Source organism: Peromyscus californicus, unplaced genomic scaffold, assembly GCF_007827085.1.
Source record: "Peromyscus californicus insignis strain IS unplaced genomic scaffold, ASM782708v3 Scaffold_2__1_contigs__length_46816999, whole genome shotgun sequence".
NCBI lineage: Eukaryota > Metazoa > Chordata > Mammalia > Rodentia > Cricetidae > Peromyscus > Peromyscus californicus.
The window spans coordinates 33,057,436-33,126,793 of NW_026294540.1; the positions used below are offsets into that span (position 1 = coordinate 33,057,436).

At 54.7% G+C, this 69,358-nt stretch overlaps 2 protein-coding genes across 3 annotated transcripts; one reads left to right on the forward strand and one right to left on the reverse strand.

The window, feature by feature from the left end:
* Positions 1–9,664: 9,664 nt before the first annotated feature.
* Positions 9,665–37,986, forward strand: Ttyh3 (tweety family member 3). 2 transcript variants are annotated; one of them, XM_052754214.1, is made up of 15 exons: positions 9,665–9,979; positions 21,991–22,160; positions 22,471–22,582; positions 22,704–22,924; positions 23,253–23,348; positions 24,425–24,497; positions 24,748–24,823; positions 25,887–25,942; positions 26,597–26,689; positions 28,646–28,738; positions 28,921–29,057; positions 31,639–31,812; positions 32,430–32,505; positions 33,480–33,580; positions 35,068–37,986. In XM_052754214.1, the coding sequence occupies exons 1-14, from the start codon at positions 9,857–9,859 to the stop codon at positions 33,558–33,560; spliced, it is 1,581 nt and encodes a 526-aa protein (XP_052610174.1). In that variant the 5' UTR covers positions 9,665–9,856; the 3' UTR covers positions 33,561–33,580; positions 35,068–37,986. The 2 variants fall into 2 exon arrangements, with proteins under 2 accessions (XP_052610174.1, XP_052610175.1); XM_052754215.1 differs by lacking the exon at positions 33,480–33,580 and having other exon boundaries at positions 9,666–9,979.
* A 4,962-nt stretch (positions 37,987–42,948) lies between these two features.
* On the reverse strand, positions 42,949–51,331 carry Lfng (LFNG O-fucosylpeptide 3-beta-N-acetylglucosaminyltransferase). The gene is made up of 8 exons (XM_052754216.1): positions 50,826–51,331; positions 46,488–46,536; positions 46,035–46,134; positions 45,763–45,916; positions 45,557–45,642; positions 45,075–45,240; positions 44,191–44,276; positions 42,949–44,061 (listed from the first exon to the last, which is right to left on the reverse strand). The coding sequence occupies exons 1-8, from the start codon at positions 51,252–51,254 to the stop codon at positions 43,995–43,997; spliced, it is 1,137 nt and encodes a 378-aa protein (XP_052610176.1). The 5' UTR covers positions 51,255–51,331; the 3' UTR covers positions 42,949–43,994.
* Between the last annotated feature and the right edge of the window lie 18,027 nt (positions 51,332–69,358).

Sequence of the window (69,358 nt, forward strand, 5' to 3'; positions counted from 1 at the left end):
CCACATTTACCTGCTGTTAGCTGACGTGCTGACAGTCTGTAAGCACTGCTTCAGGTCCCTGCTCTCCTGCCCCCCTGCCTCTCCAAGATGATGTGTGTACGTGTGTGTGTGTGTGTGTGTGTGTGTGTGTGTGTGTAGCAGCTAGCTAACTGCTATATGCTCTGGGATACCTTGGAAGGGCCCAAGTAGAGCAGCTCCTCTTCCTGAGGACTGGAGAGATGACTCAGCAGCTAAGAGCACTGACTGTTCTTCCAGAGGACCCAGGTTCAATTCCCAGCACCCACATGGTGGCTCCCAATAGTCTGTAGCTCCCATTGCTGCCCCCTGCAGGCACCAGGCATGCATGTAATGCACACATATACATGCAGATGAAACACACATAAAAATTTTTTAAAAAATGAAAGTTGAAATAATTACTTTTGGTATTTCCATATTATTATAGACATTGTCTTCATTTATATATGGGTACATGGAAGAGGGATGGCTGGGTGGTGGGTGGATAGATGTGTGGGGAGATGATGGATGGATGGAAGCATGTATGGATAGAGATGGAGAGGATAAATGAATGGATGTGTAGATGGACAATAGATTGGGAAATGGATAGAAAGATGGATGGGTAGGTGGATGGGTGGGTGGATGGATGGATCATTTATGGACATATGGATAGAAGAATAGATGGATGGCTAACAGATTGGCTAATGGACAGGATAGATGGATGAATGGGTACATGTAGCGATGGACGGATAGGCCTGTGGTGGTGGATGCATGCATAGGTTGGTGGACATTCTGATAGAGGAATAGATGGATAGGTGGGTGACTAGACAATGGCTGAATGAGTGGATGGAAGGAAAAAGAATGGAGTAGACAGTAAGCAAATAAACACTTCACAAAAACAATTCCCCTGGAATGTGAGTTACAGCTTGTACTATTTGAAAACTTAAAATAAGGCATTTGAGTTTTTTTTTTTCAATCAAACCAAGGAAACGAGAAGTTGCGGGGACCCTCGGCTTTCTGCCCATACTGGTGTTCAGTCTCTGAGTGCTGAGCACTCCATTTATGTTCTAAGTCCCTCCGTGCACACCTTATGCCCAGCTTTCTCCTGTCCTCTGGATAGTGCTTGCTCAGTGTTAGTTGTCTAACATTGCTAAGCAGCGTATCTCAGGTCTTCTGTCTTGTGTGTTATGTTTTCAGATTTGTGGTGTGCGGGTCTCTTGTTCCCCCCCCCCTCGCTTATCTGAACCTTATGACCCACTGCAGGCCTCCTCTGGGTACTTTCATTCTCCAGGAATGGGGGTGCAGGAGGAACATAGGAAGGTATAGACATATAAGTGGCAGACGGACACAATGGATATAGCATGGGCCCCAGGGTTCAGGTGGGAGGCCATGGCCATTGTGGGGAGTCCTTGTGTGTTCTGCGGGGGTGCTTGAATCAGGCCCTGAGAGATGTGAGGACAGAGAATGATGATGGAGTTCACTGTTTAGAAGGAAGAAATGGGGAGAGGGATAGTGTGAGTGCTGATCACCCCCCAGTGCCCACTGGAGCCCCTCACTGATGAAAGCTCAAGTGTCATCCTAGGACTTGCCAGGGCAGGGACAGCTAAAGCTAAGATGGGTAGAGACCTGACCTCAAGGAGGTAGCCTCAGATGAGAGAGCTTTTTAAAATTAAATTTTAAAAAGAGAGAGAGATGGGCGGTGGTGGCGCACGCCTTTAATCCCAGCACTCGGGAGACAGAGGCAGGTGGATCTCTGTGAGTTCGAGGCCAGCCTGGGCTACCAAGTGAGTTCCAGGAAAGGCGCAAAGCTACACAGAGAAACCCTGTCTCGAAAAACCAAAGAGAGAGAGAGAGAGAGAGAGAGAGAGAGAGAGAGAGAGAGAGAGAGAGAGACAGAGAGAGACAGAGAGAGAGAGAGACAGAGAGAGAGAGAGAGACAGAGAGAGAGAGAGAGAGAATCTCATGATGTACCCCTGTCTGGCCTGCATCTCAGTATGTAGATCAGGCTAGCCTTAAGATTCCCCCGTCTCTGCCTCCTGGGTACTGGGATTAAAGGCATGCACCACAATGCCCAGCTTCACTTGGAAGAATTTTCTATGTGTCTCTCTTCTGGGATTTCTTCCAGAGCCATGGGTTGCAGGCTTCTCCAGCACCTGGAGGAAAAGATAGTGACAAGATATAGAGAGACTGGAGCGTGACCCCAGAGCTGAACCTGCACTCCGGCTGTTTGCACAGGCTTTCCTGGAGCCAACTCACTAGCTGGGGTTTGTGTTGAATGTCTGCTCCTCCCAAACGCTGGGATGACAGGCATGCATCAACATGCCTGCTTTGGGTTACTAGTGCCGTGATGGAACACCAGGACCAAAAGCAACCTGGGGAGGAAAGGGTTTATTTCACTCACAGTTCCTATAACAGTTCATCATCAAAAGCAGTGAGGGCAGACACTCAAGCAGGGCAGGAACCTGGAGGCTGGAGGGCAGGATGCAGAGGCCAGGGAGGGGTGCTGCTTACAAGCTTGCTCCTCATGGCTTGCTCAACCTGCTTTCTTATAGAACCCAGGACCACCAGTCCGGGGATGACCCTACCCACAATGGGCTGGGCCCTCCTACATCACTAATTAAGAAAATGCCCTACAGCCAGATTTTATGAAGACATTTTCTCAGTTGAGGTTCCCTCCTTTCAGATAACTCTGGCTTGTGTCAAGTTGACATAAAACTAGCCAGCACGGTGCCCAACTTCACCCTAGACATCTGAAGGAGAGCCCAGACTTCAAAGCCAGCTAGCTGTTGGAGAAAGCATCCACAAACAAAAGTCCATATGGGGATGCACCTGATCAGCGCGGCCATAGTAGGTGAATTAAGTGAGTCTCAGTTTCCCTGTCTGTAAATTAGGAAGCATACCCTGGTATGTCTCTGGGTGTCTGTGAGCTAGCGGCTGGGGCTACCTGTGCTACCAGCACAGTTCTGTCAGAGGGAGACCCACACATGTTCTAGAAACATACACACCTGGCCTCACAATATACTCATCACTGCCTGCTCTTCCTGGAGGAGAGGCTGGCTGTGGAACTTTGGACTTGGTCACGAGGCCCTGCAAGGTCAAAGAAAGGCCATCAAGGGAGGGACAGAGAAAGGGGGTGTAGCATGGCCTTCACTGCCCCGTGCTCTGGGGACCTTGACCCTGACCTTGAAAGAGGCTCTTCCTTTTTCTGAGTCCTGGCATTAATCCATGAGGCCGAGGAAGCCTCATGATCTGGAAGCTGCTCCCTCGCCAGGGCTGACGCAGCGTGTACAGACAAGAACCCCCGGGGGTGGGTGCCACTAAGGGATGTAAAGCCAAAGGCCTGCAAATGACCAGTAAAGGGCCCTACCTCCTTCCCCACAATTCATTCTAAGATGAGCAAGAATGCTACTCTCAAAGAGGCTTTCAGAACCTTCCTGCCTCCCCATTTTACTGTGCAGGAAGGAGAAGGGCCTTACTTGGGGTTGTGTTCCACAGCCAGCCTGGAAGCTACTCTTTTTTTCCCCCATTTTTCTGTGTAGCCTTGGCTGCCCTGGAACTCACTCTGTAGATCAGGCTGACCTCAAACTCAGAGATCCGCCTGCTCTGCTTCCCAAGTGTACTTCCCGGCCTGGAAGGTATTTTTGTTTGTTTGTTTTTCGAGACAGGGTTTCTCTGTGTAGTTTTGGTGCCTGTCCTGGATCTCGCTCTGTAGATCAGGCTGGCCTCAAACTCACAGAGATCCGCCTGCCTCTGCCTCCCGAGTGCTGGGATTAAAAGTGTGTGCCACTGCCACCCGACTACCTGGAAGGTACTTTTAACTCAAGTTCCTGGGTCCCCCATCTCTGTCTTGGGGGGGCACCCTTTAGATTCAAAGCCACAAAGTCAGACAAACCTCCCCCCCAACCACCACCCTGCACACAGGGGCAGCTTAAGTGTCCTGGCTGCTTTGTTTTGTATTTTTGGGTGGGGGGAAGGTCAGGTAGAGTCCAGGGTCCCTGGGACCCACTCTTTGGCCAAGCTGACTTATCTAAAAGTCCCCAGAACCTCTTACTTCCCCTAGACTCACAGAGGGTGAGGATCCATTCTCCAAGATACTGACCCTGGGAGAGAACCAGGCCTGGTAGAATCCTCACCGAAAAAGAACCCCAGTTTACCAAGACAGAAGGAAAGTATATTCCTGTCTTCCCTTCCTCCCTCCCTTCGTGTGTGTGTGTGTGTGTGTGTGTGTGTGTGTGTGGCTGGCTGGCTATTTCTATTTTTTTGTTTTTTGTTTTGTTTGCTTTTTCGAGACAGGGTTTCTCTGTGTAGCTTTGCGCCTTTCCGGGATCACGCTCTGTAGACCAGGCTGGCCTCGAACTCACAAAGATCCGCCTAGCTCTGCCTCCCAAGTGCTGGGATTAAAGGTGTGCACCACCGCCACCCAGCTTGTGTGTGTGTTTGTGTGTGTGTTTGTGTCTGTTTGTATGTCTGTGTGTGTGTCTGTTTGTGTCTGTATGTATGTGTCTGTGTGTATGTGTATATGTCTGTGTGTGTGTGTGTTTGTGTGTGTGTGTCTGTGTCTGTATGTATGTATATATGTTTGTGTGTCTGTGTGTATGTGTGTGTCTGTGTATGTATATGTATATATGTCTCTGTGTGTGTCTGTGTGTGTCTGTGTTTGTGTGTCTGTATATGTGTGTATATGTTTGTGTGTCTGTGTATGTGTGTGTCTGTATGTATATATGTGTGTTTGTGTATGTATATGTGTATGTATGCATATATATGTGTGTGTCTGTGTCTGTATATATGTGTGTCTGTGGGTGTATGTGTATATGTCTGTATGTATAGGTCTGTATGTATAAATGTGTATATGTATCTGTGTGTATCTGTATGTATATATTGTGTTTGTGTGTGTTTGTATATGTGTATGTATGCATATATGTAGATGTGTAGAAATGGTAATTGAAATCAGGGCCTTGCACATTCTAGGCAGGTGCTCTACCACTGAGCCATGCCCAGCCCCTCACTGGGAGGGTCTAAATAAGTGCTCTACCACTGAGTTATATTGCTAGCTCTCTTTTCAATTTTTTTTATTTTAAGATGGGCTCTCACTAGGTTGCCTACATTGGCTTTGAGCTTATTTGAAAGTCCAGGCATCCCTTGAACAAAACTGTGATCTTCCTCCCCCAGCCTCTCGAGTAGCTGTGACGACAGTCTGTGCCACCCGAGCCAGCACCAGCTTTGTCTGTGTCATATCTGTTCTTGGTTTGGGGACGTTTCAATGATTCCACAGGCCTCTGAAGACTGTTGTCTGACTGGCATCCCTCCCAAACTCCAGAGACACCAGGCCACCTGGCCAGACTAGAAAGAAATGTCCCTGTGGCTTTCCTGTGGTCAGGATGCATCTGCCAGGTGTTTCACCAGCCACATGTCAGCAGGCACAGGGGGAGTCTGGGCCTCCAGCCCTCTCCTCTCCCTGCTCGTGCTGTCTACGGAAACTGTGACCCTCACTGGATGGGGGCCAAACACAGGGATTCCATTGTTCTGGCCGAGGCCCCAGCATCTGGGGGCTGGGCCCAGGCTGGACATGTGCAACTGGGTCCTGGATTTCTCCCAGTGGCTGCAGGTCTTGGGACAACCTTTTAGGAGCCTTAGCCCAACCACCTCCCTTCCTAGGGGGACAGCCCTGGAGGACTCCTGACCTCAGTCCTAGGTCCTTTGTTTCAAATGTTCCTGCCAGGTGTGCCCAGGAGCTCAGCCTTCAGTGTTAGCACCACACAGACTTGCTTTCTTTTTCCCAAGACAGGGTTTCTCTGTCCTGGAACTCACTATGTAGACTAGGCTGGCCTTGAACTCAGAGATCCACCTGCCTCTGCCTCCCAAGTGCTGAGACTAAAGGCCTGCGCCACCATGCCCTGCTCACATAGGCTTTCTTATTCCTGATTTAAGAAAGTTTGTGTGTGTGCTATTTGTCCATGTGTACATTTGTGTGCCAGCACACTCACCCTGTGGAGGCCAGAGGTCGACAACATGTATCTTCTGCTACGATTTTCCGCCTTATTTTTGAGGTGGGGTCTCTCACCAAACCTGGAGCTCACCAATTGGCTAGATTGGCTGGATAGCAGGTCCCCGAGATCGCCCATCTCCTACCTCCAACACTGGCAGATACGTATCACTATGCCTGGCTTTGATGTGAGGGAGTGTTAATGGATTTGAACTCAAGTCTTCATGCTCGTACAGCAAGTGCTTTACCCACTGAGCGACCTTCCCAGCCCCTCATCCCTGTCTTTGGCTCACAAACCCAACTTTAGTCAAGTGAAGGAAGAGAAAGAGAGAGAAAAGGGAGGAGGAAGGGAGGAACGGTTGGTGGCCTGAAGCTGAACCATGGTGGTTCCTTGACTAACTGGGGATTCTCTGCGTTTCCTGGACAATGGTGAGATCTGGGTCTCAGTTTCTCTTCCTATAGAGTGGGCAAAAGTCCAGCCTCCAGACAGTTGTTCTGGATGAGCAGGAAGACAGTGGGCAGGGTGGAGGGCCTTCCTTCCTGCCCTGTGCCCATAGTCACTCCTTGGCATTCTCTCCTTTGACTCTCGTCCTCCCAGGAGACAGGCTGCCAATTTCACAAGGTCCAGCAACTCTCTGAGCAACTTAGGATGGGGACTCAAGCTCCACCAGGGGAGGTGCTGCCTGTCCTGGTCCACACTGTGTATTAGGGAACCTTTTCTCTATTACATTTAATTTTTTCACTCTGTGCTCTGTGCACATATGGAGGTCAGGGGAACAATTTGTGGGGTCTCTCCTGGACCATGTGGAATCCAGGGATCGAACTCAGGTCATCAAGCTTGGCCGCAAGCACCTTTACCTGCAGAACCAACCCTCCATGCTTTCTCCACTTTAGACAGCCCTTGTAACTTTTCCTTCAAGGACTCCCTCAGGAAGGGATTTCACTGACCAAACACACTACTAATTAATCAAATTAGCACATTTCCTGTCTCCCCCTCCCACCTTTTAGATAAGGTCTTAGAACTTAGCCCAGGTTGACTTCAAATTTGCAATATAGCCCTGGCTTTAAACTTGTGATCAGGTGGGCATTGGTGGCACATGCCTTTAATCTTAGCCCCTCACTCTGTGAGTTCAAGGCCAGCCTGGTCTACAAGAGTGAGACAGAGAAACCTTGTCTCAAAAAAAATCCAAAACAAACAAACAAACAAAACACCAACAACATACAATCATCTTCCCATGTGTGTATCTCCACACTTGGCTTTTACACACATCTTTTGGGGAAAGCAATTTGTCCATCATTGTGAGTTCCCTTATATAACGTCAGGCTTTGTGGCCTTATCAGAGGAATATATCCAATTTGCTGAAGCTTCTGGAAATGGGGCAGGGAACTTCTGTGTGAGCCCCAGCAGCACCACTGCCATCATCACTATTGTTGGGACCAAACAAAGATACAGGGGCTGTCCGTGGAAGGCGCTGTAACAGGGGCCAGAAATTGTCCCAGCCCATCACAATCCCTGATGTTACTGCTCATCTTTGGAACTGCAGAATCCTGATGGCAGTGGGGGAGGGGACAGGGCGGGTCCCCATTGTACAGGAGAGTCAGGGTAACAGTCTAGCCAGGTTCACTGGGGTGGGTATCTTACCTGATGTCTTCGGGTTTCTATTATTGTGACAAAACGTTGTGACCAAAAAGCAAGCTGGGGAGGAAAGGGTTTATCCGGCTTACACTTCCACCATTGCTGTTCATTAATGAAGGAAGTCCGGACAGGCACTCAAACAGGGCAGGATCCCGGAAGCAGGAGCTGATGCAGAGGCCATGGAGGGGAGCTGCTTACTGGCTTGCTTCCCATGGCTTGCTCAGCCTGCCTTCTTATAGAACCCAGGACCAGCAGCCCAGGGATGGCACTATTGGTCACTAAATGAGAAAATGCCTTACAGCTGGATCTCAAGGATGCATTTCCTCAGCTCAGGCTCCTTCCTCCGATGACTCTACAGCTTGTGTCAAGTTGACACACAAAGCCACCCAATACACCTGCTGTACCGACTCCAGACAGCCTTCATGGGACACCAGGGAGAACAGCACAGAGGGCCACGTGGCCTTTGTCTTGGGAGGCTTGGGGGCTATTCGTTGCGTTTTGGTCCTGGAGTAAGAAGCCTAAGCCAGACTCCAGGCTTTATGGACCTTCAGGGATGGAGAACTTCTCTTCTATTGCTCCAGGCTGTTTTCCAGTTGAGTGGCTTCCCCCAGTCACCCAATGCACAGAAACCCACCGCTCTGGAAGGGCCTCTGCCCTTGGGCCATGGTGCAAGAAAGCAGGCGCCTCAGGCAGTTGGATGAACTGAAATACAGGTCTGTCAGGAAGCCACTGGCCAGCCGGAGAGGGGACCTACCTGGCAGATGGAGAAGAAGCTGACGTGTGCCCAGTTTCTAAGAACACAAGGGGTTCTGCAATAAGGCCCCAGGGTTGTGAGGGGACTAAGCCACGAGGATTTGCGGGCCAACCCTGGGAGGAGAGCGCGAACACCGGAGGGGCACAGAGCCACGCAGCTACCTGTCCCCTCCACCCCCTTTCTCTTCTATTTTTTGGTTGTTCGAGACGGTTTCTCTGCGTAGTTTTGGTGCCTGTCCTGGATCTCGCTCTGGAGACCAGGCTGGCCTCGAACTCACACAAATCCACCTGGCTCTGCCTCTCGAGTGCTGGAATTAAAGGCGTGCGCCACCACCCGACTCCATACCCTTTCTATAGGCTGTGTCTTGACCAGATGGGGACAGGAAACTTTGTCATAGGTCTTTAAAATGATGCAACCCTGTGGGGTGTGGTGGTTCTGGCCTGCTATCCCACTACCTGGAAGGCAGGAACAAGAGGATTGTAAGTTCAAGGCTAGCTTGGGCAACTTACTGAGATCCTGTCTCAATATAAAAAGTATGACGGGACAGGGAATGTAGGCCTGTGGTAGTGTTTGCCTCGCATGCCTAAGGCCCTGGGTTCAATAACTAAAAATAAAGCAGGCCTTCCCACAGGAAGGGCAGGTGGGTATTCAATCGATCTGCCCATCATCGCCTTATACACGTCTTTGTGGCTTATGCGTCAGGCTGAGCACTTTACACTCGTTTTATCTCCACAATGCCTTTTCTCAGACTGCTACACTGAGGCCGAGAGGCTAAGTCATTCGACCAAGATCACACAGTTGCAGCTCCGGAATGCAGATCATGCCCATCCTACAGACAGATCACTGAGTCCCGGGCAGGTTCCTGCGAGGAAACGTATAAAGATCGAAACCAGCAAGCAAACGCATGGGACGGAGGGCAAGCTACACGTGAGATGCGGGTTCCAGACTCCACGGTCTACAGGGAAGAAATGGCCGAGGAAGAGGCTGAGGGTCCTGCCTGAGCCGAGGGGTGCGACTAGTAGGTAAAATGACCAATGGCAATGCAGGGGCAGGGATCTAGGCTTGTTGAGGGCAGGGCCTATGGGAGATAGGCCAATGACAGCCCGGGGGCAGGGACTGCGTTTCTATGGGCGGGGCCTTCTGGCTGCCGGCCAATGGCGGTGTGTGGGCGGGGCCTGAGGACGGGGAGGATGGCTAGGGTGGGGCTTGCGGGCGGCGAGCCTATGGCGGTGTGGGGGTGGGGCCTGAGGGCGAGCGGGAGGGGGTGCGGAGGGGGAGGCGGCAGCGGCGGCGAACAAAGAGGCGGCGGGCGCGGGTGGCCGAGCGGAGCCGAGCGGAGCCGAGCCGGGCCGAGCCGGGCCGAGCCGGGCCGGGCCGGGGCCTAAGATAGCAGGCACAATGCGGGCAGCTGAGCAGGGGTCGGCGGGTCCCTGAGCCCCGTGCACCGGGCAGCGAGAGAAGCCCGGCGCAGAGCCCACGGCCGCCCGCCATGGCCGGGGTCAGCTACGCGGCGCCCTGGTGGGTGAGCCTCCTGCACCGGCTGCCGCACTTCGACCTGCGGTGGGAGGCCACCAGCAGCCAGTTCCGGCCCGAGGACACCGACTACCAGCAGGTGACGCGCGCCCCCGGGTGCGGGACCAGGGGCCCTGGGTCATGGCCCCTCCCGAGAGGGGCTGGAGCTACCCCATCCTCATGCGGGGTCTTGGCCCTTTCCTTTTAGGGGTCCCCTCTGGTCCATTGATACCTCTCCAGGGATTAACGTCGATCCCCCCCTTAGAAGGTGTTGAGTCCCTCCGTGTCACCAGGGCCTCCTATCTGGATTGGTGGAGCTGCCTCCCTCCCTGATCCTATGGGTTCCTGCCAGGCCCGTATCCATCCTTTGGGCGATCAGCTGCTCCCCAGCAGAGACCCGCTAGCTGAGTCTGGAACCCAGGGTTCAGGCAGGAGGGGATTCCTCGCCCTCTTCCCCCAGCTAGGGAATCCCACTGCCAGGCTGCTGGTGGGTGAGTAGCCTGGGCCATGGCCAGCCCTCTGTGGCTGCTAATGACCCCTTGCTTCATGGTCAGGCTGTGGGATGTACACAGGGTGTCGTGTGGTTGTGGGAAACCAGGGTGCCAGCAGCCTTTCAACCCAGGGTGGGAAATGAAGCCTGGCTGAAGTGGGGTGAAGTGGGCCTCAGTCTGGGCTGGGGGCCATGGGGCACTTGGCAACTCTCTCCCTGCGAAGCCCTAAGCCTGGCATCTTGCCAAGTCCCAGCACCACCCCCACTACTGAACCACTGTCATTTGAGTTCAGAGCAGGGGGACCAGGCTGTGGGCTTTTCCTTCCCACTCCAGATTCCAGATACGGTGTGGCCAGGCACCTGGTCACCCGAGCACCTCAGAGTTTCTGTCCAGGTACCCCTGGACAGCAGCCTCGGAATCAAGGGCTTCTGGGGCTGTGTCACATCTCTCTCTGCAGCCACCCTCATCCTGTTGAGAAGTTCACAGTGAGAGCACAGGGTTGTCCCTGCTCCCACTCTGTACCTACCTGACCCCAGCTCCAGCAGCTGATGGCGTTTCTGAGATTAGAGAGAGAGCAAGGTTTGGACCAAGCCTGAGCCCTGAGGCGGCAAGGGGAAGGGAGACCTGAGCCCACCTGGGGATTTTTGGGGAAGACCAGACCAGCCCTGGGTGGGGGGGTGGGAGAACACATGTGCTTCTCTTACTGTGTGACAGTGTTGCCACCAGCCTTCCTGGAGCTATTCTTGGAAAGTTGCCTACCTAGGATTTGCCTGATCAGTCAGTTCTGATGGTCCACTGGCACCTGGGGCAGCCTGCAGCATTTCCTGTGGTCAGTGGGCTGCCGCCTGCTTCTGCTGCAGACTTGAACTTGCTATTGCTTTTCAGGCACAGTTGTGACAGGAAGAGGGTGAGGGCTCAGGGTCTGCAGCCCTTGGGAATCTGAAGGCAGTGGCCCAGGCCCTGGGCTCCGTGGCCCTCGGCTCCGTGGCCCTCAGGTCTGTGACCCTCGCTGAGCCCAGTCCTGCCTGCTTTTGCTGCTCTGCTGCTCTGGGCTCCGCTGTGGGAGGCCTCTGACTCACCCTCCCTCCTGCCTCCTCTCCCAGGAGCAGAATTAGCCACTGAATAATTCACGGTGTGGAACCCAGCCTGGCTCCATCCCCCGCCGCCTCCGCTCCTCCTCGAGTGGGGCTGTGGATGTGCCTTGTGCCCCTGCCCTCCTGTTTGAGCTGTGCTTTAGGCACCTGCTCAGCCTCCAAGCTTCATCCCTTCATCTTGGAACTGGAGCTGACTGTGACGGTTTTGCAGGGTCACCTGTCGGGAGGAAGGCAGGAGCTCCCTTTCTAGGTGGGTGGGTAATGGTTTCTCACAGGTTCCGTCACGTCTTCTCCGGTGAGGTATTGCTAACTCTGTGGGTGGGGTTGTATACACGTGCGTGTGGGGGTGGCTGTCCTGTCCCACTGTGTTTAGTGACCTCTCCCCATCTTGACCTAGAGTACCCTCTCAGCAATCCAACTCTGCCCTGAACTGTGCTCCAGGGGGAAGAAAGCGTCTATGTCTCCCAGCATGGGATACCAGGCTTGTCCTTTGCTCTCTTCTATGCCCATGGCCCACTGTCTGGTGAACCTGGTGGAACCCACAATTAGACTCCAGTCAAGGCCTGTGTGTAGCTGACTATACTCGCCTCCTTTCACATGGGGCTGTGCAGCTGTCTGTATCGTACAGACTAAGGCTTAGCCTCATTCAGAGAGTACCGGGGGACAGAGTCTTCCCTCAGACCATTTACCATACCTCCTGGAGCTCACATCAGGGGTGGACTGGCTGTTCCAAGGGTGTCTGAGAGCCTGCTGCCACCTTGTCTCCAGAGCTTCGGCAGGCCATGCAGCTTTTACACAGGCGATGGGTGCGAGTTCACACCCTGTAGTGTGCTGAGACTGAGGGTCTTGGACCATGATGTGCTCCCCTCTTAGAAGCCGGTAATAGCGCCGAGTGGAAGAACCACCAGGAGTCAGGCGCCTGGTTGGGTTTTATGGGTGCTGATGGCATCTTCATGACAGAAAGGGCTCCTCCAGTCTTGTCCAGTCCTGTACTGGTTTCTCACTAGGCTGTCCCCAAGAGCTGCTTTCTGGGCTCTTCTGGGACTAGGCCATCCCCAGCATGCCCCAGCTCCCCTACCCCATTGCCTCACTGGGGTACTTAGATTTTAGAACCATCTGTGTGGGCAGGTGCATTCACCTCGCGGGGAGGAACTGAAGTCCTAGAGGCAGACAGCATGAGACCCAGAGGCTTTTGGGGCCTGATATGGCCAGCAACCAGCTTGTCCTGACTGAAGTCTTGATTTTCATTGGTCCTGTCCTGGCTGCCTGCAGTCCCTAAGCTTGGGACTGCTGGCCTCATCCTGATGTGAGGGAAATATCTGTTTGTCTTTTCCTCTGTCAGCCCTCATGACCCAGCATGACCCTGCTTCCTCAGGTACGGGGTCAAATTCATGCTCTTGGCTTCCAGTCTCTATGTCTGGTTCACTGTCTCTACCAGTTCAAGGCAGGCCAGGAGCTGTTTGCTGATGGAGAAGTGTTATGGCTAGTGATGGAGTCAAGAGCAGGGGCTGCATGCAAGGCTTGGTGGTCTAGGAAGGCCTCCTGAAGCAATTATTACCTAGCCTACCATGGAAACTGCCTGCCAAGGCTTGGGACTCACCAACTTTCTTTTTTTTTTTTTTTATTTTTATTTTATTTTTTGAGACACGGTTTCTTTATGTAGCTTTGGAGCCTGTCCTAGAACTCACTCTGTAGCCCAGGCTGGCCTCGAACTCACAGAGATCCGCCTGCCTCTGCCTCCCGAGTGCTGGGATTAAAGGTGTGCGCCACCACCGCCCGGCGGGACTCACCGACTTTCTCTCTGACTCTCTATACACCTGGTAAACAGTTGGCCAGCAGCGCACTAGCTGTTCAAGTAGTTGGTAGTACTTGGCCTGCTATTCAGCCAGCATGCGATACCATTTCCCATCAGTCCCAAGGCTCAGATGGCTGATAAGACTTAAGGGAAGCCAGCCATGGCGATACAGACCTGTCCCCCTAGCTACTGGCCGGGAGGAAAGTTCAAGGCTACCCCGGCCTGCAGAATGAGTTCAAAACTAGCAGTTTAGCGGACCTTATCTTTTAAAAAAAGAGGATGGGGGTAGGGAATGCTACTCAGTGGTAGAACACTTGCCTAGCATGTGCAGGGCTCTGGGTTTGAGCCGCAGCAACATCAACTAAAAGGGAAGGAGAGACCTGGGTGGTGTAGTCAGGGTTTGAGAAAGGGTCTTAAGTAATGGGAGTGAAGCAGGCAAAGGTGTGAGGTAGAGAAGCGCAGGTATACCCTCCGCCTGCATGGCCCAGGGAAATATGCTGCCTAGGAGGTGATAGGTGTCCTGTGTCACAGGCCACTATCTAGGCTTCAGGTGAATAGCCCTCAGTACCAGGCGTCTGCTCCCAAGCTTGCAGGGCTCCTAAGAGCTGGGCCCCTCGGTGTACAAGGTCAGCGCCATGGCAGGCAGGTTGGCAGCTTGGCTGTGTCCTCTGGGCAGGGCTGGTTTCATTGTCATCCTGCCGACTACTCAGGAAATGAGCTCTGTCTGAAAAGGCAGCCTTATCGCCCGCTTCCAGCTTACACAGGCAGCGCACGTCTGTGGGACATTCGGGTGTGTATGGGGGGGGCGGTGACCATGCAAAGACAAAGGAGCCACCCAGCTGGAGTCTGTCCATGCGCGTGCATTTTGGGGATGACGCCACGTGAAGCCAGAGTGGTATTGCATACCGCCATGTCACTTTCGTGTCCTCTTTCCTTCCTTCCTTTCCTTCCACACCCCACACCCCCTCCTCAGTGCTGGAGATCCAACCCAGGGCCTCCTGCACGCTAGGCAAGTGGTCTGCCTCTGAACCACGCCCCGAGCTTTGCCTTGCTTTGTTTTTGAATTGTGTATGTGTGTGCGATGTGTATGTGTATGATATGTAGTTGTGCATGTTCAGTGTGTGTGCATTCCCGTATGTGAATGCAGGCAGGTATGCGCCATGGTGAGCATGTGAAGGTCAGAGGACAACCTTGGATGTCAGTCCTCGCCTTGCACCTTGTTTGAGGTAGGGTCTCTTGTTTGCCACTACGTGTGCCAGCTAGTGGCCGGCAAGCTTCTGGGGATTCTCTTGTCCCTGCCTCCCAGCTCACCATACACAGGAGTGCCAGGATTTCAGACGCACACTACCGCATTCAACTTAATATTGGTTCTGGATATCTGAACTCAAGTCATTGTTCAGACGTGCGGTACCCACTGAACCATCTCACAGAAGGGCTAGCCTTGAACCCAGTATGTTAAGGATGACCTTGTCTCCATGGCATCAGTACTCCTGGTTTGTGTGGTGCTGTAGATAGAACCCAGGGCTTCATGCATTCTAGGCAAGTGTTCTACCAATTGAGCTACGCCTCCAGCCTTTGTTGCCTGCCTAAGTTTAGATACTGTGTGCTTTAGACATGCCCAAACTCACGTGCTTCTGGGTGCTTCCCCAGCATTTCATAGTGCTGGCCAGAATTCTGAAGTTGCAAGTGAGAGAAGAAGGCCAAATACAGAATCCTTCTACCACTACCACCCTCCCCACCCCTTCCTGGTCTAGAGCTGGGTGGAGGCTTCTAGAGCACCCCTCAGTGGGAGCTGATGGTACTGGGGGAGGCAGCCAAGTCCGTACCAGGCCCAGTTGGCTGGGCATGTTTGTGCATTATGACCAATACTGAGTCCCAGGGGAGAATTATGGACCAAGTCTGAATCAATATAGCCAGAAGATGGTGAGACCGACTCTGGACTGTAACATCCACTCTCCTGGGGGTGAGTGCTTGGGTCTCACTGCCTGGACCTTGAAAATGCTATGCCACTTGGTCGGGCCCTGGTGTTCAGCTATGCCATGGTCAGCCCCCAGGGCCATGAGACTATGGATCTCTCTGGTCATGTAGTCCTGGGCCCTGCAGAAGTCCCATGAAGCGAGGTGTCTGTAGTTTGGCGGTGGTGGCAGAGGCAGGCAGATCTCTGTGAGATCAAGGCCAATCTGGTCTACAAAGTGAGTTCTGGGGCAGCCAGAGCTGTTACACAGAGAAACTCTTGAAGAAACAAAAACAAACAAACAAAAAGAAGAAGGACAAACCTTTAATCCCAGCACTCAAGAGGCAGGTGGATCTCTGTGAGTTTGAGGCCAGCCTGGTCTACAGAGCAAGTTCCAAGACAGCCAAGGCTGCACAGAGAAACCCTATCTTGGAGTGGGGAAAAAGGCTTCTACCATCCAGTTGTGGTGTGCATGCCTATAGCCTATGATCCTAGCACTTGGGAGACTGAGGCAGGAATACCATGAGTTGGTACAAAGTTCAGCACCGCATCAACCAGGGTAGTAGTGCACACCTGTAAGCCCACCCTCCCCTCCATAGGGAGTTCGAGGCCAACCTGTCTCTAAACAAGCACAAAAATCAAACCCAAAAGCTCTCGAGTGGAGAGGTTAGGGTCAGACATCCCCAAGGCCATTCCGAGCTTTCTTCAAGCATGCCTGCCTCCCTCTGGCTTCCTGCGAGACTCGTCTTGTGGTGTCACTGTCGGCCAGCCTGTCCCTTCCTCTCCCCTCTCTGTCGGGGACCTCGCCTCATCACTTGATGTGGCGCCCTGTTACCAGGGTCCATGCCAGTTTATCTGGCCACTACCTGCAGCTCTTGGTCATGTTCTGGAGAGCTTGTGCGCTCTGTTGCCATGACCCTAGAACACAACTGCCTGGCTTATATTATTCATTCCTACAACTGTTTTCTAGGGGAGCCCCTTCTAGTAGTCTTGGAGCTGGACACTTTGGTCAACCCTAGGCAGAGGCCCTTGGGTTGGACACATGGATTGGGGCTCCTGGCCTCTCCCTGTGGACCCAGCTTTGGAGCAGTTGTGAGTTCTGCCGCCTACATACACCCCTCACCCACAGGCAGTTCTGCTCCAGCCTAAAAGAGGAACCTTGCCAGAGCCTTGGGGTCAGGGATATGGGAAGTACTTCATGTGGTCACCAAGGGATTGGACATGTGACCATAAAGGCCAGACCATATTGGACTTGAAGTCCCTTCTACAGCCCTGTCAAACTGGGGTGCACATGTCCCTTAGTGGTTTCTGGTGTTGGTCTGGGTTGGTGGCTGCTGCAGCCCAGAACCGAGAAGCTCTGATGGGAACTGTCACAGGGCTGGGAGCCACTTGCCCTGCTGAAAATGGAGTCACGGAGACACTTTCCAGAGGGTTCCCTGAGATGAGGTTCGAGGAGGGGCCTGTCAGCATATCTGACTGGATACCTCTAGAATGAGGCCTAAGGGACACTAGTGTATGACTGCCCAGCTGTGGGTGCCTCCAGACCTCAGGGCGGAGGGACAGAGATAGTAAGTTGGGCCCCTGCCCTCCCCTTCCCCTGGCTCCTGCTTAGCAGCCATCAACTGCACTCTCTCTAGGCCCTGCCACGAACTCACTGTCATGGAATTTGTGAAACCCAAGCCTGGCCTGGTGGAAAATCTGTTTTTAATTTCTGGCCGGCATCCCTGGTTCCTCAGCCCAGTGTGTTGGGGGTGGGGGCGTCCATGGTCCTGCAGCCAGCTCAGCACCCTGGCAGCCCATCCAGGACAGTGGGTGGAGGACCCCAGATCCCCCCTGTGGGGGTGAGAGTGGGCTTCCTGGCCAACACTACGTGTCTGGAGGCACAGATGGGTTCCCACTCAGTGGTCTGGGGACCCTCAGGCCTCAGACTCGGGGAGCCAGGCCTGTGGCTCATACATGCTGAGCCAGCTCTGTGCATGCTCAGCTTGTTGTATGTCCTTCGTGATCCCCAGGCATGGGCTCAGCCTGGTGGGCCCTCCCTTTTCCTCATTCTGGCCCAAGGCACATGTGGAGTCTTAGCCTGAGCAGCCAGCCTCCTGGACACCCCCTCCCCCGTACTTTGTCTCCTCCTCTGGCAGATGTAGGATTGCCGTTAGAAGCTTTCTGTGAGGGGGGGAGGTCCTCGCTTCCCTGCCTTCTCTTATCCATCCTGTCCATGTTCCTGCGTCCTGGATTTCTTTCTGCTCCCTGAAGCCTTCCCGGGTTCTAGATCACAGAGCCAGTCATCTTGGAGCCCTGGCTCTCCTAGGGTGCCCAGCCAGGAACTTATGACCCCACAGTGGCAGTCTGTATGACCCACTTCTACTTCCTGATTCCCATGGCCACTGGAACTGTGCTGTTGGGAGTCTTTAGAGCCTCTGGTGGCCCAGAAGGAATGCACTCTAGGCCTGCATCCTCAGACTATCTTGGGTCCACTCTGTGGCGATTTATCCCCCCTCGGGGCACACAGGTGTGACGCAGTGGTGACTCCTTCCTACTCCAGGCAGACAGGACCCTGGTAGCTCATCTCTATCCAGAAAAGTAGATGTTACTGGTGGCCGTGTGCTCCCTCTAGACAACTACCCAGATGCTTCTACACTGGTGGGCCCCGAGCCTCGACGATGCCCCCCTGGAGGTTTGCTTCTGGCCTTTTGCATGTGTGAGAGGTGCATATGTAGTGTGGTATTAACACTGTATCACAGATAGTGACGTCCTGGGGAGCTGGGAGAGTCACAATAAGAAGCCACTGGGAGCTGGAGAGGGTGCTATCCCTGCCCACCTTTGCCAAGAGCCTGGCTCCTGTAGCCCACACTGTGGCCAGTAGGACAGGGATGGGTGCCTGCCTCACCCAACTGAGCCTCTAGATCACTTTTACCACAGACGGAAAATTCCATGTGGTCAGAGCCTAGATGCTGAGTGGCAATTCCCATTATCATCCTCAATGGCCTGTGGGCAGTGGTGGCTGCTCTGCCATTGAGTACATTGGCCTAGTGCCCCCACGGAAGCACGTCCTCTGGGGATCTGTCCTCAGAGACTGGGAAGAGGTCATGCTGTCTCAGTGTGGCTGTCCCACAGGGCCTCAGGGTGTCTATGCTGACATGCCTTTCCTCAGTGTAAACCAGAGAGTGCTATCCCTTCCATTCCTGGGGCTAGTACAGATTCTACTGGCTGCCCCTGGCCTCAGCATTCATTACAGATGGCTCCATCGGGGAGGAATAGATCCTGCCAGAAAGATCCCGGCCTCTTGGAATTTGGGGGAGGGAGATCTCAGTTTATCCCTGCTGTGGTTAAACACATTCTCTGAGCACAGGTCCTGGGTCCATTGGAGAATAGTCTCTCCTTAGCTTGGAGTAGAGATTTTAGCATCATTCCTGTCCCATCCATGAGCTTGGCCCCACCTTCCAGCCACCCCTTGACACATGCAAGCAGACCCCAAGGCACAGAGGGTAGAAATGTGTTCAGAAGGGGCTTCCTAGAGAAGGCCAGACCAGAATGGAATGGTGGAGTACACAGACAGACAGGTATGGACCCTTGGCTGCCTTGAGAGTAAGGAGTTGAGAGTGCTAAGCACCTGCTGTGACTGTCACTACCTATAGGGCTTCACTAGTTTGGGGACTTTTGGGTGACTCCCTTTCTTTGAGCCCCAGGCTACCAGTTTTTGGGTGGCCATGAGGTTTCTTAAGGCTAATCACCACCACCACCCCCCAACTGACCTGGAACTCACTGTGTATCCCAGGCTGGCCTCAAACTCACAGAGATCCGACTGCCTCTGCCTCCCCAGTGCTGGGATTGAAGGTGTGCGCCACCGCCCATAAGAGCATAGACGCCCTGGGACTCACGAGGCCACACCAGTTGGTACTTGTATGTGTAGGTGCAACCGTGAGCAGGCGTGTGAACATAGACCCGAATGTGTGAATGTGGACAAGGGTGTGTGCTTTCCCTGGTTGTCACCCTCAGTTCTGTGGCTTCCCCACACCCCTCTGAGGACATGTGGATTTTTCTAGGGGCTCTCCACAAAGGTGGAACTCAAAGCTTTTATTCCCATCAGTTTGTGTATTTCCCCAGGGACTCCACTGACTCCATTTCACACACTGACCCTGGCTGGTCTTCGCTGCAGATCGCCCAACATCCCTGTCGGTCTTTTTTTTTTTTCTTCTTCTTCTTCTTTATGTGTGTGTGTGTGTGTATCCATGTTACATACCATGGTGTGCGCATGTGTGGAGGTCAGAGGACAACTTGTAGGAGTTAGTTCTCTCCTTCCACCATGTGACTCTCGAGAATCGAACCCAGGTCTTCAGACTTGACTGCAGGCCAGTGTTCATCTTTCCATGGCCCCTCTCCTTCCCTTCGGTAAGCTTAGCGCCAAGATCACCTCGCTGCGCAAAGGCTGTTGTCAGCTGGGTCCCTGTATGTCCCTAGCATCTTGTGGCATTTTGTAAGTAAGTGTCAGCCTTCTGCAACACAGTGGTGCCATTTGTGAACAGAATTGCCACCCCCACCCCAAATCCTGTCATGGAACTTACCTTATAAACCCTGTTTTCTCATCTAGCAAATGGGGGTGTGTGACCCCAGCACCAGCCAAGGAACACTGGGAGTGCAGGCCTGCCCTGGCTGCAGAGCCAAAGCCTGGTGCCTGCCATGTGTCTGGGATCCATCCCTAGCTCCTCTCCAGTGAGAAGATGTACATTCGAGATGTATGGGCCAAAATGGGACTGGTTGACATGGGGCGAGCACTAGGGTGGCCCTGTTCATGGAAGTACAGGTATCTTTGGCCCCTGGGGAGAAAGTGGTCAGTTGCTCTCACAGACTGGTATAGTCCATTGCCTCTGACTTGTGATGAGGGGACCTACAGTGGGTGAGCACCTTTGGTCCGTGCCTAGGTGTGAGCAGGTGACAACAGATCCAGAGGGTAGCCAGAGGATGTCGTAGCTCAAGTGTGCTCCAGGGCCACTATGTGTAGGGCCTAGTACCGGGCTACCGGCCCTGTCTATATATGTGAGGACTCTGTGGCTGACCTGTGACCTATAAGTGGGTCCTAGGTTCTGTCTGTATTGCCTGCTGCAAGCTGGCATGCGCCCGTCCCCCTCCCTCTCTACTCCTGGGTCAGCCCTCCTGGGCTTTGGAGGCCTTTCTACTGTAAGAACTAGGGTTCGCCCCCACTGCACCTGTTCCCCGCTGTGCAGGGATGGTGGGCCTGCACCATACACTGCAAAAATAGCAAGATGCCTACATCCAGTGCCTTGCAGTGCTCAGACTGCTCCAGGACAGGGGGACAAGGTGAAGCTGGTGGGGGATGGGGTGTGGCACCATGGTAGAGCTCTGGCCTTTCTCTGAGGGTTTTTTTGCACTGTGCCACAAGCAGAGGCCCAGTCTCCAATGGCCCATCAGCCTCCAGGGTAGCATCATGGCTTTGGATCACAGAAATCTAGTTCTTGGCCCTCGGTAACTGGACGTGCAGGCAGCACCTTCATGGCCAGATGGAAAGTACAGAGGCCTGCCTCCAGGTGTGGGAGCCAGCTGGCTTCTGGGAGGGAGGGAGCGCCATCCTTTTGCTGCCTGGCAACTGTCTCCTGGGAAGTGGCCCACTGGGTGCCAGGGCTGTTGATGGAGCAGCCTGTGGTCCCAAGGGGGGGTGCTGGGCAAAGGGTAGTTCCGCCTGCACAGATTCTCAGGCATTGGCCCCACGGAGGGGCCATCAGAAATCCCTCCCTGACTTGGGATGGGGCCAGGAGAAGCTCAAGAGTCAGGGAGCCTGAAGACAGCCTGGATAGGATCAGAAAAAGTAACTATCCAGCATCTTTCCGCTGCCCCGTTGGCCGGTAACTAACTGATGCTGAACAACAACACCCTGCTTCTGTACCCTGCACAGGAAGTGAGCTGAGACCACATTTCCCGTCACGTGGCCACTAAGAGAGCACATAGTTACTGGCCTGTCCTTTCTCTACTTCTCTGGCACATAGGGGTGGGGACATACTCCACAGTGCGCTACAGGAGTCAGAAGCTTCTCCTTCCACCATGAGGGTCCTGGGATTGAACTCAGGGTGTCTGCCTTGGTAGCAGGCGCCTTTCTCTGTTGAGCCGTCTCGAGAACCAAGCTTCATGTTGTTGTTTTGTTTGTTTTTCGAGACAGAGTTTCTCTGTGTAGCCTGGCTGTCCTGGAAATCACTCTATGGACTAGGCTGGCCTCGAACTCACATGTTGTTGTTGTTGTTGTTGTTTTTAAAATAAGATTTATTTTTATTTTATATTCATGGGCGGTTTGTCTTCATGTAGGTCTGTGCACTACATGTATGCCTCATACCCTCAGCGGCCAGAAGAGGGCATCAGATCCCCTTTTGATAGTGAGACAGTTGTGAGGGGCCATGCGGGTACTGATTATTGAACCCTGCTCCCGTGGAAGAGCAGCCGGTGCTCGTAGCCACTGAGCCATCTCTGCAGCCCCAGCTTTTTTTGTTATTTGAAACAGAGTTCTGCCATGTATTCCATAGCTTGGAACTCACTGTGTAGCTCAGGCTGGAACTCAACTCGCAGCAGCTCTCCTGCGGCAGCCTCCCGAGTCCTGCGATTCCAGCAATGTGCCGCCCCGACACCAGGCTTCTGAAGTTTCTTTACTGGGGACAGCACGTGGCCAGGCAAACTAAAAGATGCAGAGCCATTGGGAGGAGGGGCTGCCATGGGACGGTGCCCTAGCCCCACACCCTCCAGCGAGCGCCCTTCTGTCTATCCGCCCGCTCTCAGGCGCTGCTGCTGCTGGGGGCCGCCGCCCTGGCCTGCCTGGCCCTAGACCTCCTTTTCCTGCTCTTCTATTCCTTCTGGCTGTGCTGCCGGCGGCGGAAGACCGATGAACACCTGGAAGCGGACTGCTGCTGCACCGCCTGGTGCGTCATCATAGCCACGTTGGTCTGCAGGTGAGCCGGAGAGGGAGGGACGGGGCCTGTGACTGTTCAGAAGGGAGGGGCTGGAGGGCCCTGTGTGGAGAGAGGGGCGGGGTCAGAGACTGGGGGCGGGGTGACTTGGGGGTGGGGTTAGGGAGACTAGACGATGGGGCGGGGACGTCTGGGCGGGACCAGGAGAGGAGGACCGGGTAGGGCCATGAAGAGGGTAGGTTGTAGAGAGTATGGGGTAGGGACAAGGAGACTGGGGGTCGTCGGAGCCAGGACTGGGCCGGTGGGAAGGCTTGGCTGCACGCTCTGCATCCAATGGCTCTGCCTCCCCCAGCGCGGGCATCGCCGTGGGATTCTACGGCAACGGGGAGACCAGCGATGGAGTTCATCGATTCACCTACTCGCTCCGCCATGCCAACCGCACAGTGGCAGGGGTCCAGGACCGCGTGAGTGGCTGGCTGGGGAGCGTCCTGTCTGCTCTAGAACCTTCTGTGTGCATGTGGGATGATATGGTAGTGCAGGTAACAGCTCTGCACCTGGCTCCAGTTCATATTGTTCCTCCGGCAGGTGTGGGACACGGCTGCGGCCCTGAACCGCACAGCGGAACCCAACCTACAGAGCCTGGAGCGGCAGCTGGCCGGGCGACAGGAGCCACTGAGGGCTGTGCAGCGGCTGCAGAGCCTGCTGGGGACACTGTTGGGCTACACTGCCGCCATCCCCTTTTGGAGGAACCCCGGCGTATCACTGGAGGTGCTGGCTGAACAGGTGGACCTCTATGACTGGTACAGGTGAGTCAGGGTGGGGTGGACCCTGGGGGGAAGGGTCCACCCCACCTGGGTAGAGCATCACCCTCCTGGGACTACTTCATACCTCATGCCTGAGGCCTTATAGGTTGCCAGCCATAGCAGGAATCCCTGTGGGAGGAGGCACTGTCTTTTTCAAGAACTGACATCGAGTCAGGCTTGATGGTACATAACCGTAATCCCAGCACTGTGGAGGCCGAGAGCACCAGGCTAGCCTGGGCTAAATGGCGGGACCCTGCCCCAAAAGACAAAAGTCCCAGGCTGTTTACCCAGCCCTTCTCCATGACTGGCCCACGCCTGTGTGTGTCCACAGGTGGCTGGGGTACCTGGGCCTGCTGTTGCTTGACGTCATCATCTGCCTCCTCGTGCTGGTGGGCCTCATCCGCAGCTCCAAGGGTATCTTGGTTGGGTGAGTCAGAGGGGAAGGTGGGCCCCTGTGGGCCCATGGATAGGGATGGGGGTGGGATGGGATAGCAGAGCCCTCTCCCCTGTCAGTGACACCCACGAGGCTCTGGCCATGAGCGTCTCCTAAGGGCAGCCTTCCTCCCTGAGATGTTACATGGCTGTGACCAGTGTCATGAGCCCCTTGCCTGTTTATAGTCACTAGCTGTCCTCCTCCCTAGGAGAGCCTGCACAGGGGGTTACTTACAGTCACCCAGCCGGGTCTCAAAGTGGTGGGGGACACCAGGCAACCTGGCTGGGTTCCAGCCCAGCTCGGCTGCTTACCATGTCAGCCACCTTGAACAATTGGCCCTTTGATGCCAAACCTGCCGTCTCCTCTGAAAGACAGAAAGATGTCAGCTTGCCAATGGGGTGGCTGCCAGGTGATGCCACTGTCCTGCCTGGCACTGTTGAGCCCCATAACCCTCCAGCCCCTGCCAGTGGCCTCACAAGGATGAAAAGATAAACATGGAGAAGCCGAGTGTCAGATGACGATGCTTAAGTGCAAAGCAGAGCCAGAGACAGGGCACTCTTGAGTGTGCGTGGCGCCCCCAAGGAGCCGCAAGAGTTAGAGGTTTGCGGACACTGGGGAAAGGTGTGCAGGTTGATGTGCGGGCCTGCAGCTAGGTGGTGTGTGGAAGAGCAGGGAGGCCTGTGTGGCTGGAGCAGGCCTGAGGGAGGGAAGAGCCAGCCATGCATAGGATACAGTGGGTGGCATTGGCCTAGCTGGAGGGCTCGATATGATCAAGGTCTCATGTAAACAGGTTGTATGAGACCTAGGGTGCCACAGGGTCTTCTACCCTGGCCAAGGTGGCCGTCACTTGTCCCCAGCTGTGCACTCACTGGGTGAGTCTCATCCCAGTCAGGAAGAGCATTTGTGTATGTAGGTTCTGGGCCTTGAGTGGCTCTGAGACCAGGTCACAGGAAGACGTACTGTCCTGTGTGGGTCAGACCCCCCCAGGTTCAGGTCCTGGGGGCCTGGCATTTTGTACTGCAGCTGTGTGTGTGGCATACCCCAGCCTGACGGGCCTTCTTTGCCCCAAGGGTCTGCTTGCTGGGTGTCTTGGCCCTGGTCATCAGCTGGGGTGCATTGGGCTTGGAGCTGGCCGTGTCTGTGGTGAGTGCCGGGGGGACCGAGAATCCCCATCTGATGGGCTTTGGTCGGGAGGAGAAAGCTTCACTTCTGTCCCATCTCATCTTGCCCTGGATCACACAGATCCATGCTCCCCGTATCCCACTCTGCTTCCCTGCACTAAGGGCAGCCCCTGGGGGTGAGGGTCAAAGTCTCCCTGAGAACTCTGGGTGGTCATGGCTTGCTTCTGAGGCCCAGCTTGGTCACCTGCCCTTTCTTGCCTCACCCATTTCAGGGCTCCAGCGACTTCTGCGTGGACCCTGACACCTTTGTGACCAAGATGGTGGAAGAGCACTCGGTACTGAGCGGGGGTGAGTCCGGGGCCCTGTGTGCCGCTAGAATGACCTAGGGCAGCAAGGTGGGCAAGGCTCAGGCCTCCCTGCCCTTACAAGCCTTTGACCTCAGGGAGGCATGGTGCAGACCAGGAAGCTGGTGTCCCAGGCTGCTTCCCGGTGGAGAGCCAGGGGGAGAGTCACCTGCACAGGGGCCTGCGTGTCTAGTGGATGCCCAAGGCAGAAGCCCCAGCTGGGTTTGTGAGGCAGCTAATTGGGAACAGAGGGCGGGAAGCCAGGAGGCTGGGCCTCAGTGGGGAGTGTGGGCTTTCTTGTAGTGGGAAGAGAGAGTCCCAAGACATGTGATAATCCTTGTAAGCGTTTCCTGGGCTTGGGCACAGCACACACTAGGAATCCTTGTACTCGGGAGGCTGGAGTAGTAGGAGCTTGAGTTCCAGGCCAACCTGGGTGAAACTGTCTCAAAACTATAAACAAAAGCTTCCCGAGGCTGCTGACTGACATGAAGGGCTAAGGAAGAAGGAAGCTGTGGAGAGCCACAGGCCCCAGACAGTGGAGGCAATGAAGGCTTGAGCAGGTGGAAGTGGGCGGGGATGTTCCCTCAAGGTGGGACCAGCAGGACTTCCTGACATGCTGGATACAGGAAGAAAATGAGGAGCCATGTCCCTGGTCCTACAGCCCCTGTACTCCCAGACACCAAAGGGGACACAGAACCCAAGGCTGAGTGTGGGTGCTGACCCCACTCTATCCACTGTCACTGCTTCAGAGCAGGAAGACCCACCCCTGAGTGTCCTGCACACTTCCGGGCCCCCGCTCTGAGGACAGGATCTTGGCTTAGCCACAGTCTCCCTGGAGGTTACTGTTCAGTCTCACACACATGCACAAACCAACATGCACGTGTGTGAATGCATATACATGCAAATATGTGCAAGCACATGGATACAACATGCATGCATTGTTTGCAAGCATTGGTGCATGTAGATACCCAGACACAGGCAGGCACTCTTGCTGACAATGTGAATGCATGTACTTGCATGCAGACACAGACAGGACCTGCCCTCAGCCCCCTTCCCTCTTTTCACAGACATTTTGCAATACTACTTGGCTTGCTCGCCCCGTGCCACCAACCCCTTCCAGCAGGTGAGAGCCAGGCTGGTTCTGGGTGGCCAATGCCAGGGACACAGGGTACGGGAAGAGGCTGAAAGGGCCATGGGCTTAGCCTGCAAGCCCAAATATCTGAAGCCGCTGGCCCCTTAGGCTCTGTGCAAACCCAGTTCAGAGGATGCTAGTCTGTTGCCCCATCCTTGTGGTGGCCTATTTAATGTGGATCCTTGGGATGCCTGTCGTTCTCTCAGCAGCCCTGCAGGACAGAGGCTAGCTGACTGGCAAATGTGAACAGGTATGGGAGGAGCCCTGGGGACACCTCTGTAAAATGCCACCTGTTCAGGGGTCCCAGTAGTGGCATTTGAAAGTTTGGCAACATTGGCTAGCCATACCCTGTACCCACTACTCGTTACACCCCGTGGAGTGAGAGCATCCTTTGCATCCTGATGGCACATCTCCATTGAGGATGCTTTACTTTGCTCTCTGGAGTGGGTGCAGGATTTTGGTAGCACCTCAGGAGTGTATCGTCCCCTGTGTGGGCACCTTCAGGGGGAAGGGGTGTTCGGTAGCCTCCAGGGTGGAGTCAGGCGTAACTGGCCCACTTGGGGCCTTGCAGGCTGCCTGTGTTGGGAGGGCTGGGGTGGGAGAGCAGCTGCCAGCTGCTGGATTCTACTCTCCTCTGTGGAGCAGAAACTGTCGGGCAGCCACAAGGCTCTGGTGGAAATGCAGGATGTCGTGGCCGAGCTGCTGAGGAGTGTCCCAAGGGAGCACCCAGCCACCAAGGTGAGGGGCTGTGGGCAAGGGCAAACCTGACTGATGGAAACCTGAGGGTCTTGATTGTTCCCCTTCTTCTCCCAGGGTCTTCTCGCGTCCCTCGCTTCACTCCCCACTCCTTCCCCTGGGCATTTTTCTCAGGTTTATAAACTATTTGGGAGGCTGGTGAGATGGCTCAGCATGTAAAGGTCTCCACCGCCAATCCTGACAACCTGAGTTCAATCCCTGAGACCCACATGGTGGGAGGAAGGAAGTGACTCCGACAAGTAGTCTTCTGACCTCCGTGTGCTCACTGTGGCATGTTTACACACACACACACACACACACACACACACACACACACACACACACACTCTTGCACACACGCACCACACCACACCACACACCACGCACACCAAGTAAAATGTTTTTGTTCCTAATACTAAAAAGTAATACAAGAATACAAGCTTGGCATAGTGACATTCCTGTAATCATAGGACTCAAGAGGCTGAGGCAAGATCTTGAATTCTAGGTTAACCTGGGCTACATGGCCAAATCCTGTCTCAAAAATGCAAGGCCTGGCTGGGTATGGTGGAACATATCTGACTCTCAACACTAGAGAAGTAGAGGCTGGAGGATCAGGAGTTCAGGGTCATCCTCAGCTACATAGGGAGTGAGAGTCCAGCCTGGGCTACAATGAGGCTGTGTGTCTCTAGATTAAGTCCCACGGGCTGGCTTAGTGGTCAAGTACTTGTCAGGCACATGCAAGGCCCTGAATTCCATCCCTGCACTGCAAAAAGAAATGAAAAAAGACTGGGCGGTAGTGGTGCACGCCTTTAATCCCAGCACTCGGGAGGCAGAGGCAGGCAGATCTCTGTGAGTTCGAGGCCGGCCTGATCTACAGAGCGAGTTCCAGGAAAGGTGCAAAGCTACACAGAGAAACCCTGTCTCGATAAACCAAAAAAAAAAGAAAGAAAAAAGAAATGAAAAAAGAAAAGGTCTGTCTCCAAACTGACTTTCTAGGGAGGGCTTTGGGTTGGGCCTTTAGCCCACGATTTGGGGACACAACTCGACCCTAGGTAATGTTTTCCTGATACAAACCCCCAGATCATAGGTGATCCTTGCATGTTTTACAGCCAGGTGAGGTGACACATTCCTTTAGTCCCAGCATTCAAAAGGCAGGATCAGGTGGGTGTTTGCGAATTCAAGGATAGCCAGGGCTACTTGGTGAGACCCTGTGTTTAAAAAAAAAAAAGGCTCTTGCTATACAGCAATTCTTCTGGAGTGCTGGGTTTGCAGGCTTGCCTACCATAACCAGCTGAAAATCTGGCTTTTGTAAAATTTATGTTTAATTTCATTTTATGTGCATGGGTGTTTTGCCTGCATGTGTATGTCTGGTACTTGTGCAGGCCAGAGAAGGGCATCAGATTCCCTTGGAACTAGGGTCAAAGACAGTTGTGAACCACTGTGTAGGTGTTGAAAATCCAACCCGGGTCCAAAGAGCAGCCAGTGCTCTTAACTGCTGACCCATTCCTTCTGCCCCCTAAAATACGGTTTTTAAGAGCGGAACAAGGCCGAGTCAGTGACACATAGTGAGTCAATTTCTCCCATGACAGTGAGGGAAATCTAGCCAGGTGTGGTAGTGTGCACCTCAGCCCTGAAGAGGCTGAGGCAGGAGGATTGTGAGTTTGAAACCAGCTTACAGCATCTAGCAAGACTCTTGACAACAAAATTAATTTAAATTAAATCTATCTTAGTAGCAACCACACTGGACAGATATCTGTGGGTTCTCTGGTCCCCGTGTTTCCAAGGCACAGAACCCAGGCTTGCCATTTTTTCTGAAGACCCTCGTGGCTGCATGGAGACGGGGTTCAGGGGGTGCTCTCTGTGACTAGTTGTGATACAGAAGGAAACTGGGGCCTCCGTGGCTCATTTGGGTCTTCCCAGTCATGCTGACATCAAGTGGTCTGTGACTCTCCTCCCCAGGATCCCTTACTCCGAGTCCAGGAGGTGCTAAACGGCACAGAGGTGAATCTCCAGCACCTCACCGCCCTGGTGGACTGCCGCAGCTTGCACCTGGTGAGGCCGCTGGGCAGCTGGGTTCGGGGTAGAGGGGAGCCCCCAGGAAGAGATTCATGGTCCCTGGGTTGATGGCGGGTCTTCTGTGGTGCCTCATGTGGGAACATCCAGTGCGGCCTGGCAAGTTGATCTCACTGCTTCTCTCCCTGTCCTTGGTTTTGTGCCCCATTCTTCCCACTCAGGACTATGTGCAGGCGCTGACAGGCTTCTGCTACGATGGTGTCGAGGGCCTCATCTACCTGGCGCTCTTTTCCTTCGTCACAGCCCTCATGTTCAGCTCCATCGTCTGTAGCGTTCCACATACCTGGCAACAAAAGAGGTAAGGCTTTCCCTGGGGTCCCGGAGCTTGACCCATCTGGATACTCGGGTCTTGTCTCCAGAGGTGAGAGACATACACTTCCTCACCTCTTAATGCTTTCCAGGCCTCTGAAGCATGTTGGGGCAGCCTGTTGTTATGTGAGCCTGTGGTAATGAGGGTGACAGATTCCTGTCCAGTGCAGGCAAGGGGCAGAGCCAGGCTCTCCTGCCCCCTTGTGTTGACTTTATGCCCTACACCCTGATGACTGCGTCAGGATGTGTCTTCTTCTGTGGTCCCAGGGACAGATGTGCACAGCTGTAGGTGATGAAGACTCGGCTTCTGTAGGAGGAAGTTCAGGTGGCCACATCCTGCTGGGGACCCAGATGGGGCCCTTATATATCTTTGAAGTCAGATGTCCTCATGGCTGCTGCCTCAGTCTCCTCAGCCTAGAACTAGATTGGAGAGACATGAAGAGTCAGGCTTCTTCCGCTTGACTGATCTCTTAGCTCTTTATCACCTCCTTCCACTGGGGCCACGATGCTGTTTGTGGTCCAGCTGAGATGGCAAGAATGGCATTTCAGGGTTGTCCCCGTGCCTGTGTTGTTATTCTGCTCCTTTCCCTCTGAGTGGGATGGAGAGCGTGATGATAAGATGGGCGATGATGGCTGGGTGAGGTGGCACACACCTTTAATCCCAGCACTTGGGAGGCGAAGGCAGGTGGATCTCTGTGAGTTCGAGGCCAGCTTGGTCTACATAGAGAGTTAGATCCAGGACAGCCAGGACTAGAGACAGACTTAGCCTCAAAACAAACAAACAAACAAAAAGAGGGTGGTGATGGTGGTGAGGATGATGAGGGTGGATGATTGGCGGTGGCGGTGATAATGGTGATGATGTTTGAGGTGGCGCTGGGCACCGCGGTGATAGAGGTCATGATGGTAGTGATGCTGCTGCTCGTGATAAAGAGGTGGTGATGGAGATGGTGATCATGGCGGTAAGGATTCTGAAGATGGTGGCGGTAACGGTGGTCATGGGGGCAGTTGTGACGGTGGTGCTGGTCACGGTGTTGATAACAGCCTGATGGTGGTGGTGGAGATGATTATAATGGTGACTGACAGTGGTGGTGATTTTGGTGGGAATGGTGGTGATGATGGTGGGAATGATTGATGGTGGTGATGGTAGAAGTCATGGTGGCGATGGCGATATGATAACGGTGACAGTGATGATTCTGGTGTTGATGGAGATGTGGGGACAAGGGTAGAAATCACGGTGACCGTGAGGGTAGTGGTGGTTGTGATCGTGGTGGTGGTGGTGACTCTAGCACAGTGACGGTGGCAGTTGTGAGCGACAGTGGTGATGGTAGTTGGTAGTGATGGTTATGACAACAGTGGTCGTGGTGGTGGTGACGGCCATGGTGACAAACACGGAAACTGTAGGAGAGGAGCTTCGAGCCCTGCAGCTTCATGTTTGTGTCCGGGTCCTGACTGCCCACCGTGTGACTGAACAGGTCACCACATTGCTCTTGTTGTAAAAGCGAGCTGTAAGAGGACACACGTTGTGGAGCCGGGGTGGCGGATCAGGTGAACAGTGCACACCACTCTCCCATAGGACCAGGTTTGGTTCCCAGCACACATGCTGGGCAGCTAACCGTTGTCTGAACTCCAGCTCCAGGGCATCGGTGCCCTCTTCTGGTCTCCACAGGCACCTGCACTCATGTGCACAAACCCCCTCCCCACATAAGTATACACAATTAAACACAAAAATTGGAGCTGGAGAGATGGCTCAGTGGTTAAGAGCACTGGCTGCTCTTCCAGAGGACCTTGGGCAATTCCCAGCACCCACATGGTGGCCTACAACCATCTGTAATTCCAGTTCCAGGGGACCCGACACCCTCACGCAGACATACGTGTAGGCCAAACACCCATACACATAGAATAAATAAATAATTATTTTTTTTAGGAAAGCTAGGCATGGTGGTGCATGACTTTAATCCCAGAATTTGGGTGGCAGAGGCAGATGGATCTCTGCAAGTTAGAGGCCAGCCTGGTCTACAGAGTGAGTTTCAGGACAGCCAGGGATACACAGAAAAGCCCTGTCTCGAAGAAACAAAAAATAAAAATAAAAAATAATTCTCTCTCTCTCTCTTGGCTTTTGGTTTTTCAAGTATACACCACCATGCCCAGCTAATAATTCTCATTTTAAAGGACACATATTGGGGGCCAGGTGAGAGCTTATGTGTGAGGGTCCTGCTGAGGCTCAGCTGTGGTCACATCAGAAGCTCACTCAGTCCCACCTCTGAGTGCTTCCCACCCAGTGGCCTAGCCTTGGATTCCATGTGGAATAGGAAAGCACAGGGCTGCTGCAGAACAACAGAGGTCTGGCCCCCAGCCAATGACAGGGAATAGAGGCTGGGAAGCCAGAGGGGAGTGGGGCAGGTTGCCTCAGGCCATCCAGAGTTGAGAACAAGCCCCACAAAGGCAAGAGAGAGCTCCCTAGGCCAGGGGAAGATGCGTCTCAGAGGGCAAAGCGGACCAGCCCATAGCCCTGCCACACACCAGCGCCCCAGACTAAGGATGCTGAGCCTATGCGCTGCCTCTCCCTGCAGAGGCCCAGATGAGGATGGAGAAGAGGAGACTGCTCCAGGGCCACGGCAGGCACATGACAGCCTTTACCGAGTGCACATGCCCAGTTTGTACAGCTGTGGTAGCAGCTACGGCAGTGAGGCCAGCATCCCAGCCGCCGCCCACACCGTCAGCAATGCCCCGGTCACTGAGTACATGTGAGTTGTGGGTGCTGGGGACAGGCAGAGCCAGGGCCGGGGACAGCGCACATAAGCAGCTGGGGGGGCCTGTTGCTGTCAGGCTGTCATAGGGGATGGGAGGGTACAGGGCCTGTACATCTGCAGGGAGGTGCTGTGGGGGAGGGCATGCTCATCAAGGCTGAGCAGCCAGGGTGGAATGGCCTGGCACTAAGTGTCCCCTGTGACCAGGTGAACCCCATCAAGAGCCCTGAGGTGGCCACATGGCCGGGTGGAGGGGGTGTGCCTTTGTGGTAGGCAGTTCCAGTGGGAAGTGGACTGTGACTGCTGGGGAGGCCGGTATGCATTGAGAACTGTCCTGAGCTTGACGCTGTAAAGTTAGCACTGGCAGAGCTGGCCAGGCATGGAACCTGTCTGGCTCTAAAGTGGTCACACCTGCAATCCCATCACTCACTTGATAGAGGCAGGAGGATCAGGGGTTCAAGATTATCCTTGGCTACATAGCAAGTTCAAGACCAGCCTGGGCTACATGAGACCCTCTCTAAAACAAAGTAAAACAACAAGAAGGGCCTTTTCCCCCAGAGTAAGGACCACATGGCCCCTGACCATTCACATGCTCTCTCTCCCCTTCCACTCAGGAGCCAGAATGCCAATTTCCAGAATCCCCGCTGTGAGAACACCCCCCTCATTGGGCGCGAGTCCCCACCGCCCTCAGTAAGTCTCAGGGCAGGAGGGTGGGTGGGGAGACTCTCTGGCTTGAGGGCTTTGCCAATCTGCCGCCATGGTACCCTGGTGTTGACTCTCACAGGCTGCCTGGGCTCTTGAGGAAGCTGTGGGCCTGTAATACCAGGGTCTAAATTAGTGGGGCTGGGTGGGTCCTCCAGCTCTTGCCACCCTTGAGAAACCTGGGGGTCAGTGTGGGCAGTCTTGGGGTCCTGCTGCCTAGCAGGTCAGCCCTTGGTTCTTTCTTGAGATGAGCAGGTAGCCAGCAAGGCCCCAGTACCCTCTTCCCAGCTTCCCCTTGGGCTTCCCAAAGCCTTGGCTAGGCTGCTCCATCTTTAGAGCCTTGTTCCCTCCCCCCTCCCTCCCTCCCTCCCACCCTCCCACCCTCCCACCCTCCATTCTTGCCTGCCTTCCCTCCCTGCATCCCTCCCTCCCTCCCTGCATCCCTCCATCCCTTCCTCCTATCTCTTTCCTCCCTTCTCTTTCCTTCTTTCTATTTTCTCTTCCCTCCCTCCCTCCCTCTATCCCTCCCTCCCTCCCTCCCTTCCTTCCTCCCTCCCTTCTTTCTTTTCCCTAAACATCCATCAATGTCTCAGCCCCAGGCTGTTCTAGCCCAGGCCTGATGTCCCTTCCAAGCCCCAGAAGTGAGACGTAGACAAAAGAATCAAGGTGGATTTGGTGCCAAACAGAAGGTGCTGTTGGAAAGGTGGCAGCCTCTGAGGCTTCCCTGAGTCTGGGCTGTGAGGACAGAATCTAAGAGACTGAAGGCCGCCTTGTTTTAGGAACACCTGCAGTGTCAGCCACATCACCAGTGTCCCCTAGCACAGGGCTGGGCTGGGGTGTCACACTCAACTGCCCTCACCCTTGGCCCTCTTGTGGTCCACTTGGGGCCGGCCACGCCTGGCGTTGAGGACACCCCTCTCTCTCTCTCTCTCCTGCATCCCTCCCACCCTGGGCCCTCCTAGCGCTACCTGGCTGCCCTGGACTCTGGCAGCCATGCAGGCTGGCAATTTAAACCCATGGACAGCGCCCGAACACTGTGGTAGCTGTACCCTCAGAGTGACAGGTACTGACCCGCCCAGCCCCCCATCCCGCACGGCTGCCCGCCTGTACCTCCATGCCTTGCACCCTCTTCTCACCACTGCCCTCCATCCACTGTTGGGAGGCCAGAGGCCCCTGAAGTGGTCCTGAACCCAGTGGGGTCACAGTGAACCACCGTTCCAGGCTTGACTCTATCATCAGCTGCAGGTGGCCCAGCCCATCTTATCACTCCCACCCAGACCCTGTATGCATCTGACCCTGGATGCAGAGCTGGGTCCCTGGGTATGTGGTCCTGCATGTTGGCCCATGCACACAGGTACACACAGGTGTGCTCATATGGGTGTGAACCTCTGCCCCCTGTCCCAATGCCTGCTTGGGCTCCTCCAGGCCTCTGGGCTGCCATCTTTCGTCCCATCCCACCAGTTGTCCCGTCCCAACCCCCTGTCCCTTGTCACCGCTGCATGTCCATGGAATGACATGGCTCTGGGCCCCTGCTCCTCTCACCCCTGCTCCATGGCCGCTGCTTGCGACCTTAACCTAGAATGTTCCAGGAAAGCACTCAGGACCCCAGGAGCATTGCCCCTCTCATCTGGGGACTGTGAGGCCAGCCTGTGCTCCCTAGGGTGGGTGGGGGTCAGCCTGCCCGGCCTTCTGAGCAGTGGTGACCTTTGTCCCTGCCACAGGCATGCAGACTCTGCACACTGCCTGGCATTGGCACACCCTCTGCAGACACACACACACACACACACACACACACACACACACACACACACACACACACACACACACAGAGGCACTACCCCAAACCTTCACACCTGTGGTACGCTGGGGTGGCCAAGATGTGCAGGCCATCTGCAGATCCAGCCGTTCACCTCCATCTCAAGTCACACATTCTGGAGAATTTAGTTTCCCTATCCAAGGGGTGGGGCGGAGTCACTAGCCGGAAGCACCCCCCTTTCCTGGGGGTGATGTTGTTGAATGGCTGGGGAAGAGGCTTCAGCTTCCTAACTCCAGTGGACTCGCCAGCTGTAGCCTGTGGCCTAGCTTCATGTGGACCTGCCCTGGGCGGCCTTGTCTTGACCCAGGGTGGAGCCCTGAAGCAGAGGTGTAGAGAGGGGGTCTGTGTGGCCTTCAGGTTCCTGATGTGTGCGATGATGCAGTTAGGGCCTTTGAGGTGGCAGCGTCACCCGGGGCTCTGAAAATGACTCAGACAGTAGGGGACCGAATGTACTTAATGGGGAAAGGAGGCTTGCTCTGCGGCCCAGCCTGGGTTGTGGAGGCTACCCTCCATACTCAGTGTATCACCGCTTCCCTCGTCTGTACCCAGTCCTCAGTCCTGGCCCTGGGCCAGCAGCTCTTACTCTGCCAGCCATGCACTGCACCGCTGTACTCTGCCCCCCGAGGGTCGGCTGTGGCTCACCCTACCAAGGACCACATCAAAGAGGCTACTGGCTGCTCAGCCCTGCACAGGAGCCCAGCTGACCCTGCTCCCTCCCTCCCTCTCTCCTCCAGTACACCTCCAGCATGAGAGCCAAATACCTCGCCACAAGCCAGCCTCGCCCCGACTCCAGCGGCAGCGGGCACTAGACTGCACACCGGCCAGCCATCTACCCCCACGTGCCAATTGCCCCACCCTTCCTATGCCAGCACTGCTGCTTCCACCCTGCCGGACCCTCTGCAAGCCACACCGGGCCAGCCCTAGGCTCTTCTGAAGCCCCCCACTGTACCCACCCTGCAGGAGGCATGTAGGTGCCCAGCATGAGCTCTGGGCCAGCCTGAGAAGTGCAACTTCTGGGCACTCACCTGGACAGACACTGCCACCAGCAACCCGACCCTGCCTGCCTCCATCTCCCCGTCCCTCTGTCCTCTTGGGCTCTCCGAGCCCTGCTCTGTACCAGGTGCTTCCGCCCCCACGTTCCTTCTACAGGTGGCCCTCCATGCTGTCCCTTGCCCTCTGGGAGCTCCCTTCCCTCCAGCTGCACCGAACCTTTCCTGGTATTGTCCCGGTCCCTGACCCTTCTGAGGATCCTTTCTCCGTTCGTAGGCAGTGGAAGCCCCCGTGCCTGGTGCCCACCTGCTCATCACTGAGTGGCCCCTTCACACACTCTTGTCTTTGCAACATCCAGCGCCTGCCTCCTTTTAGCCACCCGGCTTCCTCGGCCCTTCCTGTCAGTTCTGAGCTGCCTCCTGGGTGGGGCTCTTCCTGCACCTCCTGCCCACATGATTCTCTTCCTCAGCACCCCACCAGCCCTCCCCGGACAGCAGGTGCCACACAGAGCCCAGGTCACTCCCTGGCCTCTCAGTGCTGGCCGCCTTCTTGGTGCCAAACCCTCTTTCCCATTTGTCCTGGAGAGTGGCAGCTTCGTCCCCTTTGGTTTTGCACTGACCACATTTGTCATCTCCAGGGCAGTCTGGGACATAGGCGAAGCAGGACACTGCCCACTTCCCTTCCTTCTCAGTTTCATTCTTGCCCAGGACAAGCGGCAGTACCCTCTGGAGCCTTGGGGGCTGGACCCGAGATGGCTGTGAATGTGCCCCCAGCCTCAGAATGCCGCTGTTGGGACTAACCACTAACCTCAGATGCCACGGGCACTCCTGGCTGCCCCTGAGCCAGCAAGCATGACCCTAAGTCTAGCCTGGAGCCAGGGCTAGAGTGGTCATTTCTTTGTGGGGTGCTGCCAGGGAGGGGCCAGACCCACAGGCAACTCAAAGGGCCTAGAGACCCTCCCTAGGCAGGTGCTGCCCCAGGAGGAGCATGTCTGGGGGACTGTGGGCTGTAGTCCACGCGGCCTCAGTCCCTACCAGGAACACGGCTCTCCTAAGGTGCTTTTGGCTTTAGTGTGTGGTGTTTGCTGTGCTTCCTGCTGTGAGGGGCCGAATCAGCTCCCCAATCAGGACTTGGAGCCTCTACCCTGGCCCAGCCAGCCAGTGTGAGCTCTGGCCTGTGGGATGGGCAGCTACAGGGCTGTGGAGCAGCTTGTGCAGGTAGCCAAGACTGGGGCCCTGTGGTGGGAGGTGGTTTACAGACCTGTGGCCCTCCTAGAGCAACCTGGCAGCTACAGACCCCAGAACCCCGGGCTTCAGCTCTCCCCAGAGGGGAGAGGTTCCACATTCCCTTCCTTCTCAACCAACCCCTTTCTTTGTGCTGGTGTCTGGGACCAAAAGGAGTCGGCAGAGGACTCACTGGGCCTAGGGGTCCAAGTCTGGGCGTCTGTAGCTCCTGAGCATGACAGAACCTCAGTGGAGGGGACCCTGCCTTTGCCTCCAACTGGTCTGGCGCCGGGAACCTACAGGGCCGTGGAGGCCCAACTGCAGCCACCCTGCCCACTGTGGGTGTGTTCCTGGCCTCAGGTTCAGAGGGAGGCATGGGGCACCCCTGCCTGGGTGCCTGGGTGTGCCCTGGGGCCTCTCAGAAGCACAAATGCTGCCCCCTGGCCGTGAGCTGGCCACAAGGTGAATGTATATAGCATGAGAGGCGGGCACTGCCCGGATGTGGCTGTGAACTTGTGCTGTCTTGGGAGTCCTGACCGTCGTGTGCGTGCGTGCCCCCATCTGTGACTTTTCACTCACCGAGGCTGAAGAAAGGAAACAAGGGGAAATAAAAGGGTTTCTACCCTGACCTCTGCAGAGGAGACGGCTCCTGCCACTGTGGGCTTTTTTTTTGTTGTTTTGTTTTCTGATTTTTGGGGTGCCACTTGTCTCTTCAATCCCAGTAGTCCCTCCACCTCTCCAGGGGGGTGAGCAGTTCAGTGCCAGCTGCCTGTGATTGGTCCCCACTCCCTCTTACTCCAGGGGACCCTACACCTCTGGTGGGGAGCAAGGAAGGCTGAGCCACCAAACCAGACCCAGGTCCCTAGCCAAACCCGGAGGAGGGATGCCTGGGACGCCATCACTGGTAGGATGGTGGCCACCGTCCCCCACAGACACACAGAGCTTAAGTGGCAGATCCTGGCCTGGAACATCCTCCAAACCCTCCCCCTAGTGCCCACCCGCCCACCCTGTCTCACTATGCAATTCCTGGCCCCAGCCCCAATGCCTGCCCTACCCAGAAGGTGGTTAGCTCCTGGGTCAAAGGTGACCAGAGTCTCGTTTGGTTTTAATCATGACGATGGTGTACCGCGCCCTTTCTCATCTATATGATTTTGTGAGATTTGCCTCCCAGTTACTGTCTCCCTGCCTGCATCTGCCCCCAGTGGACACTGTCATCTGAACTGAGCCAGCCCCAGTTCCCCTCCAGCCTCTGTAGGGCCATGGCTGTGTGTTACTGTTGCTGTGTTTTCGTTTTTTTAAACTGGGTTTGGGGTTCAATTTTTATTTCTTTGGGGAACTTTATTTTTCTTGGCAAATAACTAAAGTTCTTGTCCATGTGATTTCTGTGATCTCTATTCAGCTTGGGTTTCATGTTTTAAAATAAACAATTTTAAAAAAACAGGTCTGTCTTTCCTGAACTGCCCTGGAGGATCCAGAGCCATAGGTTGTCCACAGGGTGGTTGTCTGCAGCCCAGACTAGGGACACACAGGGCTCCTGAGTGAGGTCTGTGGGGAACCATATTCAGTATGCTGAGGACTTCACGGGTAGGGGAAGGGCCTCATTGGCTGGGAAGGAGCCATAGAGAGTGACACTATCTAACATTCATTTTAACTGAATTGCTCTAGCTGCTGAATCAGGAAGGGATGGAGACCAATCAGCTCTGTACTGGAGTAGGGCTCCATTGAAAAGCTGGGGGTGTGGCTCAGTGGTAGAGCCCCTGCCCAGAATCCCCCAGTGAGGGGCTGGTGGTGTGACTCAGTGATAGAGCACCTGTCTAGAATCCCCCAGTAAGGGGCTGGGGTGTGGCTCAGTGATAGAGCCCTGCCTAGAATCCCCCAGTAAGGGGCTGGGGTGTGGTTCAGTGGTAGAGCCCTGCCTAGAATCCCCCAGTGAGGTGGTTGTATGTGGAAAGCTAGAACAAGATTCATGGAAAGCAAGGGCCTATGGGGGCCCTGGCTCCCCCTCAGGAGCCATGAGCCACGATAGGCGTGCTTTCCAGAAGTTCACAATAGTCTGCATCCAAAGTGCCCAGAGGTTCCACGGGGACACGTCTATGTTGGGGGTGGGGTAGAGCGAGCAGTGACTCTAAGAACTGATGCTGGCAGCTGCTGCTTGAGCCACACTCCAGAGCCAGCCCAAGAACAGCACATGCGCCTTGCACCTGACTTCCTCATACTGCATCAACCAGGCATTAGAAGGCTCGGAACGTGCTCTGTGGTTTGATCGTTCGCCTAGCGTATGTGTTGGCCCAAGGCTCAAGTCTCAGCACTACCGAGGAGACAAAGGGAATAAATCAGAAGTTGCGACTGTATTTAGTATTGCATGGAACTTTGAGGCCAAAGCAGAGGCCTGTGGTTCTTTTCCTTCCTGTTGCGTCCCAGGAAAGCTGGGACTCGGACTGGGAGAAATTACCAACCGTGGCCACCAGGAGGCGCCCAAGGACCATGGTGGGTTGTGGCAGAGCCAGATACCTGGACAGGGCCTGGGTGAACATCTAGGCAACCTCCAGGGTCCAATATAGAGTGCCTCTTGGTCTTGGGGTCCCTTCCAGGGATTTACCAAGTGACCATGTATGTAGTTGGGCAGCAATCAGGGTTAGTCAGATTTTATACATTTTCCCCTTCTCTTGTTTTACTTATTTTAATATTTTTATGTTATATGTATGGGTGTTTTGCCTGCATGTATGTCTGTGCACCACATGCATGCAGTACCCACAGAGGCCAGAAGAGCATGTCAGGTCAAATTTTCCCCTGGAACTGGAGTTATAAATGTTCTAAGCCACCATATGGATGCTGGGATTGAACCTGGGTCCTCTGGAAGAGCAGCTGGCGCTCTTAACCACAGAGCCATCTCTCCCATCTATGTGTGTGTTTGTTTATTGGACAAAGTCCAGGCTGGCCTTGAATTCTATGTAGCCAAGGATGTTCATGCGGTGCTGGGGTTTGAACCTATGACTTTTTCCACGCTTGGCAAGCACTCTACCAACTGAGCCACATTGCCAGCCTTCGTGGGCGGGTGTGCATGCCTTTGTATATGTGTGTATGTGTGTGTGTGTGATGATAGAAGTGGGACTGTGTGTGAAAAGCAAGATGACTAGTGGGGAGAGAAGGTGGAGGGGTGAATACAGTCAGAGCACGTGATGAACGGAGCTATCTTTATGAAATTGATTTCTGTGCACAATGAAAATACACCGATTAAAAACGGCACCAAAAAGCCAGTGAGCCAACTCAGCTGGTTAAGGTGCTTGCTGTTTGCTGCTAAACCCAATGACCTAAGTTTAGTCCCTGGGGCCTACATGGTGAAAGAACCTATTCCTGCAGGTTGTCTTTGCCCGTATGTATGTCTGTGCACCAGATGCATGCCTGGTGCCTGCAGAGGCCAGAAGAGAGCGTAGCCTCCCCTAGAACTGGAATTACAGACTTTCGTGGGCAGCCATGTGAGTGCTGGGAATCGAACCTGGGTCCCTCCGCAAGAGCAGCCCATGCTCTTAACCACCAAGCCATCTCTCCAGCCCCAATAATTTTATTATTATTTTTTAATGTCAAGCATCAAAAGGGGGACAATGTGGGATTTCGGCGGGAAGAGTGAAAGACTATAACTGGGGGTCAGGTGAGCAGGTGGGCCCAGGAGGGTGTGCCACAGGCCTGGCCAATGAGTCTGATGCAGGCCTCCTGCTTCCTCCTGAGACATCAGGCCCAGAATGCAGGAAGAGCAGGCTGAAGAAATCCAGTGAGGCCTGACTTCTGTCATCCAAGGTCTGGGCCATTGGTGGCAGGGAGAATAGGGAAGTCTCAGCTCCAGGGAGAGTTCCTGACCATCTCTCCCAGCAAACCCCACTCTGGGGTGGCTTTGTCTGGACTGTGACAAGCTGGAGTGCACACATGCACACACACACACACACACACACACACACACACACACACACACACACACACACGCTCACACACGCTCACACTGTGGTTTTGGCCTTCCGGCTCCAGCAATGAGGCACCTTTTCCAGGAAGTCAGCCCTGCTGACCCCAGAGGGGAGGGAAGTTCAGAGAGGGAAGTTGAAAACTTCAGCCCCACCCTGCAGCCCTCCCCCAGACCCAGCTCAGCTAGTCCTGACCACTGCTCCTACCACTCACCCTGAGAGAGGAAGCTGGGGGCTGAGGCTGCCTTCTGCACCCTTCCTGACACCCTATCGCTTGCTAGTGCAATTCTACTCTTATTGGAGTGGGGGGCATCATTCTGCAGGTAGCCCAGGCTGGCCTTGAACTCTTGCAGCCCTCCTGCCTCTGTCTCCCAAGTGCAGAGATAACAAGCATGAGCCACCAGGATACCTGGCTCCAAGTTTTACTTTTGAAAGCCCTCTGGTGATGGGTGGTTTGGGACAGCACACCTGACTGGGCCCCTTCTGGTGCTCTTAGCCTGGGTTATGAGTTAGTGGCAAGGATGTACCCCCAATGCCCCTGGGGGAGAAGATGAGTGCCCTCCCTGCCTGAGTAGTTGACCTAAGCGGAGGGCCCTTGCTCAGACCCCCATGGAAGTAGGCGTCAGAAGTCAGCTTGCAGCTGGTGGTGAGGCACGCCTTTAATCCCAGGAGAGGCAGGCAGAACTGAGTTCGAGGCCAGCCTGGTCTACAGTGAGAGTTCCAGGACAGCCAGGGATACACAGAGAAACACTGTCTTGGAAACCCCCACCCAGAATATGAAAAAAAAAAAAAAAAAAAAAAAAAAAAAGAGGTCGGCTTGCTTCCCTTCTGAGGAATAACCTTACACCTGGAAGAAGTAGTTGAGGCTATGCCCTCCCTGGGCCCCTTCCCACTTGGCTCTGGTTTCTCAGGTGATGTTTTGAATAAGACCTCACTTTGTAGCCCAAGCTAGCCCTGATCTCATGATGCTCCTGCCTCAGCCTCTCGAACACTAAGGTTAACGACTTCTTCCACCTCACTGGCTCCACCCTGCTCCTTGCTGCTCGTCTGTCCCTCCAGGATCGAGGGCATTTGGACCTGCCATGATGAAGCCCTTTGCCTCCAGTTCCAGTGGAAACGCTATCCCTGGCTGGGGCCCCAACTCCATGCCTGTGAAGCCAGTGTGGTCATGGTGCCCTCCAGCTCAGTGGGGAGGCTGATGCCATCTGCAGAAGGCTGTGTGAAGACCAGGGCAGAGGGCAACAGGCCTCTGACTCACCAGGCAGGAAGGAGGCCCACGGCCTGTGTGCAGACTGTTCCACCATGACCTTCCCACCCCCTAGCAAATGTCAGCTTCCTCATCCATAAGTGGGGCCCCAGCCACTGTCACCAGGCACTGTGTGCCGAAGACAATGGCCCCCACTGAGGGAACGCTTTCCCCATCCCCTACTCCAAAAATCTGCAGGCAGCTGCCTCAGGCCTTAAAAAGCCAAATTGCAGGGCCAAGGTGGGGTCAGGCCCTGGCCAGTTGCCCCGAAATACAAGAGCAGTTACCGAGCAGTTACCAGCAAGGGCCATGCCCAGCCGCACTTCCGGGTGCTGAGTGATTGTGATCAGTGTTTGGTGGAGCAGGGAGGGGCAGGGGAGAGGAGGAGACAGAGGACACAGAGGTGGCAGGTCGTGAGCTCCAGGTGAGACTGGAGTCAGGTCAGAGCAGGCAGGCACCTGCAGAGGGGCAATAGATGGCCAGCACCACCCGGCCAGTCCCGAAAAGTGACATTGTAAAGAAGAGGAAGCAAAGAGACCACAGGAAGGGGGTAGGGTGGGGATCCCCCTGCTCAGCCACCCTCCCTCCCTACCCTTCATGGCTGGATTTGAGGAAGGCCCCTGAAGAGCCTCAGAAAGATCTGAGCCCTCACCACCTCCACTGGTGCCCAGCCTGGATACTGCCCATCCCCAGAGGCTACCTCCAAACATCTCACGACAGATCAGAGGCTAGGCAGTGTCGGCAGGGTTAATAGGTCACCGAGATCTAAGGGCTGCCAGCCTGGCTGCCCGACCTAGTACATCCTGAATTAAGCTGCTTGGAGCCTCAATTTCCCTGTCTGTAAAATGGGTCTCTGGGCAACCCACAGTAGCCACTGTCCCTCCTGTAGGAAGGCCTGCCCTCCTAGCTGTCACACGTGATGCTAACAATGGCACCATGACCTGAGCAAGCAGATACCTCCCTCAGCCCTGCCCAGCCCTCACCTCCCAGCATGGTGCCCACCCACCTACACAGAGCTGGTCACACTTTACCTCTTTTAACACCAAGTTTCCCTTCTCAGTAGTCGGCTGGTAGGATTCCTACTGACTACCTTCTCCATGGCATGAGCCAGCTTTCTCTTCCCTCATCTGAGTGTCCCCCGGAGTTACCTTGATTGACAGGTGGCTTAGACCCAACTCCCAAGCAAGACTGAGGCCCCGCGGGTTGCTGCAAAGAGCACCTTTATTCAGAGGAAGGACGTCGCCATGGCAACAACACATCAATTCCCTGAGAGCTTTTCCCTTATCATTAGCATGCCTAGCTAAGGTCTTTGTAAAAAAGAACATAGAACATAGCCCATGGGGTAGGGGTGGGGTGAGGTGAGGCTTGGGGTGCTGGGGAGGATGGTGGGGGGTAGCAGGATTCCAGATACTGGAAGGCATAAATACAGTTCTAAGACATTCACGGTCCAGCTTTCCAAAGACCAAGCCTGTTTGGCCTCTGCTTTTTTCTGATCCACAGAAAAGATAAAATAAGACCCTCTCCAGCCCACCCAGGAAAACAACCCCCCCTCCCTGCAGACCCACCCCTCCCTTCTCACGAAACAGCACAGTAAAAAAATACTGTCACAATATTTACAGGCACACCCACTATGGGCGACTTTCTCTCTACTTTGGAGAGGAGATAAAATTCACAGCTCTGAGCCCCCTGGTGTGGGAGACAAAGACAGGACCTCAAGGGACAGGATGGGGCTGGAGACTTCACCCCCCACTCTGGAGGGTAGAGAGGGAGGCACCATTCACCTGAATGGCCTCTGGTGGGGTGCAGGTCCAAGGAGGAGCCCAGGTCTTTTACTACCTAGCCAGCTTCCCTAGCACTGGGCATGGCTCAGCTGACAGGGAAGGTTCCGGGTAGATGCTGGCACCCCAACTTAGAGACTGTGCTATACGACAGCACCTGTGTACCCCTGGGGGGAGCCCTGAGGCCTCTCTCCCTTCCCCTCCGCAGAGATCCAAACACAGAACTGCCCTCAGAGTGGCTCTCAGAGTGTAGAAAAGACAGTTAGGGACAGACAGACCACTCCCTGAAGAACACGACTGCCCAGCAGTCTGCAACATGGGTGGGCACACCACACAAACACACAAATATAGACACACACACATACACACAGCCCTGAAGAGCCTCGTACACCAAGGTCAGGACACACAACAGGGGTCCCTGGGCCCTTTGGATACCAGGGGCGCCCAGGGACAGGGTCTCAGCCACGGCTGCTAGAAGATGGTGGTGTGGGGACACCAGGGTGTGTCCGGGTACAGGTGGCAATGGATAGAGCGGAACCTGTAGGGATAGAGCAGAAGACTGGTCTGTGTAGGGTGAGGGTGCCATGTACCCAGGTGGAGTTCCTGGGGGTCCCTCTATGTAATCCGGATGCTGAGGAGTATTTGGTGACCCTCTGCAAGCCCTTACCTGGATGGGTCAGCCTCCACTGGGAAGGGTCCCTTGATATGCACTGCGTTTCGCTTGTTTTCAAACATGCCATAGCTCAGGGTCACCTGTATTGGGAGCAATAGAGTGAGGCTGGAGGGGTGGCATTTCTGGCTGGCTGGCTGGCTATTCCCTCTGCTCTCCTTGGACCAAGGACACCTGCTCTACCCACCCGGGGATGAAGTCCAGGGTGAGGACTACAACCACGAACGAGACGGAGCAGGTGTGTCCCCTCAAAGGACAAGATCAGGGATTTAAGAGGCTCTTTCACTATTAAACTGGGGTGGCCTCATGTGTAGGCGAGTGAGCTATAGCTCCCAGCTCTGGGCCAGCAGCTCGGTATAGATTGTGACACCTGAAAACAGGCTGTCTCTGACGCCCCCATTTAAAACAGTGACCCTGTATTGAGATGTAACCCAGTTGGGAGATGCTTGTCTAGCCCGCACAAAGCCCTCGGTTCCTTTCCCAGCACTTCATAACCTGGGTGTGGTGATGCACATCTGTGATCCCAGCCCAGGGAGACTGAGACAGGAGACTAAGGAATGAATTCAAGGCCCTCCTCAACTACCCATCAACTTCAAGGCTAGCCTGGAATACATGAGGCCCATCTCTGAGTAAATAAACAAAGAAATGAAAACATCACACACATCCCTAAAAATGACTCTGAGCCAGGTGTGGTGGCACACGACCTGAATCTCAGCATATGGGAGGCCGAAGCAAGAGGATCACCCGTTCAAGGATAGCTTGGGCTACATAGTGAAACCCTGTCTCAACAAACCGAAACACATCCATAAGGACTGTCCCTTCCTCGGGCCCTTCTGTCCCTGTTGACGTCTCTCCTTGGCCACCCAGGGGTGCACGCATACCTGCTCATGGAGCTCGGTGGTGGGCACCTGCTGCAGATTCTCCAGGTGGGAATGGAAGAGGCCACTCCGGATGAGGGGCACCCCCAACAGGGCTTCCACAATATAGCCAATGGTGCAGTCATCGGGGAGCCTTATGCGCTCAGCTGTGCTCATGAAGTGTCCCCCGCTGCAAAAGGGAAGGGCCCAGGGGACAGTGAGCAGAGGCTGAAGCCGGCAGCTGGGGAGAGGGCAGACAAGACCTTGCCAGACTGGGCTCCCTCCCTCTATGAACTATAATTCTTCCATGCCAAATGGTTTCACCCAAGGGTGCTCCAGCCAGGGCAGAGGTAGGGGGCATGGCTGTGAACACGTTTGGACACCTAATGGAGAGGAGTGGGCAGCTGAGAGAGGATGGCCCGAGCCAGGCCCTGCAATGGGGCACCCAGGACCACGAACGAACACCCTGCTGTGTGGGTGGTCTTCCATGTGCAGGGGGCACTCACCTAGCCCACGGGCCCATCTTTAGGGCTAGCCCTCGGCTGATACAGAAGCCAGCTCCTCCGGTGGCAAACCAAAAGTGAACAGGCCGCTGGGGGGGGGAGAAATGGTTGCCATGAGACTCCTGGATTCCACCAGGTTGCAGAGGTGGCTCGGCCCCTCCCTAACTCCTCAGGGTGTGTGCAGCCGAGACATGATGGGAGACACTCACCACTTTGTGCTCGCTGATCCGTTCTGTGGCCTGGATGGGCCGGTCCAGACTGGGTTTGCCAATGTACACGTCTTGGGTGTGGGGATAGCTGGCCAGCAGCCGCAGCAGCGCCCTGAGGTTGACGTAATTGTCATCGTCCACGTGGCAGAACCACCTAGGCACAAGGGAGGATGCGGTCAGGGACTGCAGCCAGGGGGGGGGGGGGCGTGAGGACTGCCAGGCTGCCAGGGAAGGGGCATGGACGGGGCACGGCGGGAAAGGGAGGAACTCACTTCTTTCCTGACTCAATGAAATGGTCATACTCCACAGCCATCTTGCAGGACAGAGCCTGGCGGCTGTGGGCCGCCGAGCAGTTTGTGAGTACCACATTGCCTGTGGACAGGGGAGGGTGTGAGCAGGCCTGGGCAGCACAAACAGTAGGCGCTTTTCCAACTGCCTCAGACCTTACCCCCAACCCACCCTCCTCCCCGGGGTGGCCGCCCCTGCCCATTCATTCAGCCAGCTTTTCCCCAGTACCGGCCACCTGTTGCTGCCTGCAGGACTCAAAGAGTCCCCAGAGGATTGAAAGGGGCTCCTCTGCATAAGAATCGGGGGCCTGGGAGTGGTGGGGCAGGGCATGAAGCAAACCAGCGGAGCAACTGGTGACCTCTGAGCCCCAGAGTGCCTCAGGGGAAGAAGTTGCTTAGGACTAGCCCACCTCTGCCCTCCCCAAGCCTGGGACACACCTGTGAGCTTGGCCAGAACTTCGTCCTCCCCATCGGTGAAGATGAATGTCTGGAAGAAAAGATAGGACCTGAGCTTGCAACTCCAAGTCCCCCACTAGAGCCACAGCCAAGGCACCCTGGAGTGCCCTCAGCTGTAGGCCTACACTCCTCTACACCCCCACACCCCCCACCCCCGATGCCACACAACCGCCTGAATTCTCCACTGCACATAGTGTGTGCTCCAGCGTCCAGGGTGAGTGGCAGCTGGGCTGTCGGGGGAGGGGGACTCACTCCCCAACCTCAAGACAGCTGGGCCCAAGGTCACCACAGGCAGCTGGGAGGCACGAGCCAGGTGGGGTGCCCCACCCACCAGCCAGGTAAACGGGCTGCAGCTCACTCTCCCGCCAACTTGTGCACCTGGCGGGGCACACACCCTTATTGACACAGCCTGCCTGCCCGCCCAGCCTGCGGGCTTTCCGAGCTGTGGGAGGGGGTGGGGGACAGGGGGAGGAGGTCGGCTTTGGGAAGCTGAGCCTCACTCACTCGGGTCGGGGACAAAGGCCTCTGCTGGGCTGCTGCCAAGCCCTGGCAGACAAAGAGCCCCGCAGGGAGGATGAATCACCAGCCATTGTCCGCCAGCTTTGTCCTGAGCCGGGCCAGCCTTAACTCTGCCGAGTTAAGCAGGAGTGGCCCGGCTGTCATTTCCATACAGCTGGCCTGGTTAACTGGACCGGCTGGGTAAGAGGTCCTGTACACGGGGTATGGATGGGTAAGGCCATTGGCCATGCAGTACTCTGGCCTGGACCTCCTGCTGTGCCCTATAGGGCAGGTTCCCCCAGCCACAGCAGCCAGACAGGTTCTGAGAGGTCACTGGTAGTCACAGTGGTGGCAGCGGCGGCGGCGGCGGCGGTGGTGGCAGAAAAGGACTCGTGTTCCCAGGCCCACAGTAGGGCATCAGAGAAGTCAGCCCAGCTTAGAAGAGGAACACTCTTCCCTGCTCACTGAAGCCTTGCCCAAGGCCACAGCCAAGATTCCACCTGGCCCGGCACCGGGCCACCCCCTGCCAGGATTACTCTGCGGAAGAGGAGGGGGGCGCCGGGGCGGGGCCAGGAGCTGCCGGCGCCCGCCTGGGCCCGTCAGCACACGGGAAGGAATGTTCCTTCCTCCGCCGGCCCGCCCAGCGCGTGCCGCCTGCCGCACCCTGGCATTGCAGAGTGCAACCCCGGGGCGGGTGGGGGATGCTCACAGCAGAGGCAGCAGTCCGCCACCCACCCACTCACCAATCTTCACTTGCCTTTTGTGCACAAAAGGGTCCCAAGGAAACCCGGGTGTGTGCAAGCCTGGAGGTCAGCACGTACTCAGCTACTCAAGGCAATAACTACCCCTGGCCTGAAGGGGTGGCACACCATGCCCTGAGCAGCCCTAGTTCTTTGCACAGGTTGACCAAATGCCCAGATGCTGACTCCAGTCCAGTGAGGCCCGGGTAGAAGAACAAAAGGTGAGACCTATATCATCTGCAAGCATGCACCTCCTTCCAGGGCTCTGCAGACACCCGGGGCAGCCCACACGCACAGACTCGCACCCAGTCTCCCCCCCCCCTTGCACCCCAGCATCTCAGCCCAGGAATGCCGTGGGAGGTGCAGCGGGCCGGCCTGTGCAGACGCTGCTGCTGGATTAAAAGGAAAATGCTTTCTTAATGAGATCAAGAGAGAGGCCTGTTCTCCCGCGCTTCGATGGTGTCCTGAAAACCCAGCCCAAGGCTACGGAGATTAAAGTTACCTTTGTTCATTTGCCGGGAGGGGGGGGATTTGCAGGAGGCCCGCCAGTCTTTGAGAGGCGGAGCTGTGGGGTATGTGGGTGCTCCGCCTGCTGTCTCCCCAATACAGGGCAATCAGAAGAGGAGGGGGCAGGGGATGCACCTGTGGGTATCACTTGGCCCCCAGAAACACTGTAAAGTGGGTACAACACAGCCTGCCTGTGCAGAGCCAGAGCCAGGTTCTAGGGACTCTTCCTAGTGTCCCTGGGAGGTGGGTACCATCTTCTCCCTGGCACACAGCAAAGAGACCAGAGAGGACACCAACCTGTGACCACCTCAGGAAGAAGTAATGCCTTCCAGGGACCCACATGTCCCAGTGCCCCCCACCCCAAACTTCCCCGAAGGAGGACCATCAGGTCAGTGAGGGCAGGAGAACTGGTGAGGGCCAGCAAGGGGGTGGGGGAGAGACACACAGGAAGCAGCATTGTTCCTGGAGCCGAGATTCAAAGAAACACAGGATGCCAAGTTCTGCCCCAGCCATTGTGGCTGTGGCGGTGGCAGCCTGCAGCCTGGCGCACTCCTTAGTGGTGGGGGAGGAGCAAGCGGGCCAGAGGCCAGGCGTCCCCGCCTGTCCCCCCACTGACCAGCTTCTCCACCTCTCCGAAGGTTGTCTGCTTTTTTGTACAACCCCACAATCATGCTCGATGCCAAGACTGCCTTTCCTGGGCCATAGGACTCTGGTTCAGATGGACGCTCCTCCTCCTCCTCCTCCTCCTCCTCCTCCTCCTCCTCCTCCTCCTCCTCCTCCAGGAAGCCTTCTTCCCATTCATTCCACCTTCCATCAGACTGCAGCTGCCCTGAACAGACTGGAGAGTCTGCCCTTGACTACAGGTTCCAATGACCCTTGCCCACAGCATACTGAAAGAAGAGGGGTTTTGTTTGCCATGTGCACATGAGCTGACCATGGGGATAAATAAATCCAGCCTTTTCTGGGTAGAGGGGATTCTTACTCTGAATGATTTCTGGGATCATCACAAGCCTCCAAAGTTATATAGTCCACTTTATAATATCTTAGTAGAAAGACAATTATTTCCCTTTCAGAGAGCAAAAGACTGAGGTCCAAAGAGACCCTAGGCTTTTCTCCAGACTGCATAGCCCAACTGAGATTTTTTTTTTTTCTGAGTCCTCTTTGCCAGAGAAAGCCCCCGAATCCCAAAATGAGAGTTTCTCAGAACTGGTGGTGGCCCAGAGGGGGATAGACGCTATCCAATATCACACAGCAGCAAGGCTGAATGTGGGGGTGGGGGGTGCCCTGGCTCAGAGATCGTGCCCTACGAAGGCTGTCATTCAGGGTTGGGGGTAGGACACAGAGGCCCCCTCATCGCCAGGCAACCTGAGTGGCCAGCACGCCAGCCAACGGTTCCCATGGAGCGCATAGCTGAACACAAGAGGCCGACGCCTTTCTCGGCTGGAGAAAAGGGCTTTGTTGCCTTGCCCAAGGGGCCGGCGTGAGAGCAGCCTAGCGCTGGGAATCCTAACGGCAAGGCAGCCAAACAAAACCCACGGCCCCCGCTGCCCCCTCCCGAAGGCCTGCTGAGCCCCTGGGAAAGGGACGCCTCATTCTCAGGAGGCTGCCGTGGGGTTCTCAGGGCCCCTCTCTGACCAAGACTAGATAGGAGCCTGTCCTCTTAACCTCTACTCCGTCCTAAAACAGAGCCTAGCCAAGCTTGATGGCCCTGGCTCCCTGGGGCTGGAGCAGGAAGGAAAATGAGCCTTCATCTTCACACCAAATACCCGCCCCCCCCCACACACACACTTGGAGTGCACTCCGCTCTCCCCGCGCCCTCCCCACACACACTTGGAGTGCACTCCGCTCTCCCCGCGCCCTCCCCACACACTTGGAGTGCACTCCGCTCTCCCCGCGCCCTCCCCACACACACTTGGAGTGCACTCCGCTCTCCCCGCGCCCTCCCCACACACACTTGGAGTGCACTCCGCTCTCCCCGCCCCAACTGTCCTGCTGTAGCCTCCAGGGAGATTTTCAAAGTGGGGTGTGTCTTTTTATTACGAGTAGGAAGTTGATGGCTAACTGGGGTGGGGGGAGCTCAGCTACTAAAGACGGGATTCTGCACAAGCCTGGAGGACCAGCACCCTATTTGTTTCATTGTATCTGGTCCAGGGGTGCTACGCCTTCCCCTCCCTCACTTTCAAGGGAAGTCCCCTCTAATCAGGAAGAAGGGGGTCAGTTCAGAGTGGAGGGGATCCAGGATGGAGCTGAGCCAATTTGTTTGGAAAAGTTTGGGAACAAATACGACCATTCCCTCCAGTGTTTAGGGGAAGCGCCACAGGCCAACCCCAAGCTGGAGGCTACTCATCCAGACCTAAAGCATGTGGCTTGGGGTGACCCTGGTAACACCGGAGGAAACTTCCAGGACTGTAAGGCAAGCAAAGTGGGCCCCAGCAGCCACACAGGGATGGAATGGGACGACGGATTGGTGTCATCGATTCCCAGATAGACCCAAAGCTACTGATGCAGCCAGAGCCGCTATGGACAGAGGGTGATCCCTGCTCCATCCTCCTGCCCAGGCCGCGAGGGGTCTCACCATCTCCTTGTGGCGCGAGATCCAGGTCTCGAACAACAGGTCGAGACGCGCGCGGTGAAACTTTCTGGTGGTCTTGACCGCGATGAAGACGTCGCGGGGAGACAGGACCTCGGCTGGGGGACGCGAGTGGCCGTCGGCCGGGCGGGAAACGACCCCGGGCGGTGGATCCGCGTCTCTGCGCGCGCGGGTGAGTAGACTGAAGTATTCGGACAGGCTGTGCACCTCGCGGGCGAGGGCTCCAGGCTCCGCGGGAGCCCTGGACCCAGGACCCAGAGCCGCCCCAGCGGAGCCGGCCAGGCTGCGCAGTGCGCGCCGTCCACGCTCAGCTGGTACTGGGGTCGGCGGTGGGTCGGCCGTGAGTACCAGGAGGCAAGCTAGCAGCGCGCCCGCCAACCCCAGCAGCAGGCGCCGGCCGCAGCGCTGGAGCATGGTGGCCGGCGGCCCCACGTTGTGCCCTCCCAGTGCCAGCTGGTCCGGCTGCCCGAGGCTCCCGGTCCAGCTGCGCGCCTCTCGCTCCAAGTGCTCTTAAACCTCCCCTGTCAGCCACGCCCCCGCACGCTTATTGGCTGCTAGCCTGAGGGCGTAGCCTCTGGAGCGATCTCTAGCTCCCACGTGGGACATAGACGGGAGGGGAGGGTGGGGGGAGGGGGGGCTGGGAACACCCAGTTGGGGCACCCACAGCACCAGCCCCCTTTACGCAGGAGCACGTCCGGCCCGCGCCGTGTCACCCTCCTGAGCTGCTCTGGGCGACATCCAGGCTGACCAACGGCTGCACGTGGAGGGACGCACTCCACCCCTACCCCCGGCACTGGGACCTGGGTGATAGGACCCGTGCTCCTCCGCAGGCGACATCCTTAGCTTCTCGCTATGCACTTCCTGTCCCCGAGCGGGCTTCCTTCCCTGGGGACCGTGATGACTGAGCCAAAGTGGTGGCCTGTGGGGTGTCTTTGAGCGATTGGTTTGGGGCTGCCCCTACTGACACTTGTGCCTTAGGTGTAGACCTGAGGTTCAGGTGAGAAGGGACTTGTAGCCAAATTCTACATTACCCCCCAACAGGCCTGTGCTATATGGGGAGGGTTGGTCCCCGAAAAACTCAGGTGCCCTGTGGTGAGGAGACACTCAGGCCGCCCCTTCCCTCGCGGATGAAGGGCTACCTTCTGTTCCATTTGGTTCCTCTGCACTCCGACCAGATGTGACCCAGCTGTGCGCCCTCCCAGCCCCGCCTCCCCGGCACACGGCCCCCTTCCCACGGGCGGGGGCCTTGCCTGCGCCCAGCACGAGCGGGGGCGGCAGGAATGCGCGCCTGATGGTAGAGTGAGAGGCAGCGGGTCCGGAAGTGGCCGAGGGTCCCCGGAGTGGGATCAGGGTCCGAGTCCCAGCCCGCTGCATTTTCCCGGCGCGCAGCTGGGGGCGGCTCTCCGCCTGGCTGCCCCTGGGTCTGGTTGACTTCAGTTTCCATGTCCCCCTCCAAAGGAAGTCTGAGCCCGCCGTGCCACCACGGATAAACCGCTGTTCTTCTGTCGCCGATTCCCTAGCACTTATAATTAAGAGTGGAGTGGCATTTGTAGTTATTTATATACCACACTCTCTAAGAATGTCAACATAAGGCAGTAGGCTGGATCCCAGACTGGATCAGGTACTCTAAAAAGACTTACTGAAGGGGCTTGTCAGATGGCTCAGTGGGTAAAGGCAACCGCTGCCTGGGCTGCTGATTTGAGTTTGTTTCCCAGGACCTACATGGTCGGAAAGAATTAACAGTTTGTTGTCCTCTGATCTCCACACGTGCAGTTTGGCCTGAGCAACATACACACAACTGCCCTTGAAAAATAAAATAAATAAATAAATAAATAAATAAATAAATAAATAAATAAATAAGTAAATTTCTTTAAACTTTCTGAAGACAGGCATGTTAGCCCAAACAACAGACAGGAGGACCACTGAGCGTTTAAAGACTTACATAGTGAAAATCAGGCCAGCCTCTGCTAGTGTGAAAAAGGGCTGGAGATGTATCAGCCGGCAGAATTGGTAGAGTGCTTACCTAGCATGCATGAAGTCTCGGTTCCATCCCAGCACCAAATAAAAGCGGATATGATGACCTATGCCCATAAGAGGTCAGAAGTCAGAAGATAAGAGATCTTCCTCGGCTAGTAGTGAATTTGAGCCCAACCTGAGCTACATGAGACCCTATCTCAAAAATAAAATAAAATGACATTGAATTGATGTGTAGCCAGGCTCCTCCACCACCCTCCCAACCCGCCCCAGGAGTGGATCTGTGGTCCATTTGCTTTGAGGGCCCCGTGGGACAACACTGGCCCTCTGCGGTGGGAGGGAGTGGGCTATAGTGGTTCCCAGGCCTCTTTCTGGCCCCCTCCCCCAGGTAATTAGGAGACACCACCTCTGGTAAGCAGATGCCTAAGCAGATGGCGCTGGCTGTGCCCCAGTGACAAGTCTCCCATGGCGTCACCTCCTGCTATAAACTCCTCCCCCATCTGCCAGAGCCCAGTCCCCCAAGGACAAGAAGGAAAAAGTCCTACCTGGTATCTGGTGGACTGCCCTCCAAACATTAACCTACCCATCCCAGTTCCAGCTTCAGCCTCGGGGGCTGATCCTTTCCCATCACCAACCCCTGTCTATCTGCTATCCAAATATCTTAGGATGAAGTTTCTCCCTGAGTTCTCTCTCCTGGACCACTTGGCAGCTCCCACCCACTCCCCTTGTCTACACAGCCTCTCTCTCTCTCTCTCTCTCTCTCTCTCTCTCTCTCTCTCTCTCTCTCTCTCTCTCAGAATAGACTATCCCATGGCTCCCTGCTGACACCTATGAATTCAAGGCTCTCCTGGTATCCACATGTCTTGTGGCAGTCCTAGCTCCCGCCCCCTGCCCCCAGTCTTCTTCATGTCCCAACAGCTCAAGCCCGTTACCGACCCCCCCCCCCCTTCCACAACTTTCTGCAAGGCTTCAATTTAAGCCAAGGGCAAGGCTCTTTAGTGGGCAGGTCTGTGAGGGGCAGGAGAACAAACAGGAATTAGTCATGCCTTCCACACCCACCTGACCAGGTACTAGCTGGATGTCAGTCTCTGTGGGGCTCCATCCCAGGCCTGGGACTCCCTCAAGCCCCCAAGCACCAAGCCTCCCGGCTCCTCCCCAATCTTCATAGCTATTGTGGCTTTGACACACCAGGAAGAGTGAGGAGTGTGCAAAGAAAGTAAGTGTGTAAAGAAAGCAAGCCAATGCTCAGAGAGGGGCTGGTATACTGTGCAACAGAGCAACTGTTATAGAGTGGGGGGAGGGGGGGACCCCAGTCGGACATGTACATGAAGCTGGGCTGAAGAGGAGTGAGGAGCCCTGTTCTGGCTGTGGCTGCTGATCTGAGAATGGCAGGTCAAAGCTTCACAGCATTCTTGCAGAGGCTGCAGGCTCTGGCCAGAGTGATTCAGTGTCTTTGCTGTCAGGAGAATGGAATTTCGCGGTTACTCCTTGAGGTCTGAAAACCGGAGGGAGACATGACTAGCCATCCTCCCTACTGCTTCCTAGGCCCAGCTCGAGCCTGAGGCACTTCCTTCCCCCAGACCCTAAGGCTCCCCACAGGAACCCACTGGGCATAGGAAGGTAGGGCACTTATCCCAGGACAGGAAATGAGGGGCTAGAGAGGGAGGACCAGGACATTCAGGAAGCCCCTTAGGGTCCTCAGAAATGGTCCTGGCAAGGGAGATCCTTAGGGCTGGGGGCCCAGGCCCAGACAGGAGCATAGTGAACAAGATCCAGAGTGTGTGTGTGTGAGGGGGGGGCTCCTTAGCAGCTTTAGCCTAGGACCTATGACCTTGCTCTGCCTAGCTTCTGTATTCCCACCTGTGACCACAGGATGACATTACTGTCCTGTTTTGTTATTGTTGTTGCTCATGGTGGTGGTCCCCATGCTTGCTAGGCAAAAGATCTATCACTGAGTCACACCCTAGCCCCTCACTGGGGGATTCTAGGCAGGTGCTCTACCACTGAGTCACACCCCAGCCCCTCACTGGGGGATTCTAGGCAGGGGCTCTACCACTGAGTCACACCCCAGCCCCTCACTGGAGGATTCTAGGCAGGGGCTCTACCACTGAGCCACACCCCAGCCCCTCACTGGGGGATTCTAGGCAGGTGTTCTACCATTGAGCCACACCCCTGGATTCTTTGTACCTTTTTTTTTTTTTTTTTTTTTAATGACCACATTTATCTTGAGGCTGTGAGCTCTTGGCCTTCAGCTTCATTCCCTTTCCTACATTTCTAGGATTTTGCTGACCTTGAAGCTGGAAAGCAGGTTAGTGGTCCAGAGAGGACACCTAAGGGCGAACATCCAGGTTCCAGGTTCTACCATCATATTACCACCTGCATGCCAGAGGAAGTCTTCATTCACCTGTCATGCAGGAGGCCCATTGAGGAATCCACATTCCTCTTTCTGACCCTACAGAGTACCTGTCCCCGTAACTTTCTGTGTCTGCTTTCTCCCCCTAATCTGAACCCACAGCACCATCCCCCACACACACACACACTCTTGAGCAGGATTTGAATCCTACAGGTCCTCTATGTGAATCCTCCATGTTCCCCTAATGAGACACCTCAGTCACAGCTTTCATTTCAAGTGGACAAAATTAACATTTCCTTACTTACTGCCAACAGGGACAGAGTTGGGTCCCCCAGGCTCCTTGGTGACAGAGCAGGTGAGAATGCCAGCCTGTCCCTCAGACTCAAGGCTTCCTGAGTCACTGTCAGTGCCTGGCTGGTAGATGCCCAAGTGGCCCTTTAGGTCTGTTCAAAACTGGTGTGTGAGGAATAGAGCTCTGTCCTCAGTGATGACAACTGCCCTGTAGGCTGAGCCAGGGGTCTCCAGTTGGAGTCAGACTCACAAAGTCCTTCCTTCCCTTGCCCCACTAGTCTCTTGGGAGTGGTTTGGAACCATCTGCCTCCACCCACCTCCTGGTGTCTTGAGACCCCTGCAGCAACGTGCCCTCCCATGCAGGGTCCTGGGAAGACCTATGGAGACTCAATAAGTGACCCATTAACTCTGCAGGAAACCATCCGAGGCAGCCCGGCACCCATCACTGCTTGGAGTTGGCAGTCTGGGAACCAGCCTTCCTTAGCAGGGCAGCAGAACTCAGAGAGGCTGGTCATGGTGATGCACACCATAATCCCAATACTCAAAAGTTGAAGACAGGAGGATCAAGGCCAGCCTGAGCTACATGAAATCCTGTCTCAAAAACACCAAAAATAGGGGACAGACGAGATGGTGAAGTGTTGACTGTTCAAACACAAGGTCCTGAGTTCAATCCCCAGCACCCATGTAAAAAGCCGGACGTGGTGGTGTGCACTTATAACCATGGCACTCAGAGACCAGCATCCTCCTACTGCTCATTGCCAGCCACCCTAGCCTACTTGTTGAGTTGGTTCAGGCCAATGAGAGACCCTGTCTCAAAACAAAACAAAAACAAAATGGATGAGCCTGAGGTTGAGACCTCTGGCCTCTACTGGCACAGGTATACATGCGCATGAGGACAGGCAGTGTCCCTAAAGCCGTAGCAAGGTGGCACAGTGAGGCAGAGCGGGAACTGTTTTCTTATCTAGTACATGTACACCAGAGATGAGACCTAATCAAGGTGACCTGGGTCGGGGGGTGGGTGGACAGGCACAGCGCAGAAAGTTCTGTCACTCCTGGCAGACAGGGAAGGAACAGGGTTGGCTAGGAGCTCATGACAGCCAGTTCGAACAAGAGAGGGGGAGGGCAGGAGCATAGGTGTGTGTCGGGGGTGGGGGGTGGGGGTGGAGATACAAGGGTAGGAATAACGCAGCAGCTGAGTCCCATCGGCTGAGGTGGACACTGGGGTGGGCACTACCCAAGAACAGATCAGACAGACTCCAGCTGCAAGAAAGAGCCTCCCCATCCAGACACACCCATCTGCCCGCTCTGCCCAGCACCCCTCACCACTGCCCACACTCTGTGTGGTCCTGGGCCAGTTCCCAGATCACTGTAGGCTGAGGGTTTCACTCCACCCTGTAATAGGGACATGGTCGGCGCCTTCCACCCTGGTGCTTTGCAGGCACAATTCAATGGACCCGGTTGCTTGATTGATCCTGGGTCCCAGTGTGGTTTAGAGCCTGGTTCCTTTTGTTTGTTTTTTGTTTTTTCAAAACAGGGTTTCTCTGTGTAGTTTTGGTGCCTGTCCTGGATCTCACTCTGTAGACCAGGCTGGCCTCGAACTCACAGAGATCTGCCTGCCTCTGCCTCCCGAGTGCTGGGATTAAAGGCGTGCACCACCATTGCCCAGCCACAGCCTGGTTCCTTTGACTGGGTGTTTAGGTAAGGCTTCAGAGGGCATTCTGGTTTGGGGTGTCCTGACAAGCCATAAATGGTGCGCCTTTCCCAACTCTTATCACCCCTCACCTTGGTACTTACCATGTGAACAAGAATACCCTGTTTACCAGTCCTTCTCCTTGAAGGCAGAGTAACATTTTACTCTTTGTCCAGGTCTGGCACAAAATAGGGCTCAGTGAGCATGCTGCATAGAAGGTAGAGGATGAACTGTGGATGGTTGAAAGGGGTGGATGGATGGATGTGTGAATGGATAAATGAGAGATCAGGTGGATGCAGAGTATGTGAATGGAATGAGTAGCTGAATGGAAGGATGGATGAATGGGCGGGAACTGGATGTATGGGATAGGTGGGTAGATGATGTGGGTGAAGAGATGAATGGGTAAGAGGGTAAGTGCATGGATGGGCAGTCTGATAGATGGGAGGATGGGTGAATGGAGTAGGTGGATAGGTGGGAAGATGGATGGATGGATGAATGGGTGGATGGACAGATGGAAAGTCAAATGGATAGGATGAATGGATGGATGATGGATGGATGGATGGATGGATGGATGGATGGATGGATGGATGGGTGGATGGATGGGTGGATGAATAGATGGATGGACAAGATGAGAAGTCAGATGGGTGGATGAATGGATAGATGAGCAACAGGATAGGTAAACGATGTAGATGGATGGACAGACACCAGGGAGATATGTGGATATCTGCAAAGGTGCCAGATGTCAATTCCATGAGAGCAGAAACCATCAAGGCTCAGCCCATGCCTAGAGCAGAGCCTGGCATCTACTATATGAGTAATGGACACGTGTCAGACAGGCGGGATAACAGACATACACACATGCTGTGGGTTGAGGAGTCATTCTGTTGCCTCTGTTCTCCAAACCATGAATCTTGGGAATAAGAAAGTGTGGCAGGGCCACCTGCTCTGAGTTGGCCCAGGGCACAGACCTCAGGCAGGCACATGGGATCAGTGCTTGAGACTAGGCTTTGGGTACTCTGCACAGAGAATAATATCACAGCTATCACACCGGCTCCCAAGGGTCTCCCTCAAACCCAAGGGTTGAGAGAGAAAAGGAGGTATGTTCTGGGCTCCACAGCAGGGGGAGAACCCATCTGCCTTGAGCCAGATCATCCCTGCCTGGGCTTTGGTTGAACCTCCCTATGACCCTATGAGGGCAGCTGGGCTGGGGGACTGGCTGGCTTAATATGATTTGCAATCCCCAGTGACAGAGTCCGACCACCACCCAGATCCACTTCCTGACATCCTGCAAAGCCAGACACCCTAGAGGGAGACGCCAGAGCCACCACAACCCAGCCAGCCTTTGTTTCTTTAAGAATGGCCAGCTTGTGCAGCTGCCACAGGCAGGCAGGGGTGGCTCCGGTGGTACTGGAGCCTGCTGGTCGTGACCCCATGCCCAGTCAGTGGAACAGAATCCCAGGAACAGTGGGAGGAGGCTCTGGGCTGGTGGTGGAAGCTGAGGTCAGAGTTTCTGCTCAAATGGGATGCTGCTTACCCAGTGATGAAGTATTATTGCCCTGACCATCAGCTCTCCCTCGGTAAAGTTGTCTGATGTTGCTCCTTCTCCTTTATTACTTTATTTATATAATATTTAGGAGTACTAGGGGTTGAATTTAGGGCTTCAATCTGCTGAGCAGTTTCTCTGCCACTGAGCCACACCCCAAGCCCCTCACTGGGGGATTCTAGGCAGGTGCTCTACCACTGAGCCACACCCCAGCCCCTCACTGGGGGATTCTAGGCAGGTGCTCTACCACTGAGCTTCATCCCTAGCTTTTTTTTCACTTTTTATTTTGAGACAGAATTTCACTAAGTTTTCCAAACTGGCAATCCTCCTGCCTCCATTCTCTTGAGTAGCTGGGATGACAGGTTTTCACCACTAGGCCCAACTTTCTTTAGTCTCTTTAGAGTGAGCTAGAAATGGCATCTGAGGTCACCCGCCTGGTGTGGAAAGGTCTCGTATGATATTAGAGGGACCAGCCTTAATATTATACATCCCAGGGGCTCAGGAGAGAGAACTACTAAGGGCGAGGACTATTTTCAGGAAATAGAATCTCAGCACACCGAGCTCTATAGTCCACTTGCTTTAATTCCTCTGGCTTAAGATCCTTTAAACACAGCTTCAGTTCTGTTCTCGTGCCTAGCTCCTTTCTTGCCTGATTTCTCTTTACACGTATCTAAGTTCTATCTTAATTCTCTCGTCTTAATTCTGCCTCACCTTTTCAGCTTGTTCTTACCCAGCTAGTTCTTCCCCATCTGTCTCTTCCTCATCTTCCATCTCGTTCCTCTGGTACTCTCTTCTAGCCCTTCACTCTAATTCTTCCCCATCTCAGTTTGTTCCTCTCAAGTTCTTACCCATCTAGTTCTTCCATTCTCTTTTCTCTTCTCCGACCCCCGTGCCCTGGAAGTCCTGGTATATAAAGTCAGGCTTCCAGGGTCAAACGGAGGGGTGATAAGAATCACACAGGGAGGCAATAACCATTAATTATCATTTACAACCCCAAAGGGAAGTGACTAATGGGGAAATGAATTAACTAAGGGCTAAATTCGGGTAATATCTAAGAAGAGGGAATCTTATGTGCTCAGCTATAGTCTTAAATGTGATTAGTAGAAAATGTTAAGAATCTATAAGTTGCTAGGTCAATGGGAAAAAGTAAAACTGTCTTCTTTTTTCCTGTGGCTCCTATCTGTCCAAGCTATCTGCCGTTTTTCTGCAGGGTGGGGGAAAATGTGCTCAGTCTCTAGGCAACCTGTGTACAGCTAGGTGCCTCTGGTGATAGTTAAAGGGAGATCTGGAACCAGAGGTAAGATTTGGGAAAGGAGGAAGTAGAGCTTAATTGGCATATCCGTCAGGCCTTCTCAAATGGGTAGCCTGGATACTTAAGTCTGTTCTTAGAGAGTACAAAGCTGTCTCTGATAAGGTACTTTCCTCCATCTGGGGATGGACCTGGCCGGATGCTGCCAATGATGATAATTACAGGGAGGCTTGAACTGGGGTTCTGACTGAACATAGCTGTCAGCGCAGAAGGTTATCTAAATATTCCTAGAAGTGGTTAGGTAAGGAGTTAGCGGTCTATAAAGTTAGTAAGGCTGTAAGAAAGGAGGGTCTGAGCTGAATTGTGTAAAACTATTACTTAACGTCTGCCTGACCTAGGTGGTGTCTCCTTGTGGAGTTTACCTTAAACCAGGAGACTAGCATATGGACTGTTATTACTGCTAGTCCTTGAAAGTGGCCAAGGGAGATATCTGATTCCAGAGAAAGCCTTTCCTGAGGCTGTTCTCCAAATACCTGGAATGTGTATGTCCTGAGAGTGATCAGTCCACACTGTTAGCCCTTCTTAGGGAAAAGTCAATTGGGAAAACTATGAAGGCACACATGATTTTCATAACAGAAGACAGCTGATATATAACAAACCAAGTAACACCAAAAGCTCCTTGGAATTTGGCTTCCTCTGGAAGAAATCCTTGATCCCTCCAGGTAGTGACTTTGCCACAACCAGCTGAGTTCTTGTCATATATTCCTGCAGCCCGCAGCAGAAAGGAGTGAGGGGCTACATACCAGAGTGACAGCTACACCTCCACAGACAATCTACCACCACAGCATCAGAGAGCCAGTGGTGGGCTCTGCTCACACCTACTTATTTGTCTGTCTGCCTGACTGGCCACCATCCTCTCTCCTGTATCACCCACCCAGTCAACATAGTCCCTGAGTTTTCTCTATCCTCAACTTTGCTTGGCATGGGTGAGTTTACTTAGTTTATTTATTTATCGGTGTGTGTGTGTGTGTGTGTGTGTGTGTGTGTGTGTGTGTGTGTGTGTGTGTGTGCGTGCAGGTGAGCTCATCTGTGAGTTCATGTGTAGAGAACAACCATCTGTATCTGGTGTCCTCCTCTGTCACTCACCACCTTACTTTTGGAGGCAGGGTCTCTCACTGAACCTAGAGCTTCTCAGTGCAGCTAGACTGGCTGGTCATCGAGCTCCCTGGAACCCACCTGTGGCTGGGGATGACAGGCGTGCTACCCATGGAGCCAACTCCTTAGCTCCTATTAACTTAACGTAAACATCAGGTCTCCGGATGTACTCCAGGCTAGCCTAGAGCTTGAAGCAATCCTTTTGTCTCAGTTTCCCAGGTGATGGTTAGCCTCATCACAGGTATGAACCACTATTCTTGGGTTAGCATGGGGAATTGGAAAAAAATGTTTTACTAGGTCTCTTTGCTGTGTACATGTGTGTGCGTGGACATGTATAGTATGTATGTGGAGGTCAGGGGACAACTTGCAGGAGTCATCAATTCTTTACTCCCATCATGTTGGTCCCAGGGGTCAAACTCAAGCTTGACAGCAAGCGCTTTAACCCACAGCATCATTTTGTTGACCCAACACGGGGACTAGAAATTTTGGGCAGGTGGAGGGATCCTGTTATGTCTGGAGAGGTTGTATGCTTAGGCATGGGTAAGGATAGCATCCAATGGGAGAGAAAACTAGGGTGAGCTAGAGCCTGAAGTTCAGGCTCAGGATGCCCCGGGAGAGAGACAATAGGGAGTCATAGCAGGTTTGCCAGCTCAAGGGAAGTGCAAAAAACTGTGTAAGTAAAGAAGTGATTGCGAGTCCCAGGCGGTCCACTCTGAGCCTCTATGTCTGCCCGTCCTTGGAGCCTTGAGGGGAGAGAACTGGGGGGTCTGGGGACTGCCTGGGCCAGCTGTTGTTTTCCTTCCTTGCTTCCTTAGGAGGTTTCAGGCAATGTTAGAGTTCAGTCTTGCAGGGGTGGGGGAACTGTAGAAGAAGGCATTGCCAGGTAGGTCAGGGGTTCACCAAGGGAGGGGAGAGGAGGCTCTAGGGATGCTGTGACCAGCTGAGGCTAGCATGGAAGGGAAACAGGGCTTCCGAAGCTCTGCCCCCTCTCTGTAGCCAGGACCATTTGGCTCCTTTGCGGTCTTCAGGGCCTCTGGCCCAGTGGGTTTCATTCAAGGTGATTCTGGTCCTGCACATCTGACAATGAATGCCAAGAAAGAGTTTTGGTTATCACAACTGCGCAGAAATAGGTTTGAGCTGTGGCTCAGTGGTAGACACCTGCCTAGAATCCCCCAGTGAGGGACTGGTAGCATGACTCAGTGGTAGAGCTCCTGCCTAGAATCCCCCAGTGAGGGGCTGGGGTGCAGCTCAGTGGTAGAGCTCCTGCCTGGAATCCTGTGTGAGTGTGGGGGGGGGATGGGGTGGGAGAGGTGGGGGTGGGTGGCTCACAAAGCCCTCGTTTTTATTCCCAACATAGCACCAATATGCAAGCACAGCTGAGGAGAAATGTGCATATGCTGAGCATTGAAAAGAAAAGCCAGAGGGCTGCTAAACCGCCCAGGTCACACAGGACGTGGCATCCCACAAAGAATCTCCCCCACAAGGCAGCTGCTGAGAAGTGGCAAGCCTCTGCTCAGGGGCTCTCCAGAGTGGCTTTTCTGCCATGCCTGGGTTCCTCATGAGCTGGGCATGTGCCCAGCAGTGTGGCCCAGGAGTCGTTTTCTCCTGTCTTCTTGCAGGAGGTCACTCGAGGGCAGAGGATGTAGCTGCAGTCAGGACATGTGGCCGCCAAGAGCGGAAGGATCGCACTGGGGGCTTCCGCAGGTAGTGGCCTTGATGGGTTGGGGACAATGGGACAGGAGCCAGACAGCTTGGGGGGTCTGAACAAGGGTTTGAAGAGGACAAAAGTGGCAGAGCCAGCCCCCACCTGTCCCTGGCACCCCCGGGGCTTCCAGGTGGAGCAGGCTGAGGACACAGTGGAGGGCGGAGCCTGGTACAGCTGTTTGCTCAGCTAAGGTTTAATCTTCAAAACAGGAAGGCTTGTATTGACACAAGCCACAGCCACAGACGGAACTGGGCCTCATGCCTGCCAGGGTCAGCTCCCGCCCCCGTCCTGCCTCGTGCAGGGAACTCCTCACAGACCCTGGCATCCAACACTGGTGCTTTCGGCTTCTCATACCCTACCCACACACACATCGTACCTCAGGACGACCTCCTGCTTTGCCAGCTCCAGGCTGGGGGAGGGGGAGGGGGTGTCTTGATGATCAAAGCAGGAGCAGGAGCAGGAAGGTAGAGGCGCTCCCTCCCCCAGCCCCATTTTATAAATAAGGAAGCCACAGTGGCTCACAGAGGGAAGTGAGCCAACCTGGGTCACACAGCATGAGTGAGGGCATCTCAAACATACTTGGGTGTGGCTCTATTTACCCCCCAATACACACTATCTGCCCAGGAGGGGAATTGGATCCCAGATGGTCCCCCTGTCTCCTGTGTGGTACCCTTGGAGGGAAGGAGAGCCAAGCTGGTGTGATAGGAACGGCAGGGACACTGTAAATGCACCCTGGCCAGAGGATGCAGGCCAAGAGGCAAGGAGATGTTCCAGGTGCTGGGGAGACCTCAGGGGGGGGGGGGTCATTCCAGGCAGCCACTTCACCTGGCAGAGTGGTCTGGCTCAGCAGACGTCTAATGGTCCCTCACCTGCCCCTGGTAGATGTCCTGGTGCCCAAGAGTCTCTCATCAGAGCTGAGGCTACTCCACTGTGCTAACCCATGCATCCCTCTGGACCAGTCTTTCCCTAAACCACAGTTCCATGCCAGCCCTGTGGCCAGCTTCCTCTCATCCCGCCATACCCCCGCCCCGCCCCGGAGTAGGGTGGGCTTTGGTGAACAAAGAAGGCTGAGTCCTGGGTTCTAGAGATGGGCTCTGGTCTGTCCCCTTCCTTGGGAGGCCACCATGATTTGAATCCTGATGACCTATCAACTTCATTTGCTGTTGTAAACCCTGGATTCGGCCACCCTAGGTGGCTTCTGGAATCTCCCCACCCCATCCTTCTCTTCTACCAGGAAGGTTCCACCTCTGCTCAGTTTCTGTCTCCTGCAGGAAGTCTGGGTTTACACTGCTCTTCCATCCACTGTCCCTTACCCTTGTCCCCCTCCAGGCCTGCACACAGCAGGGGTCCTGATAGCAGCAGCCACCCAAACATGAAGGATAGTTTCCTGGATATGATCCTTCCCTGTGGATGCACAAGGTCCCTGAGGGCTTTCAGTCTAAAGTCCCATTTCAAAGATGAGAAGAGTGAGGCCAGAAAAGCAGGACCTGCTTAAGGCCACACACAGGAATTGCTGTACATCTTAGAACCAGGGTTGAAAGTGGTGTGCATAGGCCTGACTCCTCGGTCCAGTCTACAGCATGGCCTAGTGTGCGTGTCTGTCTACTCTCAGGTCTCACTTCAACCCTCCTAAGGCTCTGTCACCCCCACGCCCTGCGGCTCTTCTTCTGGACTGCCCTATCCCCAGTGCTTTGTCCTGCAATGGGCCACCCTCCCTCCCGTCTCATCCAATACAGTCATTGCTGTTACTCTATCCCTATGACCCAATTTCCCTCCTTGTCTATGCCTCGGGGCAGGAGACCCTGGGGGACAGTGTCCCCCTTTGAGGCAGGTCCAATGGTGGATCAGGTGTCCCAGGTGGGGCAGGCAGGCGCGTCTGCCTGCTGGGGTAGGGACCATGGCTTTCAGGTCTTCAATAGCCCAAGATTAGGTTCCCTCCCCGGGGACCCCTGTTGTGTGGCCATTGTGGTGGCCTGGGAACCAAGGCCTCCCAGACAGACAGAGCCTGGCCTGCCTGCCCCTGGAACCCAGGCCTCAGACTGGGTCCCAGCATCCTCTGGGCTGTTTGGGTAGCCAGGGGTGGGAGAAACTCCCATAGCCATAGTGGGCACCAGGGAAGTACATGGACCCCAGGTCTGTCACACACTTTGTCTACCACCCAAGGACACTACTTGGAGGGGAAGGAGTGGTCTCTGTGGTTTCACGCAGAGTGGCTGGACATCCAGTGTGTGTCCTTGGCCAGTTGCAACCTATACAGAGGTATATAGAAGCCCTGACAATGTCCTTAGCGCCACCTCCTTTATCTTGGGACTCTCTTCAGCTTTTCTTGCTCTCGTTGGCAACATCCCCACCTACCCATGCTGCTTAGATAGCAAGAACATCTTTCCACCCACTTGGAGGGTAGAAGATCTGCTTGTGGGCCTTGTGCAGAAGCCCAGCTGGCTTCTCTTGGTGCCTCATCACGCATACACACACACACACACACACACACACACACAGGAGATCACATGATCTATTACCTAAACTGTGATAAGTTAAGTTTCAATATTGAGCATGGAACCTAGGACCTTGTACTCTACAACTGAGTCAACCCCAGCCCCTCACTAAGGGATTTTAGGCAGGTGCTCTACCACAGAACATCACCCCCAGCCCCTCACTGGGGGATTCTAGGCAGGGGCTCTACCACTGAGCCACACCCCAGCCCCTCACTGGGGGATTCTAGGCAGGTGTTCTACCACTGAACATCACCCCCAGGCCCTCACTGGGGATTCTAGGTAGATGCTCTACCACTGAAAATACTCTATCTCCAGGCTACTTTATAAATGAATAAACAAAAACAGGGTCTCACTATCTAGCCCCAACTGTCTTGGAACTCATTCTGTAAACCAGGCTGGCCTTGAACACATAGAGATCTGCCTGCTTCTGCCAATATGTGCCGCTATGCTAGGCTTCATTTTACTTTTTATTTGGAGACAGGAGTTCATTAAGCCTAGACTGGTCCTGAACTTACTCTGTGGCCCCAGCTGGACTTGAACCTCCTTTCCTTCCATGTCAGCTCCACCTACCAGTAGCTGAATTTACAAACATCTGCTATACCTTTAATCCCAGCACTCCAGATGCAGAGGCAGGTGGATCTCTGTGAGTTCAAGGCCAGCCTGGGCTACAGAGTGAGTTCCAGGACAACTAGGGCTACACAGAAAAACCGAAACAAACAAACAAAAACAAAAAAACCATCTGCTACCAGGCCTTGCTCAACAGCCTCTTTGGACCTTCGTGTTGGCAGCTGCTCTGGTCCGACTGAGCCTGGCTTTGGGGACTGACATGCTCTGGCTGTGATTGTGTCCTCTTGATGCCAAGCCTTGTGACTTATGAGAAAGGGAAGCCCTTAGTGAGGCAAGCAGACTGGGAGCCCTCAGGGTTCCCCCTGGCCAGTCTTGAGTGACCTCCTGTAGCTGGAAATGTCATTGAAATGTCATCTCAAAGGGGATGTGGGAGAAGGTGAGTGAATCACAGGCAGCCTTGCACCCTGGAACCCAGACAGGACACTACCTCGATTAGCATAGTCAAATAAAAGGAGACAGAAGGGGGCTGGAGCGATGGCTCAGCAGTTAAGAGCACTTGTTGCTCTTGAAGAGGACCCAGGTTCGGTTCTCAACACCCACATAGTGACTCACAACCATCCATAACTCCAGTTCCAGGGCATCAGACTTCTGTGAGTACCAGGAAGGCACGTGATGCACATCTGTGCACTCAGGCAAATACTCATACGCATCCATAGAAAAATAAATCAATTTTTTAAAATGGAGATACAGAGAGAGAGGTGCTTGCTGCCAAACCTGACAACCTGAGTTCAATTCCTGGGACCAACAGGATGGAAGGAGAGAATCAACTCCTGAAACTTGCCCTTTGACCTCCATTTGGGCACACACATATTCACAAGTGTACACACACACACACACACACACACACACACAAATAAATAACTTTATATTTCTTTTTGGAAAGTGGACAGACAGTGGGCTCTGGCGACACATGCCTTGTAATCTCAGCACTCTGGAAGCTGAGGCAGGAGGGTCTTACGTTCAAGGTTAGTCTGGGGGTAGGAGGCAGAGAAAGAGGTAATGAGTCTAGGCCAGTAGACATATGGACTGAGATACGGAAGGTGTCCTGAGGCCTGTAGGGACATCATCATAGTGTGGGTACCACCAAGTACAAAGGCCCTGCCTGTCCTTCACTGACTCCCTCAGGGAGAGTCTGTGTGGCATTTCCTGGAAACCATTGCTGGGCTGAATGAGAAGGTTCAATTTTGCAGGAAATTGGGGGCTCCTAAGTCAGAAGTGGACTGGGATGTGTCTTTCCCCACAGCGCTAGAAATCCCAGTCTGTGAGAAGTCTGGGGTGAGAGGGAGTCTACCTCCTACCTCCTGGGTGGCAGCAGGTGTTTTAGCTGGGTTCCCACCCATTCTGGTCTTTGGGGAGAAAAGGTCCTCATTACCCCCAGAAGATCTGCAATGACCCATAGCCCTGGACCAATGAGCTAAAACCTGAGCAAGGGCTCAGGTCTGTGGAGTGGCTCCTTTCATCCATGGAAGCTTGCAGTTTACCCAAGTAGTAGCCAGCGGGCCCCCAATCCATGCCCCTTCTAGGAACTGGAAAGTTAGCTTGGAGCTGCTGTGACAGGTGTGTACCAGCTGGGTGGATTTATCAAGAGCTGAATCTCTCCCCGTTCCTAAGGTGACAGCTCCCTCTGATGCTCCGAGGACCACCATCTGTTCCGAAGCAAGTTGATGTCTGGCCTGAGATGTGGAGTGTGGTCTGAGGGCTGCGGGGGCATCATTCAGGATGGGAAGTCTCAAGTGCGAAGGCCCTGAGGTTGATCAAAAGCAAGGCTCCTCACTCAATTTTCAATTCCCTCATGGAGGCTTTGCAAGGTTCTGATGGGAACTTCAGTGACTTTTTCTCCAAATTAGATCTCTTTCTTTAAAAAAAAAAAAAAAGTTTTGTGGGGTTTTGTTTGTTTGTTTGCATTTGTTTATTGTGTGTATGGTAGTGTGGTAGAGGTCACAGGCATACCTGTAGAGGTCAGAGGACAACTCACAGGAGTCAGTTCTCTCCTCCCATGGGGGTCCCAGAGACTAAATTCAGGTGGTCTGGCTTGGTGGCAAGTGCCTTTAGTCACTGAGCCCCTTCTAGGGGCAAGAACTTGAACTACCTTTTGGGGTGCTGTTAGCCACCCAACTACAAAAGACAGGACCTCAGGCCAGGTAGTGGTGGCACACGCCTTTAATCCCAGCACTTGGGAGGCAAAGGCAGGCGGATCTCTGTGAGTTGGAGGCCAGACTGGTCTACAGAGTGAGTTCCAGGACAGCCATGGCTACACCGAGAAACCCTGTCTCAAAAAACCAAAACCAAAACCAACAACAAAAGGCAGGACCTGAGAGGCCAGCTCTTCCTTCACTGCTAAGCTAGCTCCCCTGCCTCAGGAGTCATGGATGATGTCTTCTCCTGTGGAAGACTGGGGTAGACAACACTCCTCATGGTGCAGGTTGGCATGCCAACTCAGAGGGCCTGCCTGTTGGAATTGTGATCTGCAGTCCCACCCCAGAAAAGCCCGATTTTAGAGACAAATATGTTTATGACCCTTCACCCTCGGACCTGCTGAGGACTCTGTGCGTGGCTCCCTCACACGCAGCCCTCAAGTCCGGGCACGAGGGCTGGGCAAGGGGCCACTGGGTCTTCCGGAGTGAGGTCAGGCTCCCTGGGAATGTCCCAGCAGCCAGAAGGCGCCTTCTGCTGCATGTTCATCCACATTCTCCCAGAACGTCTCCTTTGTTACAGGTGTGGCCTACCCTACCTTGTTTATGTGGTGTTGGGAATCGAACCCAGGGCTCCATGCATTGCTAGGCAAGCACTCTCATAACTGAGCCACAGCCCCGTTCAGTGCTCATTGGCCAAGGACAGAGAGTAAGACAACAAAAGGTCTCAAGACCCTCGCCTGGCAGATGCATTTTGGTCAGGCTCCAGCGGCAGCTCGCCCCACCACCTGCTGCCCTGATTCTTCCATGGCTTTGTCTGGGGAGATGGTGGGAACCAGCCTTTGCTTGGCCTCCCAGCCCCCAGGCTGTCGCCCCCTGGGAGGCCTGGTCAGCAAGCTCAGGTGTCTCACACAGCCGGTTCCTCTGCCTCTGGCAGAAGAGCCAGGGAAGGTCACTCCCCAGAGGCCACAGGCAGCCCTGGCCCCTCCTTCAGGGACAGTGGACAGGTGGGGTGGCCGTCTGGCGGCAGGCGGGCCCAGTCAGACCTGATGCCATCTCTCCGTCCCTTGAGAGGAGAGGCCGCCCAGGTGTGTCCGCAGAAATATCCCCTGAGGTCCCTTCCCACGACCTCTGTGCCCACCCCACCCCCAGGGCCACCATGCCTGCCGGTGTGAATTGTCATTTTCCTCTGTCACCCACTTCTCCCTAGGGAGCCAGGGTTACGACCCTATTTCTTTCAGGTAGTGAAAGAAAAGACCCTCATTGCGTGTGTAAGTGGGGGATGAACCTGCACACCCCTCAGG

What these genes read in the sequence shown, in the direction of transcription:
- Ttyh3 (XM_052754214.1), top strand. Translation starts at nt 9,857, where the DNA reads ATGGCCGGGGTCAGCTACGCGGCGCCCTGGTGGGTGAGCCTCCTGCAC. An exon ending in GCACTCGGTACTGAGCGGGG is followed by an intron (nt 24,824 to 25,886) that starts GTGAGTCCGGGG and finishes CTCTTTTCACAG; the next exon opens with ACATTTTGCAATACTACTTG. An exon ending in CATACCTGGCAACAAAAGAG is followed by an intron (nt 29,058 to 31,638) that starts GTAAGGCTTTCC and finishes CTCTCCCTGCAG; the next exon opens with AGGCCCAGATGAGGATGGAG.
- Lfng (XM_052754216.1), bottom strand. Translation starts at nt 51,254, where the DNA reads ATGCTCCAGCGCTGCGGCCGGCGCCTGCTGCTGGGGTTGGCGGGCGCG. An exon ending in TTCATTGAGTCAGGAAAGAA is followed by an intron (nt 45,917 to 46,034) that starts GTGAGTTCCTCC and finishes CCTTGTGCCTAG; the next exon opens with GTGGTTCTGCCACGTGGACG. An exon ending in AAGATGGGCCCGTGGGCTAG is followed by an intron (nt 45,241 to 45,556) that starts GTGAGTGCCCCC and finishes TCCCTTTTGCAG; the next exon opens with CGGGGGACACTTCATGAGCA.